Below are 72,089 nucleotides of genomic sequence, written 5' to 3' on the forward strand. Positions count from 1 at the left end.
GGAAGTTGACTCTGAGATTTATAGGGCCTTATCAGATTACAAGGAGAATAGAAGCAGCGGCGTACGAGATCGCTCTACCACCTCACCTATCCAACTTGCATAATGTGTTCCATGTCTCACAGTTGAGGAAATACATTGCTAGTCCAGATCATGTTTTGGAGTCAGATGAGGTGCAAGTATGCGAGGATCTAACTATGCCAGTTGGACCGGTTCGTATATTGGATACTCAAGTCAAGCAACTGCGAGGTAAGGAGTTGAAGATGGTGAAGGTTCTCTAGGACGAGGCAACCTAGGAGATGACTTGGGAGATGGAGGATCTCATGAGGAAGTCTTATCCTCACCTCTTTGCTGGTAAATTCTATTTTCGAGGACGAAAACTTTTAAAGGTGGGGGAATTGTAAGAACCATGAAAATTAATTAATTAAATAATTAATTAATTAATAAATGCGAGTAGAAAAAGCGCCTTTATGGCACTAATTATTGTTTGTTGTGACGTGGAAAAGTACTAGCTCAAGTGGTTGAGAGTACTTTGGTTTGTGTGAGAGGACTTGGGTTTGAGTCTTATATATGCCAATTATGTGTTGTTGTTTATTATTGATTTTTAATAATATGTATGAGTATGGAATTGGTAATGTAAACTTATATCGATTGGAGTGTATCACCAAATGTGAATGGGCATAGTGGTTGTGATTTGGCATTATGAGTGGAGGGTCACGAGTTCAAACCTTGGTAGACAAAACTTAACCTTTATTTTTACTAAATTTAGCTTGGAATGAATGTGGAAAGGTAGAGAGAACCTAGCAGAATGGGGCAGTCAAGAGGGTTGGAAAACCACCATATAATTAACATTGAAGAGGAATTAAAACCATAATTAAGCCCAATTTCGTTTTAGTTTTTAAAACCCATCTTAGAAACACCTATAAAAGCCAAATTTTAGGTAAAAGGAAGGGTTTTGGCAGTATGGTGAACTGGTATAGAGAGGAGCACGAGATTGAGCGTAGGAGTTGAATTTTGGGTGTGCAAGGGCTGAAGCAAGAAGGCAATTGTGGATCAAGGGTCCTGTTGGTCTCAACTTTGATCACTAATTCCAGATTAGGGGTGCTGAATTTATGTGTATTTCCATATGGTTGGTGTTTCTGCGTTTTGTGCTCAACTTGAATTTGTATGTGGTATGATTTTAGGGGTATTACATGCGGTTGTGATTGAGAAATTGGGTACTCTTGGTGCTGTTGTCAAATCTTTGATATTTCACATGAGTTGAATGTGGGGTTTGGGGTCTTGCGTAGTTCTTTTGGGAAAGTAACGAGTTTGGTATTCAAATGGGATGACAATTCGGTTATAAAGCATGATTCTGATGTATTTTTCCCATTACATTGTGCTGGTAATGATTGGTTGGTGTTTTGGTATTGTTTTGGTGAAGTGTGTGCGTGAATAGACTCGAAACCTTGCAAGTTACGCCCAAGCGGGTCCATCTCGCCTAAGCGAGAGTTGCAGAGTCTCACTTTGGGTTCTGGTTCGTGGTTCTCGCCTAGGCGACCAGGAAAAGGGTTGAGCGACATGGTCTCTCGCCCAGGCGAGAGGTTTTGAGTTTTGAGCGATGGACACTCTCGCCTAGGCGAGAGTGGCTCGCCTAAGCGAATTCTCGAAGTGTAGTGGTGATGTTTTTGTCGAATACTCGTCTAGGCGAGGTCTGTGTGTTGTTTTGAGTGAATGTGTGACTCGCCCAGGCGAGAGGATCTCACCTAAGCGAGACAACGTGATGCGGCCATTGTTTTATGCTCACCCAAGCGAGGTGAACTAGCCTAAGCCAGGCTGAGGGCTTAGCATGGGCGAGAATCCCTGGCTTAAGCGAGTTTATGCGAATTACTATGTTTGTGTATGCTTGTGTGTTCTTTGGCTACTTTTTCCTAAGTATAGGAAGTATATGCATGTGGTCTGGTGTTTGGGCTTGAAGGACTAAGTCCAATAGGGGTCTGGGATGTGCTTGATGGTTGGACACATGATGGGCATGGAAATGGTTGAGTTCCCGTGGGCTACTAATGGGCGAGGAGTCCTTAGTATGGTGATTACATGTGTCGAGCGCACGATGGGCAAGGAACTGATATGTTCCCGTCGGCTGCTATTGGGCGAGGAGTCCATAGTATGGTGATTGCGTGCGTACTAGGGTCCAAGTTGAGCGGGATAGGCTCATAGGGTTGGACCACGAATGAGTTAGTTTCGTGGGAGCATAGTGAAGTCCTAAGACGTAGTTCATGTTTATGACTCATGAAGGACTATGAGATCATGGATGGGTAATTTGAAAACAATGAGATATTTAATTATGTTATTTTGGGATGGGTGGCATATTTATTTCATGCATTTTGTTTATATATTGTGCATAGCTCACCCTTTCTGTGTGTGTGGCGATGATCGCATGATTCGTTATCCAAAAGCAGATGATTTGATAGGTGGGCCAGGAGATGCATAGACTCGGAGCGAGGGATATGCTGGGGATTTTTGTTTATATATTATTATTTTGATTTTGAGATAAATATGTAACTCTTTGGGAGCCATGTAAATATTGTTTTAATTTTATGAATTATGGACTCCTGGTTATGACATGTATATTAAAGTTTTTAATTTTCCCGCGTTTTTGGGAAACGTATTTCTATTAAATGATGTATTCACTTTCTTATCGTATTTATTTATTAAATATTAGTAATATTCCTTAGGGATGTTACAAATGATACTCTCATGTGAGGATACGAGTAGGGAGGTTCGTATGTTCCATGCTAACACTTGAGAGTTGTTTCGTAACTGGATGGACTGCGCATGTTGGAGTACGAATGAGGAGGTTCGTAGAAGCAGGACTACGAGCAGGGACGTTCATAGAGGTTGGACCACGAGCAGGCAGGTTCGTGGATGCATGAAGTATCGTGAGGTCATGGTCAAGTGTGAGTATGTCATGAATGAATAGTCTAGTTTCATATGGGCGGGGAGGTTCGTAGAGGTTGGACCATGAGCGGGCAAGTACGTGGAAGCATAAAATATCTTGAGGCCACGGTCAAGTGTGAGTACGACATGAATGAATAGTCTAGTCTCATATAGGTTATGATACGATGATTTGAGGATTCCTTAGGTAACAAGGGTTTTAAGAATGAGTATTCTGTTAAGCTAGAATGCTTTGGTGAGGGGTTATGCTATTGTTGTGCTTGTTTATTTCTTTGAGCTTACACTTTTGGTTTATGTTTGGCGATGATCGTGTGACTGGTCACATGGGAATAGATGACATTTCAGGTGATGCAGTGGAAGGCAAGCTATAGGGATGATTTTAATAAAATGATTTCAATAGTTTGTACATTTTTTTGGGTTGTCTCAGATTTTAGAACTTGTAATAATTTAATATGAGCTTTGGAACTTGTAATAAGTTCATCACGAGATATTGACTACTTTTGGGCGCAGTTAATGTTTTAAATTTTTTCCCGTTTTGGAGAATAATAACATTGTTGTATTCAAAGTTTATTCACTTATTTTATTTAATTAGTAGTATCCACCTAGGGTGTTATATTCTTCGTCTTCATCTTGTTCCAAATCTCCTATAAAAAGGGTTATATCACAAACATTGAAAGTAGTGCTCACATTATACTCACATGGTAATTCTAGCATATATGCATTGTTAATTCTTTAGGCACTCTAAAAGGTTTATCACCCTAAGAATAACGTTTGAACTTCCTTTATTTTGGAAATCTATCTTTGCTCAAATGGAGCCATACCAATATCTTTCCTCAAAAATCACTTCCCTTTTCCCTTGTTATTTGGTTTGGTGTATCTCTTGGTTTGGTGTTGTATTTGAGACTTCACCTTCTCATGCATTTTTTTCACAAATTTGGATATAGATACCCTTTCCTTATGAATGAAATCACTAGGATTTGGGAGAGGTATGAGGTCTAAAGGAATGAGGGAGTTGAAGTCATACACAACCTCAAATGGAAAGATTTTGGTGGTCTTGTGAACCACTCTATTATATGCAAACTCAATGTGAGGAAGGTACTCATCCCAAGATTTGTGGTTTTCTTCCAAAACAACCATCAACATGGTTCCTAAAGACCTATTCACAACCTCGATTTGCCCATCGGTTTGGGGGTGACTAGAGGTGAAAAAATGAAGCTTGGTTCCTTGCCTAGACCAAAGTGTCTTCCAAAAATGGTAAGTAACTTGGTATCCTTATAAGATATAATGGTCCTAAGCAAACCATGGAGTTTCACCACATCTCTAAAGAAGAATTCTGCTTTGTAAATTGCATCATCTAACTTGTGGCATGATATGAAATGAGGCATCTCGCTAAATCTATCCACAACCACAAAATATAGCCAAATCCCCTTTGGGTCTTGGGTAGACCAAGGATGAAATCCATGCTAATGTCTTCCAATGAGATGAAGCAATAGGGAGAGTGGGTGTATAGACCATGATGCATAGTCTTATCCTTGGCTTCCAAGCATGCAATACACTTATGACAATGTCTTTGAATTCTTTTCTCATGTGGGACCAATAGAATTTTTCTTGAAGAATGCTTAGAATTTTATCAACTCCAAAATGGCCCATGAGACCTCCCTCATGTGACTTCTTGATGAAGAGCTTCCTATGAGAACCTTGAGGAACACATAACTTACCCTCTCTAAACAAATACCCCTTAGGCACATAGTACCCTCTTAAGCCTTCTTTTGACAACTAGCAAAAATGGAGGAAAAGAAATTGTCATGATGATACATCTCTCCCATGTGATCAAAATCAAGAATTTGTGCACCAAGTTTTGATTTTTATAGAGAGACCATCGACCACAACATTTGATTTTTCTTTCATATATTTGATCACACAAGGGAATTGTTTCAAACATTCCATCCATTTTGCATGTCTCTTATTCAACTTATGTTGTCCATTCAAATACTTAAAAGACTCATGGTCACTATGAATGACAAACTCCTTGGAGACTACATAGTGCTCCCAAGTTTGAAGGGACCTCACTAAAGCATACAAGTCCTTATCATAGATAGGGTAGTTTAGAGTGGCACCATTGAGGTTTTTCACTAAAATAGGTAATGAGGTGTCCCTTTTGTAATAAAACTCCTCCTATCCCTACACCACTAGCATCAAATTATATCTTAAAATTCTTTGCAAATTTTATGAGAGCTAGAATTGGTGTATTGGTAAGCTTCTCTTTGAGTTGCTTGAAAGCCAACTCTTGTCTCTCTCCCAACACAAATGTCACATTCTTTTTCACCAACTCATTAAGAGGTGAAGCTATACTTGAGAATTTAGGTACACATCTCTTATAAAAGGATGCTTGACCATGAAAACTCCTAACTTCTCTTACATTTTGGGGAGTTGGCCAATCTTGAATGGCTTGGACATTGGAAGGATCAACATGCACACCATGCTTATTCACTACGAAACCTAAAAAGACCACACTATCTTAACAAAATGTGCATTTCTCTTTGTTTGCAAAAATGTGATTGTCCCTTAAAGTGGAGAGAACAAGCTTCAAATGTCCTAGATGCTCATGAAGACTCTTGATATACACTAGTTATCATCAAAGCACACAACCACAAATTTCCTAATGCAATCGCTAAGGACATGGTTCATTAATCTCATGAAAGTGCTAGGTGCATTAGTTAAGCCAAAAGGTATCACTAACCACAAATTTTCTTCTCATCACCTTCTCTTGTTCTTATTTTGTGATAACCACTCTTAAGATCTATCTTGAAAAATATGGTGAACCCATACAACTCATATAACATGTCATCTAGCCTTGGAAGGATGTCTATACTTAATGGTGATGTTGTTGATATCCCTACAATCACAACACATTCTCCATATTCCATTTTTGTTAGGGACTAACAACATGGGCACGACACATGGACTTAAGCTCTTTTGAACCCACCCCTTGTATAGAAAATCTTGCACTTGAATTTCAATCTCCTTGATTTCTCGGGGATTTGTTCTATAGGCTGGCCTATTTGGTAAGTTTTCCCCCAAGAACAAAATCTATTTGATGTTCTATGCCCCTAATTGGTGTAAGACCTTAGGGATCTTCTTAAGGGAACACATCATCAAATTCTTTCAAATTTTTTTTCCAAAGTAGATGGATACTTGGATTTTAGATTTGAGGATATGCATGAAAGTGCTCATTTACAAAAGAGGAGATAAGAAGGTTGTTCACATAAGAGAGTTTTTTTTTTTAAGTTTTCTTAGACAAATTCTTATCCTTTTGAGTGACCTTTGGAGGAGCACTACTTTCCCCCTCTTCATGAATGCATGTGTTGGGAGCTTGCTCCCCTAACTCTTTGCACATGCTTTCTTCCTTTCTCTCTCCATCCCTTAGTTTCCTCATTTGTAATTGATCCTCAAACACTTTGGAAGGTGCTAGCGGATGAAGAACAAACTTCTTTTCCTTGTGGTGGAAAGTAATCTCATTGGTAAGACCATTGTGCATAGTTTTCTTGTCAAACTGCCAAGGTCTGCCTAAGAGAATATGATAAGCTTCCATAAGAATTATGTCACAAAGAACTTTATCCTCATAGTTCCTTGTAGAGAGCTTAACCTCCACTTGTTGGTCCACATTCAAATCCCCTCATTCATTAAGCCACTGTAGTTTGTAAGGTTTTAGATGGGGTTTGATTGTGAGACCTAACTTTTCCACAAACCTAATGTTACAACCACTAGTGCAAAAATGGGATATTAGGTTGGTTCTAGAGCATGTATTAAACCGGTTTCCAAACCGATCTAATATAAGCCGATGTAGTATGACTGTAACATATTAGATCGATTATAAGAAACTGATCTAATGTATCAATATTAGATTGGTTTCTGATACCCGATCTTACATTATTCAACATGAATGCATCATGACCAAGTTGTTTAGATCGGTTGTGGTCTAACCCAATCTAAGATGTTGCGCACTTGTTAAAAAAGAAATAGCAAGTATTAGATCGGTTATGAAGAAGAAGAGGAAGGCAGTTCAAATTACAAAGCACTCCACAAAATAGCTTTTGTTTGAATGTGTTTTGGTTTAGAACCATTTCCTTAGCCAACATGTAGTTCTATTAAAAATTAAATAAAATTCAAAAAGCACTACCACGTCATGTTGTAAGATAAGTTGTAAGTTTTGTATGCCACCATATCATTTTTCATTAAAATAAATTACAGTCTCTCGTATGTTACACAAGTTTAGAAGAAGTTTGAAAAGGTTAAAATTTATAAAATTGTATAGACAACAAATTAAAAACTAAAGTTAAGGAAGACATGTGTGTTATTATTTTTAAGAAAATAAATTAAACTTTCAATCCTTTTCAAGTGATTATGGTAATAGTTAAGCTTTTAATTGCAATAACATAACCACACATTAACATCGAATCTTTTATTAATAAAAGAAAAGAATTTGATTAGAATATTTTGATTGTATAGTTCTTTTATTTGGTATTGTCATACGCCACAATATTTTTTTTTTATGGTTATTAGATTTCTGCCTTTTCTAATCAGTTGTCGACAATGCAAAAAGTTAGACTAAAAATATACAAATCTAAATTAGAAAATAAAAATGCTTTATTTTTATACTTTATTGTTCTATAAATCTTCAGAGTTGCATGTGATTCTAGATTTTGTTGATGAAATCTATATATTTAACCTCTAAATATTTAGGAGATATTCAAAGATTTTGTTGTTGTTTTGGATATTTGAAAAGATTTGGCAAATCTTGTTTATATTTTCTAATATAATTAAAAATAGGGTTAAATATTTTTTGGTCATCTAACTTTCAGTGAAAATTAGAATTAATCCATCTTTGAAACTTTGGTCTAATAAAATCTCTCAACTTTGTAAATGCGTAGATTTAGTCCTTTTAACAAAATTTTGTTAAGTTTATTCGATATTTCAAACACGCCACTACTAAAAATCAACATTTTAGCAACCACATATTGCAGTCGCTAAAAGGCTTAAAATCAGTCGCAAATCCATTAGCGACTAAAATAACAACAAAAATATGTAGTTGTGAAAAATCTGGTGACAAACCCATTAACGAGCGAATTGAAAGTTGGTCACTAAACAGCCACCAGATTTCAGTTGTTAATCCGTCGCTAAAGGATTGGTCACCTTCTACTATGAAAACCAATTTAACCACAAAAATTTTAGGAGCTAATTTGGTCGGTAACATGAAAAAGATTTATTAAGTTTAAAAAAAGTTTGGTCGCAAATCCAGTCACAAGAGTCATAACATAGCGACGCTTAGTTTTTGGTCGCTAAATCGGTGGCAAAAAAGAGAAAATTTAACAACCAATATAATTACAAGTAATGGTCAAGTGATCTACCATCACTAGATTGGTGTACTATATCATTTGCACTATCAAAAGGATCAGAAGGAGTTGACATAAGATTCTTTAATTGAATGTACTACAAAATAAATTTTGTTTGTTCTTCTTGTTGGTGCATCTACTCTCATCTTATTCACGCATGCGTTTACTTATTGATGATATTTTGATAATAACTTATTGTTGGTCGACTATTAACATCTCCAAGGATAGGATTTGGCTTTTTGGTTTTTACTTTTACAGTCCAACACACCAGTACTTAACTATTCTTGCTGCCAATATATACATAACTTAGGAAAGTAGAAGCATTCAAAAATATTGTAATCAAAATTGAAAGGAGGGCAAGTAAATTGCTAAACTAATAATGCATACATACATACATACATACATACATACATGCATACATACATACATATATATATATATATATATATATATATATATATATATATATATATATATATATATATATAATAACCATCAAAAGAGAAGGTTTAGAATTTGAGTATTTAGGTATAGTATAAAAAATTAAATGTTAAAAATAATATTTAGGTGGAGTGATTTGATGTATAAATTATCAAAAAAATATTTTAACATGTAAATATAAGTTTTAATTAAATTTAATTACTAATTTGATCTCAAATCAAAGAGGACAAGGTTAGATAATTTAAAAAAAAAGACTAAATTGAATAAAAAATTATAAAGAGACCAAATTGAACATTTTTTTAAAAATTGGAGGAATAAATTGAACCAAAAAATAATAAATGAACCAAAGTAAAAAATTAGAAGACTAAATTACTAATTAAGCCTAATAATAATGATAGGAAGTGAGCAACAAAACAAGTTATATTTATTTAATTCATTAGTTCATGGAATAAGTTCATGTACTGACCAGAAAAATCATACTAGAATACTTATATAAGGAATGGCCATAAAACAAACCTCAAGACCAAACATTGGTTATTCATAATCAGCTGTTTTGGAAGATTATGAGCTACGAGGTTTATGAATACTCAATAATGCAGAAAACCAAGGGATTGCAAGAGTTTTGAAATTTCACACCATTTACGGGACCACAACTTAAGAATTTTTAGAGAATAGAGGACAAGAAATCCATTGGGGCTTGCAATTTTTGGGAAAACAAGGAAAAATGGTTATTGTGCTTCAACAAATGGGGAAACCGAGACATCCCCTATGAAGGAAGGAGCTTAGGGCAAGGTTTAGTGATGACACACTCTAGATGCAGCAGCGACCATGAGGAAGAGGGGTTTGGAGAATGGAGGTTTGGTGCAGAACGAACCATGAAGGAAGGAGAGGATTGGGGAGAGCGAGTTTGATTAAGGATCGAAGAGGAGAGGTGAAATGAACACAACTATGAAAGGAGGTTAGACAAGTTGGAATGGAGGCAAGCTAAAAATGTTCTATGGAAAAGTAGGTTACACAAATTAGATGGCGCCAAGCTCAAAATGTTTTATGAAGAAGGAGGTTACAAATTTGTTTCAACAAAAATACCTATATTTTTATATAAAAATAAAAATAATCTAAATTTTAAAACATCAAATAATAATATAATTATTTCTAAATATTTGTAATATATTACAATTTTATTATTTGCAATAAAGGATTTGGTTATCAATTTTAATTTGAAATGAAATTCAATTTGACTATCAATTTTGTAGATCAAACAAAGGAAATGAAATTGTAGAAGACAAATTGGTATATTATATAATCTTATAAAATTTAGTCACTTTAAAATTAATTTCTAAATTTAAATAATAGTAACTGTATATACACTCGAGATCATATCAATCACCCAACCTACTATTACCTCTAAATGCATCTACGTTGGACAACACGATATGGTTTCGCTAAAGACATACAAATGGGAAACTTTGATTAAGTTAAGGAAACCTAGATCTTGAACACTTCATCTTACTTGAGCGTCAAAACCCTCTATATCGATTTGGAGCAAAAGCTATCTTGAACATTTCGACAAGGAGGTAAGAAGACATTGTGAAGAGTTGTTCACATATATCTTGACGAATAAGTTAATAGTAATAAAAAACTTGTTTCTAATTATATCTTAATTAGGTAGTAACAAAATTATTTGTAAATAAATAAATATTTTGTATGGTCATTCATTATTAAAAATATAACCTTTAATCATATTATAATATTTTATTAACAATAAAAGTTATTTTAGATATCATTAAGAAGGAAATTAAGATTTTGGAAATAATTTAGTTAATTATAATTTATACTAAATATTAATCTAAAATTTATTAGCTTGTTAGTTTAACCTCATTAAATATTTTATATTAATTTTATGGAAAAAAAATTATGTTTGTAAATTTAGCAATCAAATAATTTCGGTTGCTAATTTGATCTCTAAGTATAATGTTTTAGCGACCAACAATTTTCGGTGGCTAATTATAATATTAAGTACATTTTAGCAACTAATAAATTTTTGGTGGCTAATACAATATTAATTTCGATCCCTAATTCAATAATTAAAACAGAACATCTAGTGATATAAAAAATTAATTGTTAATTCAATAGCTAAAATATTACATTTAGTGATAAAAAATTTTGCTCGCTAATTCGGTAGCTAAATACTACTTGTAGCGACCAAATAATTTCAATTGCTAATTACCATATTAAACATATTACAATTATTTGGTGCCTAATACAATATTATTTTGGTCGCTAATTCGGTGGCTAAAATGTTGCATGTAGCGACCAAAAATAGTGGATCACTATTTTGGTTGTTGTATGAATAAATATTACAATATATTGATTTGGTCTCTATTTTGGTTACTAATTTGTGACTACCATTATTTGGTTGCTATTTATTTAAGTCACAATTTGCAACCAACTTTTTTCGGTCGCTACACTACAACATTTTGTAGTTTAGACCACACTAAATTAGGCAGCAGTAAATAAATGTTGCCTAAAAATAAAATAAACAACATTTTTATAAATGTTGTATAAATATCATGAAAACTCATGATTATATAATTGTTGCTTTAAACTATGTGAGCAAAACCAGTAAAAATATGGTCTAAAAATATAGGTGAAGTCTAAAATCAACTTGAAAAACCATTGTCTATTGTGAGGACTTTAAGCAACGGATTTAAAATTATTTTCGTACTAAAAATTGTTGTCTAACAAACTCTAGTCACCTATACCACGCCTAAAAAACTATGGTCTAAAAATATTTTATGTTGTCTAAAGTCATTTTTGTTGTAGTGCTAATTTCGGTTGCTAAATAACATTTTTTTAGTGCGTTTGTCAACTAACATTGAATTGGAAATGTGTTAAATGGTATGAACAACTCAAATGTTCTCATGAAATGCATTTGAAACGTCAAATAAACTTAACAATTTTGGTTAAAAAAACTAAATCTACACATTTGTAAAGTTTCAAAGATGAACTAATTTGAATTCTGACTAAAATTTAAGAGATCAAAAACATATTCCGTTTCCATAAATCTCAGCATCTCTTTAAAAGAGAAAATATTAGAAGTTAATATTTTAGTAAGAACATATTTGAGGATTTTTTTTCTTGATTAGAGTCCTTTTAGAAAGTCATTACTACTACAGGAAAATTAATTTGTAACGTCACTTATTTAATGACAGTTATGTTAAAATGCCACTACATTAACGAATTTTAAAATATTAAATAACATTTACCGTCTATTTCAAACCACCAACACATTTTAATCTGAATTTTTAAAATATTATACTTTTATAATATATTTTGACAAGCTCTTTGGCGCATTGCAAAACCCATTTCTTTCCTTGAGCCATCTTTTCTTGTCCAAGTTCCTTGAGGTATCTTCCAAGTTATATTCACTTGGAATGGAACCCATTCTTGTAACGAATCTTCCTTTCTTCTTGCAACATTTTTTTCTAAGCATTTTCCTCTCTTCTTAAGTTGATATTTTCTTCTGTTACATTATTTTTCGATTATATTTGATTTTATTCAGAAATTTCAACTTCTCAATTTCGGATCATTTTTATAGATTGAATCAACAACACCAGATGGTTGAAAGGAAAGAAGATTATGTCCATGGGGAGTATCAAAGCTCAACCTTGGGGGTATGTGCAACTTACATTAAGAAAATAAGAAAATATTGTTGAGTTCCATCTTGTTCTTCGATTCTAGTTGTTTGAGACTAATAAAAATTGAACAAAAGCACACTAGAACAAGGGGATGGAAGAACAAAACCTCATTCTTCCTTTGGCTTTCGGTAGGAAGGAAAGTAGAGATTGGATGGTTGAATAAAGAGAGATTATATTAAATCTGTGAGTTGGTAATGCAGGGGTGGTGATGCAACAAATGCAGTTTATATATGTATGGTTCAAGTACTATAAGGAAAAAAAGTTTAAGATTGGGTGTACTTTGTTTAATGCATATTTGTTTATATTTGTCTCTATAAAAATATAAATTAATTAACATCTGCCAACTACTAACTGTTATTTGGTTGTTTCTCTTACAATGCTCAATAAGCAATATATTAGTCTGTGTAAAACTATTAAAGTGTAATGCAAATTCTAGAAGAATCTAGAAAATCCTAAGATAAAAGTATTGAAATCTAATGAAAGTTTTAGAACAAAGTAGAAAAGCCTAAGATAGGAAGATAATATCAAGAACATTCTACATGGGCAAAAATCGAGAACATTCCACATAAGTTGTGGCTAGCACTTTCTAGAATAGTCTATAGGTCTATAAATACCCATGTACTCTACCATTTGATGTATGACAAGAACTAAGACAATATCTAACACACCACTCACAACTACAACTACATACTCCTTCCAACTACAACTTCCATATTCTACTATGTCCACAATTTTCTATATTCCATCAACTATTCTTTTCACAACCTCAAAATACTATCAGTGGTACCAGAGCTACCTTTAGTCATCTATTGGGCGTAGATAAATTTTTCAACTACTTCAAACAAACTATAATTCCATTCTACACTACGTCCAAAATATTTTCTCAACCCATGGCCACTACCAATCAAACATCATCAATTTCGGTACCTATTTTCACAAGAGAAAATTATGATTTTTGGAGTGTCAAAATGAAGACATTCTTTCACTCCCAATAATTATGGGACATGATAGAAGAGGGATTCACTATTCCAAAAGACACTTCCACTTTTACTGTAGCTTAAAAGAAGGAGTTGAAGGAAAACAAATAGAAGGATTCAAGGACTTTATTTGCTCTTCAACAAACAGTTGATGACACAATCTTTCCAAGAATAATAGGGGCCACAAGTGCAAAGCAAGCTTGGAACACAATACAAGAAGAGTTTCAAGGAAGTGATAAGGTACGCAATGTTAAACTTCATTCTCTAAGACAAGAGTTTGAATTAATAAGAATGAAAGAATATGAGACCATTAAAGTCTACTATTCTAGAATAAAGGAAATAGTTAGACAGATGAGAACCTATGGGGAAACTATTCTTAACAAAAAAATCGTTAAGGAAATTTTAATTTCTATTCCCCAAAAATATGATACAATTGCAACAACGATTGAACAAACAAAAGAGTTGTCCACATTGTCAATAACACAACTAATGAGCTCTCTTGAAGCTTATGAATAAAGATTGAAAAGGCATGTGAAGAAGACTCGGTCGAAAATGTCTTTCAATCAAAACTAAAATTACAGTCTCAAAATAAAGAATATGAAGGAAATAAAAGTAGAGGAGAAATTTATAGAAATAAAGAAAATTCTAAAAGCTTACCTATGACTCGTCAAGGAAAATATCCCCCATGTGGCATATGTAAAAAGACAAGTCACATGGAAAAAGATTGTTGGCATCATGGAAAACCTCAATGTTAATACTGCAAGAAATTTTTCCACGTAAAGAAGTATTATCGTAAAAAAAATAAGCATCAAACAAACTTTGCTAAAGAATATAATCAGGAGCAACGCTTATTTTATGCTAATCAAGAATCTCCTAGCGGAGGAGGAAGTTGGTACTTGGATAGTGGATGCAGCAATCACATGGCAAAAGATCAAAGCATTTTCAAAGACATTGATAAATTTGTCAATGTCAAAGTTCGACTAGGAAACGGTGCCACAATAGAGTCTTAAGGCAAAGGAATTGTCATGGTGGAGATAAAAAAGGTACAAAATTCATCAAGGATGTTTTACTAGTTCCCAATCTTAAAGAGAATCTTTTAAGTATTGGCCAAATGATGGAGAATGGATATTCTCTTCACTTTGAGAAAGATACATCCAAAATTTTTGACAGTAGAAAGATAGAAATTGGCCAAGTAAAAATGGAGAAGAGAAATAGAAGATTTCCTACAAGCTTCAAACCTAGAACTAATATTGCCATGAAGGTAGAAGTTGGTGACTCATGGCTTTGACATAGGAGATTTGGCCACTTCAACACACATGCCTTAAAGCTTTTATGCTTTAAGGCATAGAAAAACATGATGAGAGATCTTCCATGCTTGAAGAAGAATAATGAATCATGCGAAGGATGTCTCCTCGGTAAACAACATCGATTACAATTCTTGACGGACAAAGCATGGAGAGAAAAAGACTTACTAGAGTTGATCCATACTAATTTTTGCGGACCAATGAGGACACCTTCACATCACAACAATAGGTATTTCATCCTCTTCATTGATGACTTCTCTAGAATGACATGGGTCTATTTCTTAAAGGTAAAGTCAGAAGCCTTTGGAATATTCAAGAAATTCAAGGTCCTTATTGAGAATCAAAGTGGAAAATAGATAAAAGTACTTAGAAGTGATAATGGAAAGGAGTACACCTCTGACGAGTTTGACAAATTTTGCGAAGATGAAGGCATAGAGAGACAACTAACAGTTGCATATACTCCACAACAAAATGGTGTGTTAGAAAGAAAGAATCGCACAGTCATGGAGATGGCAAGATCAATGTTATAAGAGAAAAGTATGCCTAACACCTTTTGGGCTGAAGCAGTCTACACTACAGTTTACTTTTTAAACAGATGTCCAACTAAGGGAGTCCAAGACAAGACTCTTATTGAAGCTTGGAGTGGAAGAAAGCCATCAACTAAACACCTACGAGTATTTGGATCTATCTGCTACATACATGTTCCTGATCAAAGGAGACACAAGCTTAAAGATAAGACTGTACGAGGAATATTCTTGGGATATAGCACACAATCAAAAGGCTATCGAGTTTACAACCTATAAATAAAAAAGCTTGTCATTAGTCGAGATGTTGAAGTTGATGAAAATGCTTCTTGGAGTTGGGAAGAAGAAAAAGTTGTTAAAAGCAACACTTTAGTCCTAGTGCAACAATATCAAGAAGAAATTCAAAAAGATGCAGAAGCTTCATGTACGCTTTCTCCACCTCTACAACAACAACAACTAGAAGATTCTTCACCAGAGTCCACTCCAAGATGAGTAAGATCTTTAGTAGACATATACAAAACCTGCAGTATAGCCATGATTGAGCCTAATTCCTATGAAGAAGCATAAAAACAAGAAGTATGGGTCAATGCTATGGAATAAAAGGTTAAAATGATTGAGAAGAATAACACTTGGGAGCTCGTAAACTATCTTTAGGGAAAAGACATCATTAGAGTGAAATGGGTATATAAAACAAAGTTCAATCCTGATGGAACTATACAAAAGCAAAAGGCCAGATTGGCTGCAAAAGGATACTCACAACAACCAAAAATTGACTACAGTGAGACATTTGCTCCAGTCACACGACTAGATACAATAAGAGTTGTAATAGCCCTTGCAACACAAAGAGAATGGAATATATATCAAATGGATGTCAAATTAGCCTTTCTAAATGGAGTGTTCGAAGAAGAGATTTATGTTGAACAACCTCAAGGCTTGATCAACAAAGGCAATGAAGGCAAAGCACTAAGACTAAAAAAGACCTTATACGGCCTAAAGGAAGCTCCTCAAGCATGGTATAGCAAGATTGATCAATACTTCATCGATCAAGGATTCAAGAGGAGCAAAAGTAAGCCAACACTATATATTAAAGCACAAGGTCAGTATCACCTCATTGTCTCCTTATATGTCGATGATCTTATCTATACAAGAAACAATTTGGAGATGATGAAAGAATTTAAAGAAGACATGATGAAGACATTTGAGATGAACGACCTTGGGTTGATGAACTATTTCCTCGGTATAGAGGTGAAACAACAAGAAGATAGTATATTTATCTTTCAAAAGAAATATATTGCAGTCCTATTGAAGAAGTTCAAGATTTATGATTGTAAACTTTTTGCTACTCCATTGGTGCTAAACGAAGCTACAAAAAGATGATGGAGCACAAGAAGCAAACGCATCACACTACAAAAGTTTGATTGGAAGTCTCTTATATCTCACAGCCACACGACCAGACATTATGTATGCTATAAGTCTTCTATCAAGATTCATGCAAAAACCAAGTCAGATTCATTATGGAGTAGGAAAAAGAATTTTAAGATATCTATAAGGGACAAATGAGTTTGGAATATGGTACAAAATCATGACTAACCCAAGCATGACTGGCTACACCGATAGTGATTGGGCAGGATCAATAAATGACATGAAGAGCACCTCAGGCTATGCTTTCTCACTTGGATCGAGAATATTCTCTTGGGCATTAAAGAAGCAAGCAACTGTGGCACAATCAATAGCTGAAGCAGAATACGTGGCTACTATTGAAGCATCGAGTCAAGTTGTATGGCTTCGAAAGATATTCGACGATATGGGAGAAAAAAAATGGACCTACTACAATCAACCATGACAATAAATCAGCTATCGCAATGACGAAGAATCTAATACATCATAGTAGAACAAAACACATAGCAATTAAATATCATTTCATCAAAGAAGCAGAGACAAATATGAAGATCTGACTCGAGTACTGCACAACAGAAGACCAAATTGCAAATATTTTTACTAAGGCGTTACCAAGACCAAGGTTTGAACTACTACGCGCTATGCTTGGAGCTACCGAATTTGCATCAAAGAGGAGTATTAAAGTGTAATGCAAATTCTAGAAGAATCTAGAAAATCCTAAGATAAAAGTATTGAAATTTAATGAATGTTCTAGAACAAAGTAGAAAAGCCTAGGATAGGAAGAAAATATCAAGAACATTCTACATAGGCAAAAATATAGAACATTCCACACAAGTTATGGCTAGCACTTTTCTAGAATAGTCTATAGGTCTATAAACACCCATGTACTCTACCATTTGATGTATGATAAGAACTAAGACAACATCTAACACGCCACTCACTACTACAACTACATACTCCTTGCAACTACAACTTCCACATTCTACTATCTCCACAATTTTCTCTACTCCATCAACTATTCCTTTCACAACCTCAAAATACTATCAAAAACATTTCATGCCCATGCTTAATATTAAATGTAACAATAGTTGCTATGTACATCTGTGAGGGTAGCAATGGATGGTTATTATATATTTGACAATAATATTGCTTAATACATTTTTCTCACACATTTCAGGTAGCAAGAGATTATAGTTCCATGCTTAGAAAGATGAGGTTGTTTCGATGTCCAAGAAGTGCTTTATTTATCTTGTGGAAAGAGATAAAGAGGCAAAAACTTTTAGAAAGGCACCTTATATCATCTAAAGCTTAATACTCAATTTTGTAACTACTCACATCATAATTTACTTTCCACTATGTTGAGTATATAATTGAGAATTTACTTTTCTATCTAACTACTAACTAAAAATATCTAACTATGTGTAACAATTACAAGAGATGAATCTCATTGCATATTTTAGTTGATTTACTAGCCACTATGAATGAGAGAATGAAGTAACTGTAAAAGTAATAAAAATTGTGTTGGTTGGACAATAAAATGGTAGTGATACACAATTTTTGTTGAGTTGCTATGAATACCAGTAGGTGAGATAGTAGCCAATAAACAAAGACCATAGATTTGCCTATGCTTTTCTAATTTGAGATGCATCAATGCCATATTTTCAAAGACTTTTTAATTTCATTTTTCATCTATTTTATGTTTTAACTTATTTTATTAATCATGTCTTTAATATGAAACATGTGGTAGGCATAAAATAAATCTTTTACTAAACAAAGGACAAAATATCCCATAATATGACACACACAATCCTTTTTTTCTTTTTAGTAGTTTTATGAATGATAAAATGAAACCAATTAAGCTGCTACTATATGACTCTTTTCTTAACGTTAAAGCAACAAAAAGCCACAAAGCTCACTTTATTATTCCTAATTCTTTAATGTCTCTCTTTCTGTTAGGAGTTAACATTGTGTCCATTTGCTAGGCTGCAAGAGAAACTAGTGCACTTATAGAGGCTAAGGAAAAACTTGAAAAAATAGTGGAGGAACTCACTTGGCGTCTTCAACTAGAGAAAAGTTTAAGGGTGAGTTATACGTTTTGAAAATACATAAATTTTGGAAGATAAATTTCAGCATAAGATGGTTCTAAAGAAAATTATTTGAAAGTTATTACAAATACTGTTGTGTTTAATCTGTCAAGAATATTCATCTTCTTTTGTTTATATTTATTATTTGTTCCTAGGCATGTTGTAAGACCCACAAAATTTAATTAATTAATTAAATAATTAATTAATAAATGCGGGTAGAGAGAGCAATTATGGTAATTAATTCTAACTTATATGATGTTGAAAAGTACTAGCTCAAGTGGTTAAGAGTGCTTTACTTATGTGAGAGGACTTGGGTTCGAGTCCTATGTTTGACATTTATGTGTTAATTACATGAATTTTATATTTTTACATGTATATACTAGTTAGCAAGAAACATGAATTAGCATGATGGTTTGGCATTGTCTTGTCATTGGCCTGGTTGTGGGTTCAAGCCTTGGAGAACCCAAATTAAACTTTATTTTTGTCATTTTGGGTTTTAGGTTTGAATTTGAAAGGTTAATGGAAACCCTAGATGCATGAGCAGCCAAGGGGGGGTTGAGAAATGGATCATAAAGGGTCAATGAATGACAATAAACATCACCATTAAACCTTGGATTCGTTTTTGTGTTATTACCTAGCTTTAAGACACCTTTAAAAGGCCAATGTGAGGTAAGGAGAAGGGTTTTGGCAACCTGTATGTGTACTTAGAAAGCAGAGCACGAAAATTGGAGAGTGATAAGGTTTGAGTGCAGAATTGTGGCTGATTGGAGGAAGAACTAAGAGGACTTTGGGTGAGCAAAGAGGAACTTTAGTGAAATGCTCAAACTTTTAACAAGGAAACCAGGTTAGGGGAGTTTTACTCGCTAATGTATATGTGCATAAATATATGTATGATTGAATGTTTATTTAGACGCCTCTGTTGGATTAAAAACTATACAATTTCACGTTTTTGGAAATTTTTCAGAAATTGCCTAGCGGGCCTTCAAAGCCGCCAGGCGGCTCATACCACTTTCTGCAATTCTGGGTTCCTGGAGAAGGAACCGTCTGGTGGCATATACCCAGCCGCTAGGCGACACAAAGCGATGCACCATATTTCTGGGTTGGGATGAAGCGCCTAACGTTAGCGAGTGACCCGCCAGGCGGTGCGAGTAAGTTTTGGCTCGAATCAATGTTTTTGTGATCTAGGCTGTTTCTAACAGATGGAAAAGCTAACTGTAATGATTAACGAATGATTTTGATATCATATGATTTACAATTTTAGGCATTAGTAGGCATAAGTGAATGAAACAGTGGCTAAGTGCCCTAGGGTCGGGAATTGGGGTATAGTTGAGGAGTAATTGTCTGTGATTCTTGCTGGATATAATTAGTATTGAATTAGAGGAATGCATTGTTGGATTTCTTGTGCCAAGGAGAGAGAGAATGGACGAGAGAAGCGAAAAAGGAGTGCATGAGAATGTTGGCAGGCGTAACAGATACTGGTTTATTTTTTAGGTCTGATACATTGCCTGGCGGAAGACAGGTTATCGCCAGGCGGCAACGTTGCACCAGTGGCGTTCTGGGGTTTTGGTTGGGTTGGTTCAGACTGATTGTTGTGATAGTTCGTGGACATGAAGAGGTGTGAAGGAATTAGTGGAAAGAGATGAATTGGATACCTAGAAGAGAGGAGAGTAAAGTGCGGTTAAGGATATAATATTTAAACTATAGGGTAGATAGGAAAATAAATCTGTCATATAAGGGTTTATGGCTGAAATACAAATGTAGTAGTGGCTGGTATAGTTTAATCAGGTTAAGTATCAAGATAGGGTCACATGCTTGTGAGGGCTTAATGGATGGAATACTCATAATACGGTCAGGGTATGATATATAATGAATATAAGTTGTATTTGGTTGTTGGTGAATTGTTATCCAATCTTAAGAAAATCAACTCACTGGTATGATAGGATAAGAGGGCTTATACTAGTAGAAGCAAATTTTGGTGATATAATATCCATTGAAAAAGTGTACTCTGGGGGTGTGCTAATTCATGAATTCAGTCTTAACAACTGAGTGGAATTGAGAGAAATTAGAGAAAACAATACCTGGCTAGGTTCTGGTGTGGCACTTGGATGCGAGATTCAACACGCCAGGCGATAGCAACGAACCAGGGAGTCTGCATAGGGTGAGGTGCCTGGCGATGAGACGTATTCCGCCAGGCGGTGGCGGCAGCATCTCTAGGGCTCTGGAGCGTGGGTGCCTGGCGGTGGGGGCTGACCCGCCAGGCGGTGGCTGGTGTGTTTGCGTGTTTTTAGGCGCTTGGCGCCTGGCGGTACGTGTCCCCCGCCAGGCGGTCTAGAAGCTGTAGCGTCTAGCGGTACGTGTCCCCCGCTAGGTGATTTGGCTGCTGTAAGTCCTAGTTATTGGACTTTGTAGGGTGATGTACAAGGCTTTTGGTGATGCTTCAAAGGTAAGATTGTTGGGTTCCTTGAGTTGAGCTCGAAACGTATCCCTTGAGTTGAGCTCGGGATAGGGGTTAAGCACGTACATTCCTCGAGTTGAGCTCGGGATGGCGGATGAACACGAGGAACCCTTGAGTTAAGCTTGGGTTGGCGAGTGTTGCCGGTGTGAGTGTGCTGGTTGTGGCCAGTACGGATAGGTCCATATAGATTGCCCTCCTTAGTGAATCGTTGACGAGTTTGGTAGTCTTGGGACATTACAGACTATGTTCGTATTTAGGAACTCCACCTGGCGTTACGGTGTATGATCCGAGGCATTGGTTCCCGCACGTGCTCTGTCGGTTGTGGCCGATAGGTTTGGCAGCAAATTACCTTGGGGTAATCACTAAAAGAGGTAAAACACGAATGATCTGGTTGTGGCCAGATGATAGAGAATAGAGAAAGATTGTATTTTGGTTCTTTGCAGAAAATATAGTTATATGGTTGGTTATATGTTTATTACTATGATGTATGTTGATTTCATAAGCTCAGCCTATCTGCTTGTGTTTGGCGATGATCGTGCACGCGGTACACGTGAGCAAAAGATGTTGATGCAGGTGGTGCTTGTGATGCTTAGACACGGAGCGAGGGATAACATGGGAATATATTACTATGTTTTATTGATTTTAGTTTTGGAAATGATATGTAAACTTTTGAGAGATATTTGAATATTGTTTCACTTTATAAACTATGGAACAGTGTTTTATTATACGGTAATAAAAGTTTTTAATTCCCCGCGCTTTTAGAGAATGAGGTTTATTCATAAATGCGATGTATTTATGTTTTGTTATTCATTTTAATTACTTTATTTATTTAAATCTGTAATATCCAGACGGGATATTACACATGCCACTTAACACCACTTGTTTTCCAGGATTTTAAAATCAACGAGAGAATAAAAATTCTACAGGATTTAGTTCCAGGGTGTATTTAATGGTACTCTCCTTTTCTTTCCTCCTCAACCCCATCTTTTTATTATTGCATCATCGTCTGAATGTTTTGATCTTGTGTCTGAAAAAGAAAACAAGTTAAATTTATAGGATGATTCTTTTCTTTCAAAATATGAATGGTCAAATGTTGCTTAAGATTATAGGAAAAGTAACGTTCTTATTATTGAATTGGAGATCAAATTTGAAACAACTTTTGTTTTCCTATGTTGTTACTAAATGGTAAGACCTTGAGATAAACATCTAATTCTAAGATATTTTCTTAAAAAAAAAATTATTTTGCTAGCAGTTGTAACTTTCGCTAAATCTTATGTTTTTTTTAAAGGAAAAATTGATTTTCTAGCAGTTGTAATTGTCACTAAATATTTGATGATTTTTTTAAAAAAATAATTATGATTTTTCTAATATTAGATGATTTTTAAAAAAAAGAATTATGATTTTGCTGACGATTATATCTGTTGCTAAATATTCAGTATTTCTTTTAATATTAATCTAAAGGTGAATAAAACTGACTTTAAAAATATTAGTGATGGTTATTCCAACAGTTATATTAAATCGATGCTATAACAATTTTGTGACGCTAAATTCTACGTTAACTAATTAACAGAAATAAAAATAGTGACGGTTAAAACTGTCACTAAACCTCACTTTTAACTAACGCTATAAATTAAATTTTTAGTAGTGGTACTCTCGTTAAATTATATATCTTATCATAATATCGTAGTTAATTAATTATTTTTTGTTTCTATTTACTTTTTAATATATTTTTAATTTGAAATTTAATTAAATTTACCTATATCGCAACAAATTCCTTAATTGTATCACTCTCACGCAACAAAATAAATAATGCTATAACTGATATTTTGCACTGCTAATATTTTGTGTGCGCACGCACACGTTTTATTTAAATGAATGAGGGCTATTAATTCTACACATAAAAAATTAAAGGGCTATAGTTAATTATTTCGTGCTACGTTTTATTAGAGATTTAAATTTTATTTTACTTTTTTCATTTTTAATTTAATATATCTATCTATAATACTTTTGTCACATGTTTTGGTATATGTTGGTGCATATAGTCTTCGTATATGCACTCATCTTTTAACACGAAATTATTTTAAGTTTTTTTATTATAATATAATAGTTAAAAGGAATAAATAATTAATAATAAAAATGAGTGTTAAGTGCGTGGTAGGAGTGGAGAGAACACTGAAATCCGTACTACCATTAGCTCACAATACTAATTTTCCATCAATTCTCGTTGGGACTCACTGTTCTGTTTGTTCACTTCTCATTCCACTAACCTATTCAATCATAATTCTTTCACTAATCAGTGTCAACTTATTCATGATCCATATGTTAGTTAGTTCACTCTTGAATAAGTTTTTTTACGGGCTTCAATTGAGATAGTGAAAAAAAAAAACTTCAGTTCTCAAAGTTCCCTTTTAAGTGAATTTGGACAAAGTTAAAATGAATTTAACTATATATTATAGAATTTTAATTAACTCTTAAAAACAAATACATTCATTCTAAGTTATAGATAGAGCCGAAAGCCAAGACAACCCGACCAAAGCTGAAGGTAGAAACAAGTTGATCCGGGCCGGACCAAAACAAAGATTGTGTTAAGAATATTACTCAATATTCTTTTTATTTAAATTAGTTTTTAGGAAATATTTCAGTTTTAGAAATTAGTTATTATTTTAGATTAAGATTGAGATATTGTAAATACTTTATATTTGATATTCTTACATTTTGCTCTATATATAGGGTATATAAATAAAATACAATAGCAAGTTCCTTAATGCAATACCTCTTGAAGAAAGTAGATGTCCAAGTTAGAGGTGTCAATTTGACCCAGCCCACAATGTTTGGCCCTGGCCCATGTGGGCTAGGGCTAAAAAAGCCCCCAACAAAGAAGCCCACAGGGCCAACCCATGGGCTTTCATCTTTCACATGAAAAATATATTATTTTTTAAATTAAGTACTATCTGTGGGACAGGCCCAACTAACCGAACAAGCACAACGACTCGAATAGTACGAATGACCCGAACATGCCCGACGACCTTGACAAGAACGACGACTCAAATGGGCCCGATGATACAAACAGGCCCAACAACCCGTATGGGCCCGACAACCTGGACGATCTAGACGAGCTCGACAACTAGGACAAACCCGACAACACGGACGTGCCTGACGACATGAAAGGAACCGACGACCCGGACGAGCCCGACAATCCCGACGGGCCAACAACCCAGGTAGGCCCAACAACTCGGAGGGGCCCGACGACCCGGACGAGCCAGACGACCCGAACGAGCCCGACGACCTAGACGGGCCATACGACCTAGACTGGCTCGATGACCAGGACGAGTCCAACCACCCGAACGGGCCCGATGTCACGGATGGGCCCGACGACCCAAGCAGGCCCGATGACTCGTATTGACCTGATGACCCGGACAGGCCCTATGACCTATACAGGCCCGATGACCCAAACGAGCCCGACGACATGTACAGGCCCAATGACATGAACGGGCACGACGACCTGAACTGGCATTACGACCCGGATGAGCCCGACGACCATAAAAGCCCGACAACTTGGACGGGCGCAACGACATGGATAGGCCCGACGACCCGGACGAGCCCGACGACCAGGACGGGCCTGACGACCAGGACGGGCCCGACGACCAGGACGGGCCCGACGAACTAAACGAGTTTGACAACTTAGACAGACCTGACCACTCGGATGAGCCCGATGACCTGAACAGGCCCGAGAAGCAAGACAGGCCCGACAACCTGGACAGGCTCGACAACCCAGAAAGGCCTAATGACACAGACGGGCCCGACGACTTGAACTAGCCCGACAAATGTTGTCGGGTCCGTCCAGGTTGTCGGGCCCGTTAATATCGTCGGGCACGTCTGGGTTGTCAGGCTCGTACATGTCATTGGGCACATCTGGGTTGTCCGACCGGTCTGGGTCGTAGGGCCCATCCGGGTCGTCGGGTCCATACTGGTCGTCTGGCCCGTTCGAGTCTTTCGGCTTGTGTGGATCATCGGGCCCGTCCCGGTCATGGGGCCCGTTTGGGTCATGGGGCCCGTTTGGGTCATCGGGCCGGTCTGGGTTGTCGGTCTTGTTTGGGTTGTTGGGGCCGTCTGTGTCATCGGGCCCGTCCAGCTCGTCGGGCCCATTCGAGTCATCGACCCCGTTCGGGTCGTTGGGCCTATCTGGATCATCGCGCCCGTCTGGGTCGTTGGGCTCATTCAGGTCATTAGGCTTGTTAGGATCGTTCGGCCTGTCTGGTTTGTAGGATCCGTCTGGGTCGTAGGACCCGTTCGGGTCCTCGAGCCCATCCGGGTCGTCGGGCCCATCCGGGTCGTCGGTCCGTCCGAGTTGTCGCGCTCATCTGGTCGTCATGCCCGTCCGTGTTGTCGGGCATGTTCGGGTTGTCAGACCCATCTTGGTCGTCAGGCCCATCTTGGTCGTCGGGCCCGTCCTTGTCATCGGACCCGTCTTGGTCATTGGGCTCGTCTAGGTCGTCGAGCCTTTCCGAGTCATCGGGCCCATCCGGGTCGCTCGACTTGATCTTTAACTTTGGCTTAATGTAGTATTATTTGGGGGCTAACCCACCTTAGCCCTAACCGTAACCCACTAGAGATAAGGCTTTGGGGGCTAAGGCTTTGGGGGCTAGGGCTTTTTTTAGGCCCCCTCATTTGGGGCCCCCCTAAAAGGGGGCTTTATGAAGAGTGGGCCAGGGCTGGCCCATGGGCTAGGGGCCAAATCGACACATCTAGTCCAAGTGAAAAAGTATATGAAGGTCCACACATTCTAATATTCACTACCATGAAATCCATAATTCACAAAGAAGATGATGTTAATAGAACAAAAAAGAATGCCAAATTCAAGGAAGATGTGATTCCATGGAAGAAAGAGAAAAACAAAAATTACAAGCACAAAAAGCAGAGAAAATCAAGCACTAAAAGATAGAGGATCAAATTTGAAGATATAAAATTTAAATAAACAGATGTTAAGCAAGAAGGAAGTTGAGAATATTACTTAGTATCTTTATATTTAAATTAGTTTCTAGGAAATATTTTAGTTTTATAAATTAGTTATTATTTTAGATTAAGATTGTGATATTGTAAATACTTTATATTTCATATTCTATCACATTTTGCTCTATATATAGGGTATATCCATAAAATACAATAACAAGTTTCTTTATATAATATATTTCATATATCTCATATTTCTCATATTTTCTAAAGCCCTAAAGAAATCCCAACAGGTTGATATGGGCCGACACGATTGTAGGTCTAGAACAGACGAATGGGTCGAAGGTCACAATGGGTGACCCAGGCCAAAAGTTTAGACAAATCATCCCAGTTGCAGGTCAAGACAAGTTTGCTCGGGTTGGAGGTTGAGATGGATTGGCCTGTGTCGAAGGATGAGACAAGCTAGGTTGAGCCGAAGTAAAAGACTAGTCGACCCAGGTAAAAAAAGTTGAGATGGACCGCCTATACTTGAGGTCGAGATAGGTCCACCTAAACCAAAATTTGGTCGAATTGGCCTCATCCAAAATTTATCCAAGTTGGCTCCAATAAAAATTTGACCAAGTCCAACCCAGTTGAAATTTGACTGAATTCATCCTTTAACACCAATCGAAATTTGAACAAATTTGATTAAATTTAACCATTACGAAATTCAGTCAAATTTAGATGAATCAGATATGGCTGCAATTTCACCAAATTTGACCAAATTTAATATGGTTAAAATTTAACAAAATTTGATCGTGACAACCGAAATTCCACCAAATTTGACCAAATCAACCCGAAATTTAAAATTAAGACAGAGAGTATTAAAAGAAACTAGACAGGGGCATTAATTAATAGTGAATAACCATTTTCCCTTGGGGTGAACTAATGTCTAGTGAATTAGAAAGCATTAAGAAAATGACAGTGACGTATGAATTTATACTGAATGGTAGGAAGTCTGAACTGGCGAAAATTACCTTTTCCTTTTTGATGTTTCTTCATTATGTCTAAAAGACCAACAAAATATATATATATATATATATATATATATATATATATATATATATATATATATATATATATATATATATATATATATATATGTGTGTGTGTGTGTGGTTGAGAGGCACGACGAAGTTCCCCTCATTGCATGTTCGAAGCTTTTGACTGCTGACGAGTGTTGCTGTTGATGTTGCATGCTGAATGCGAAGCAACTACACAACCAGTATGTGAGTCAAGCCACCTTTTCCTCAAAATTCCTAACTATTTAAATGGTATGTGAGTCAGTAGGCATACATATTTTAACCCTATTATGTCTTATGTATACGTATTGTAAAAGACTTTTAGATTGTCATCTTATTGTAAAATGACATGTAGGATAACTTTTCTTATAAAAAAATGTAGATAACTTTAGTTGTTGCTATAATAATTATTTCATGATATTTTTTCTCTTTTATTTTAATCTCTTTTTCATATTGTTGATAGTAAGAATAGTATTTTCTATATATTCTATATACAGTAACTGTATTATCTTTTTACTGTGTGAGAGTGGAAGATATTTTTGTATTCAATATCAATCTTGAAAATTCAAAATATAATTATGTTATAGCTATTTATGCAACTAAGATCAATGGAGGTTGCTCCTATTTATATTATCTTAGTAAGTTATTAATAAATTTGGCAACAGTGTACTCTTGTTCCATAAACTCAACATCTTTTTAAAAGAGAAAATATTACAAGTTATTATTTTAGTAAGGACATTTTTAAGGATAGAAAATCATGAAACATTTTCAATTGACTCTGCTCCATTCCTAGAAGTGAATACAACAACATTTGATTTTTATATTCATGACGGTGATATTGATTATGGACATGGTTATAAAGAAAATTTCAAAGACACATTATCACCAAAAGTGAAACAATAATGTACAAAAGGGAAAAGAAAAATGTGGTGCAAATGTCACCTTACAAGTCGATTTTGTGAGGTTGATTTAGGCTTAAAGTCCACTTCTTGACATGGTATCAAAACCATTGTTTAAAGCATATCCTAACGATATTTGTGTTGGTTAGGTATATAGTTTCACCCGCTATCGGGTTACTATCGGATCATATATTAATGTTTAGTCCCACACACAAGATATATATACCTTGGTGTGAGGGAGGTGTGTTGGAAGTCTCATACCGATTAGAAAGACAATTTCATAGTATATAAGTGGGTACAAGATGATAATATAAGTTATCACTATGGTGGTAAAGGCCATTTGAGTTGTACTTATTGTACATCAAAGTATCTTAACATATAAGGAGAAAAACATAGAAACACACTTTGCTTATGAATATGGTGATTCTAATTATGGCCATATGGATGCTACTCATCTTGATATTGTTATTTTCTTTGCTAAACCAAATGGAAGCATTGATCGCCTCATTAGTGATGAGAGTGTTAAAAAAGAGATTTTCTGGTATTATGTTCTTAATTTTAAGACAATGCTTTATATTTATTTCATGTTTCTTATATATATAAGTTTCATACTTTTATGAATAAAATAATCTATTTTTATTTATTTTATTTTATTTTATTTTTCTTCTCCTCTTACAAAGTAAGATCTAATATTGATATTTATGTTTATATGAAGAATGAATATTGGCATTAACACCAATGATGATGATTTGTGCATTGCCGATAATGCGACAACTCATACAATTCTCAAGAGTAATAAATTTTTCTCTTGTTTATTAATGCGAGAAGTCAATGTTAGTACTATTTCTGGTACTACAAATATAATTGAAGGCTCTAGAAGAACTATTGTACTTCTACCAAGAGGTACAAGATTGGATATTAAAAATTCATTATTAAAAATCCAATACAAACTTATTAAGTTTCAAGGATATTCGTCTAAATGGATGTCATATTGAGACAAATAATGAATGAGATATTGAATATCTATATATCACTCGAATTGAGTCGAATAAAAAATGTGTATTGGAGAAATTATCAGCCTTTGCTTATGGCTTGTACTACACGTATATTAAAGCGATTGAGACGCATGTCAATGTAAACCAGAAGCTTACAAATAGAAATGAATTTCTTGTTTGGCGTGATTAGTTGGGTCATCCTGGAGATATCATGATGCAAAAAATAGTAGAAAACTCATGTGGACATTCACTTAAAAGTCAAAAACTTCTTCAATCCAATGATTTCTCATGTACTGCATGTTCACATGGAAAGTTGATAATAAGACCATCACTAGAAAAAATTAGAAATGAGTCAATCTCATTTTTAGAACGAATACAAGGTGATATTTGTGGTCCAATACACTTATCATGTGGATCATTTAGATATTTCATGGTATTAATTGATGCACCCACTAGATGGTCACATATTTGTTTACTATCAACTCAAAATCAGGCATTTGCTAAGTTATTAGCATAATTGATCAAGTTAAGAGCTCACTTCCTAGATTATCGAATTAAGAAAATCCGTCTTGATAATGCTGGTGAATTTACATCTCATGCTTTTAATGAGTATTGTATGCCAATTGGAATTGAAGTTGAACATTCAGTAGCACATGTTCATACTCAAGATGGACTTGCAGAATCATTGATAAAACGTCTAAAATTGATTGCAAGACCATTACTTATGAAAGCTAATCTTCCAATGACTACTTGGGGATATGCAATTCTGCATGATGTAGTATCGATTCACATCAGACCAACTAGTTATCATAAATACTTTCCTCTGTAGTTGGTTTTTTGTCAGCAACCTAATATTTCTCATTTAAGAATTTTTTGGTGTGTTGTATATGTCCCAATTTTCCCACCAAAAAGGATTATGATGGGTCCTCAAAGACGTTCGGGAATATATGTTGGATATGATTTTTCGTCGATAATAAAATATCTTGAACCATCAATAGGTGACTTATTTACAACTCGATTTGTTGATAGTCATTTTGATGAATCAGTTTTTTCGACGTTAGGGGATGAAAGATGCAGATGTAGTTAGCTTCAAACTCTGTCTTTCTCTTTCAAGAAGATGCCAATGCAACATTATCGAAACAATTTGTATTTACCTGCAAGCTTATGTAATAAATATAAGAAAGGTTCTAAATAATGGTCCACAGAGGATTGGTTAGTAATGGATTAAAATGCTTGCATAGAAATGTTAGGCAAAAGTCCCACAACGCTAATTAATTTTCTCTTATTGTCTTTGGAAGTATAGCTTTCAAGAAAACAAATTTATTATTTTTAAACTCCGAGAATCAAAGAAAGAGAGAATTGACATGTTTTTAAAATTGGCAGAATGGAGCATATGAAAATTAAGGAGGTAGCATGTCAAGCGAAAGTGATTGGCACCGTAGTAACGTTTGGAGGAACCTTGCTTATGGCACTCTACAAAGGCCCCGTCCTTAGTTTCATGAGATCTTCGAGCAGCCATGCCAGCCAAACTGAGAACGTGAGCAACCCCACCGGCAACCATTGGGTCATAGGAAAAGTGTTCCTCCTCATTGGTTGTGCAGGTTTTTCTGCATTTTACATATTATTGTAATTAATTATTGTAATTAAGTTTCACATATTATTATAAGATGAAATATCTATGAATATCTTTGGAGAAATTAATGATTGGTGTTATGTAGGCCATAACATTGAGAAAATACCCAGCAGAGATGTCGGTGGCCACTTGGGTTTGCTTTGTAGGAACACTTCAAAGCTCTGTTGTTGCAATCTTGGCAGAACGCCAGCAACCTCATGCTTGGTCACTTGGTTGGGACACACGACTCTTTGCCCCTGCTTACGCGGTTAGTGCTTTTGGATTGGATTCATGGTACAGTAATATATGTACCTAAACAACACTGTTTGGTCTGAAAATCTTATATTTTTCTTAACCACTGTTTTAAACATTGTACGTATTACAGGGAATAGTTACATACAAGGCATGGTCATAAAATCCATGGGTCCAGTTATTGTGACTGCTTTCAATCCTCTGCGTATGATCATTGTTACCGGCTTGGCCTGCATCATCCTATCTGAAATACTCTACCTTGGAAGGTACTACTACAATGCTTTCATTCTCCACATTTTCTTTTTTTCTCTTTACTGACCCTATATGATATATCAGTATTATTGGAGCGATCGTTGTTGTGCTGGGGCTTTACCTAGTAGTGTGGGGAAAAGCTAAAGAACGCAGAGGTCTCACGCCACCATCTCCTACACAGGATAACTTTCCCAAACATCAACCACAGTTACCGGTCACAGCTCCAAGGAATCACAGTGATAACAATAAGGCTTAAGTAGTGCATGACCATAATATGAAAAACTCAAAAATTGAGTAGGTCTCGGCTTTGTCTAATGAGACATTGGGATAGCATTTCCGTCACAGATAAAAATACTTCTTTTTTTATATTCTTCATCCATGATTTAGAAAAAACCATCAACCTAAGTGTTTAAATATGTAACAATTCATTATTATCAATTGGGAAAATATTTAGATTTGAGGATAACCATCTTAATAACCCTATTTGAAATTTAAATATTTCTTGATCTTGAAAATGTTTATTAATAAAAACGTTTTTATTCCATTTCTTCCAGTTGATATTATGTTACAAACAATCTAAATGAAGTACATCATATTATTCACTCATTAACTATAACTTAATTTTAATGGATACTACTTCTTTTAAACCAAAACGTAAGTATAACTGATTGCCATGTTAAATAGTTTTAAATATACAAATTTTAAAACAACCCTATGACAAAACTATCAAACAAATAAAATAAAATTAGTAAGCAAATATATTAACAACCTAAAATAACTCAAAACAAGATATATAATTAAGATTACCAAATTTATTATCATAAATTTGTGATACATTTATTCAATTGATACATCTTATACTTGTACATCATAATATATTTTGTTTATACTCTATTATTCATTTCTATGTCTTGTGAAGGATGCACTGGTTCACCTCCACGATACATATACCATAATACAAATATAAATAAACACACAATAAAAACTACCAAACCTAAAATACCAAATTCTTTTATTTGGTATGAATTTGGGCCCCCTGCATATGAGGGATGCGAAGATGGGGACAAATTTTTCATCTTATAACCTACATAGTAAAATAAGAACTCTTAAATATATTTGAAGTTGGAACATCATCAATATGAAAATTTGACTGGTTAAGGTGGCTTAAATTCATTTTCGTTATCATTATACAACATTATAATCTTTATAGAAATTTAATTATATATTTAATCATCTAATTTGTTAAAAAAAATTAGTAATTTAAGTAGACTATTAATATATTATAACAATATTAGTTAATTAGTAACATAAATATGAGTAATAATAAAACTTGACATCTTTTATAATTAAAAGAATATTAGACATTTCTTCAATAATTAGAAAATACATATGCATATTAGACTCAAGTTGTTTTATTTTAAAATTAAAAGTTAAACTTGGTATTAAAGTTTTACAATAACCAAAAGTATCATTCACGAAATTGTAAGAAAAGAAAAGGAATTTAAGTCTAATTAATTTATCCACTCATATTTTAAAACATTTGTTTATAAATAGTTTTAAAAAAAATATTTTTCTCGAAGGTGAAGGTAGTGCAGTAGCTGATGAAGATGATGAACACTAACTCTCTTCCATGCGTTTGGATTGTTGAATGAAAGTTATTTTTCTATCATATTCCACTTAATTCGGTCTATATAGTTAGTGCTATGTTTGGATTGAAAAGAGGACAAATAGTGAGCAATAGGCTACACCTACTCAGAACATATTAATGAACAATATGAAGGTGAGAGTTTGTATTACTTACCAGGTTACTCACAGACCAGAGAAATCGCCCAGAAATCAGATATCAGCACCCTTCAGTTTTCGATTTTCGAGAATGAGAAACAGAGGCTTTGTTTCAGAGAAGGATTTTCCTTTAAAAGAATTCAACAATTAAAATTACTAATAAAATCTAAATTTCTAACGGTTAAGTAAAACCACCTTTAAAGAAGAAGAGAATTTTAGAATTATTTTAGTGTTATTTATCTCGATAAACAAACTTTTATCACCAAGGTTCACGAAAGAAAAAGCTTCAATTTTAATTAAAAAACAATATGAATTATGGCTAAGTTTGTCATTTATAATTCATATGCATGGTTTCGTTCTTGACTTAAGTTATCATATTCTACTTAATTCTGTCTATATCTAGTGCTATCTTTGGATTGAAAAGAGGACAATTTTGAATTATGCTTTTTTATACTTATCCGTAAATACAATTCAGTCCACTAAAACATGATATAAAATATGTAACAGAAACAAAAATAATTTTTTATCAGTATAAAATAGTGTAATATTTTTTTATTATTATTTTTATTACATGGACTTATCTTAATGCACAAAAATCACATTTGCATTCTAGGATTAGGCTAGTATGCATTAATCCTATCTACTGCCATCATATGTGCATTTCCGGTTGATAACTCTCATAGTATATCTCATATTCATATCATGCATTATGTTTTTATATTCAGTTTTACATTGCAAATATAAAGGAATCTAAATAAATTTGCCAATTCTAGGGCTCAACCCCATGGCCTCTACACTCCTTTACGTATCCCTTCTTTTCTTTGGGTAGACATGTCAATGTATTTCATACTAGAGCTCCCAAGGACAAGGAAAGGTAAGGATTCTATCTTTGTGATTGTGGAATGGTTGACCTTAGAGGTCTTAAAAGAGCACTTCTTAATGCCTCACATGAGAAAGCATGTGGAGAGACATTGTGGAAATTGCATAGCATGCCAAAAGGCCAAGTATAAGGCTCAATCCCATGGCCTCTGTACTCCTTTACCTATCCCTTCTTTGCCTTGGGTAGACATCTCAATGAATTTCATACTATAGGCCAAGTAGGTATTCTATCTTTGTGGTTATGGATAGGTTTCCTAAGATAGCTCATTTTATTCCATGCCATAAGGTAGATGATGCAAGTTTCATTCAAAATCTCTTCTTTAAGGAAGTTGTATGGCTTCATGGCATACCTAGGACCATGGTGAGTGATAGCGACACAAATTTCTTAAGCCACTTTTTGAAGACATTATATGAGATGCTTGGAACCAAACATCTCTTTTTTAATAGTTATCACACTCAAACAGATGGCCAAATCTAGATGGTGAATAGAACATTGGACCAAATGTTGAGGTGCATGATAGCCAAGAATCCTAGGGAGTGGGAAGACGTTCTTCCTCATGTAGAGTTTGCATATAATAGGGTGGTGCACTCCATAACTTCCTACTCTCCCTTTGTGGTTGTTTATGGGTTCAATCCTTTAACACCTCTTGATTTATTTCCTCTTCATACTCATGAGGCATGGACTTGCAAAGATGGAGAAGAGCGTTCTAAGATGATCCAAGATTTGAATGCCCAAGTCAATAAGAATATAGAGAGAAAGGTTGGGTAATACCAAAGGTTTGCAAATAAAGGAAGGAAAGTGGTCACCTTCAAAGAGAGTAATTAGGTATGGATTCACTTGAGGAAGGAGATGTTTCCTATATAAAGGAAGTCCAAACTCCACCCTATCGGGGATGGCCTTTTTGATTTTCTAAGGAGAATAAATAATAATTCATATGAGTTAGATTTACCCCTTAGTAACAACATGAGTCATACATTTAATGTGTATGATCTTTCTTCTTTTCATGTAGGTTTTACATATTCGTGGTCCAATTCTCTCCAAGAAGGGGAGGATAATGAGTCCATGACTCCTCATGAGAGCCTAGATGACCATCCTAGAAAGATTAATAGGAGCATGACTAGAAGAGAGGCTTCTAGAACCTTATTTGTTGAATTTGTTAAGAGACCCCTTCTATTACCTATAAAAAAGGGTTCTTCTAGACTTGTAAAATGGTTGAATATTTTAGTGTTTATACTACATATATTTCGACCACTTTGTGAGAGTGCTCTATTGAGAGTGTTCCTCTCCTTGTCTTGTCGTGAGCCTAGAGCTCAAGTGACAACTGTAAGACCTAGGAAAATTAAATGAATAAATAAATATTTATTTAATTAATGAGAGGGTGGGAATCCCTAAGTTAATTAATGCGGAGAAATAAGAAAATGAATAGTACTAGCTCAAGTGGTTAAGAGTACTTGGTTTTATTATTTTTCATGGATGTTTAACCATGAGGTGTAATAATATAAACATAAATGAGTATTAATTAGTATAAAACATGAATTGGTTGATTGGTTATGCAGTGGCTTGATAACTGGGTGGTTGTGTGTTCGAACCTTGGTGAACATGAAATAATTCTTTTTGTGTTCAGATTATTTTAGGTTCTGAGTAAAGATGTCCAGAAACCCTAGCCATCATAGTGGGAAAATGGAAGGGCTGGAAAAACTATAGAAATAATGGCATTTAAATGACCATTAACTCTGGTTTAATGGATTTTCGTATTTTATAATTTTATTTAATTTTGGTTGGAAAAAGAAGGGAGAGAGGGAATTGAGGGGTGAAATTCACATACCAACTAAAGGAGGGGTGGAAGAACGTTGATATGGTAATCTAAAGAGTGAGGGCTGGAGAGGGTTTTATGGATAAAGATCAAAGAAAGGACGATTTTGGATCAAGGAGGAAGCCTAGGAGCACTCTTGGAGCAAGACGACCAGGTTAGGGGAGTTGTAGTTGTACTTTGATTTAATTTGTTGTGATTGCATGATAGAATGGATGCATGAGTACTTATTTTTCTCTATAAATTTCTAATTATGTTGCATTTCTGGGAATTTTCCAAAAACCGCTTGGCGGGCCTTCAAAGCCGTTAGGCGACTCTTGTTCAAGAAACTGAGTTTCTGGGTTTCTATGAACCACTTGACGGTGATGAACTGCCGCTGGCGACTTGAGTGGGATTGGGTAGTTTCTTTTGTTTTTTACGGATTCTAAGATATCATGAATGGTTGTCAAGTTTCTTACGCACATTGGAATGATGATTTTATGTTATTGTTGGAATTTTCCTATCATTGATGGTGATTTTGATGTTTGGATGCTTACAAGAGATGTGGGGTTTGAAAAGGGATGGGAATGAATGTCAAATGAGAAATTAGGTTCCCAATTTTATTTATTTGGTAATGGAATCACTCAATTGAAGGTGTGTGCTTGCTAGAAATTTAATTAAGATTTGATTGTGATATTAAATGTCTGGATCATAGTGTGGGGGAAATTATAAGGTTCTCATAGGCAGGAAAAATCTGGGATTTTACCCAGAACTTGATGCACCGCCTAACGGCAAGCTATGTGCCGCCAGGTGATGACCAGTGACCTGCAATTTTTTGGCTGATGGTGTGGGGAGTGATCTAGGGAATATCTTTGGGGTTTAATTGGAATCATGCTTGTAGTAATAGGATAAAACTGGAAGAATAAGACTATTGTGGTTTCCACACACTAAGAGGCTTGGAGAGTTATGGGTAACTTGACTTGGAAATTGAGAGTTTGATTGTAGGAAATAATGCAGGTGTAGTTTTGGTAAAATTAGGGAAGTTGGTATGATTTATGATATGTTGCAGTGGTTGTCTTTGTATCTTTGCCTACAAGCGGGATTATTCTCTCCTGGTTTAAGTGATAATTCTAAGGGGATTGCATACATACCTAAATGTATAAATCATTGGAATATACATATATTGGGTGACTTAGAAAGGGTACAATGATGGAATATAAGAATACTACTATAAAAGTGGAATGTTGTTGTTGTCAACTATTATAAACATTATTCCTTTCTTATCAAAGTTAAATAATTGGAATATTTTAATTAAAGAAATTATAGGAAGTGATATATGAGGATGATGGTATAAGTTAGTGTGTATTCTACTTCTGGATTATTTTATGCATCTTGGATGTGTGCCTAGGTTGTTTGAGGTGTAAAAACCAGATTTGGGGTTGCTAAACCAATAGTTGTCATGCTACTGGTATAGCGCCTAGCAGTAGAAGGGAAACCGCCAGGTAGTAGAAGGAACTTGGGAAGTCCTTGGAACGCACAACTCTTGGCGGCAAGGAGGGTTTTGCCAAGCGATAGCGGCCAAAGAAGAGGCCACTAGAATCACGTAGCGCTTGGTAGTAGGAATTTTTTTGCCAGGCGACAACTGTCAGACAAAAAGCTCTGGAGGTGCATGGCGCCTAGCGGCGTGTAGTCCCTGCCATGTGATCTAGAACCAGATTTCACTTGCCGACATTGGAGATGCGCCAAGCGGTAATGCGTACAAAGGGAGGCTGCGTTGGAGGATTTTACACAACTTTGAATGAGGTCTTGAGGAAATGACTTGTTGAGGGCCCTTTACGAGTTGTAGTTTGTACTAAGGAGTTAAACACGAGGTCATTCTAGGTTGTAGCCTGATGGTATTGATATTCCAATGTGAGTGTGCTAGTTGTGGCTAGTATAGATGGTTCACTCGATTGCCTTTCACGGTCGGAGTCAGTGAAATTAGTAGTCTTGTGATGAATACGAATTATGGTCCGTATTGGGGAGCTCCACTCGGTGTTACAGATTTAGTCTGTGACTGGATAATTCCTGTGTGTGATCTATAGGTGGTGGCTGGTAGATGGAGGGACCACGAGTTGGACTAAGATTAGACTAGGACTAATGAAGCAAAGAAAATTTAACACACTACTTTTCTTTATATTATTAATAGAATAAGCGAAAAATTACTAGTTAAAAGAAAATGCAAACTAAAGACTAAGTATCTAATTTACACAAAATATGTCCAAAATTTGGCCTTAAAAGAATGTTTTTAAGCTTAAAAAATTTTAGCACTTTGGGACTCAACATGTATGTTGTTGTAACATTCTCGCCATATATTACTAGTTTAAATAAAAAAAAAAAAGAACTGCAATTAATAAAATCACTTTTACAAAACGCGGGAAAATTCAAAATTTATTAAATACATCAAAGCTCCAAAATTACATTAAAATCCATAAAGGTTTCATAAAACTTTATTATTCACGCGTAATTCAAATCCATACTTCAACCTTAAACATTACAAAATCCAAAGTTCTAAAACCGTAATTAACCATTTATAAAATATATAACATGGTTTTTAAAAAACATTTCTCAAGCTAGCCCCTCTCCGTCTCTATACATCAACATCGTCACTTATAAGATCATCTGCTCCCATGTAACAAGTTACACGATTATTACCAAACACAAGCAGAAAGGGTGAGATTAATATAATTAACTTGCATAAAGAATGATATCATAAAACCCTCACCCAAAGCATTTTAACTTATCCTAAAACCCCTTCTAAGAACTTTTATCCTTATGCACAAGCAATCATGGCCTCCCAACATGTTCATCCAGATTCTACACACTTTGACATTGACCTTAAGATGAGACATGTTGCCACGATCCTACCGCTCATGGTCCAACCCCTACGAGCCTGCCACTAGTAGCCCAACACGTGTGGAAATATAACATTACGAACCACCATCCATAACAACCAAGTGGAGCTAACCAATACGAACCACCATCCATATTCTCACACAGGATTACCAACATCACTGACCTCCTACTCGTGAGTGACAATCAAGTGGAGCTAGCCAATACAAGCCTCCCACTCGTATGCTCACACAACATTTCCAACATCACCGACTTACCACTCGTGATCGCCACGTGTTTACAATCCATTACGAGCCACCACTCATAAATGGGTCTTAGCATGTCTCACACCCAAAGCCATCATCCAAAGTTGTGTAAAACCCTCAATATCATCAACCTTCCCTATATGAGATCAGTACATACTCAACCTTGATCTTAGGGATTCCAATGCTTCCACGAACATGCACACTTGTGGTCCAACTCTACGAACCTTCTCACTCGTAGTCCAACACGTGTGAACACCTGTTATGAACCTACCTGCTCATAACAGCCTCAAGTATGAGCATGGAACATACGAATCTCCCCGCTTGTATCCCCACACAAGAGTACATCCAATACGAACCTCCCCGTTCCGTATTGATTATGATGAGTGATTATAAAATCCTAGATTTATAGGAATTATCATGAAACATGAATTGGTTGTGTACTTGCTTTGGAATTGGATGGTAGTGTGTTCCAACCTTGCTAAACACAAATTAGGCTTTCTTTTTGCTGAAATTAATTTTGGCATGCATGGGAAAGGTCTGAAACCCTAGTCGTCAAAGGGGGCAACCAAGAAGGCTAGAAAACTATCATAAAACAGTAATACAATGATCATTAAGCTCTTTGTTAATGCTAATTTCATTTTAATCATTAAAGCCATTAAAGTTAAGGTTGTGATGGGAGAATAATAGTGAGTTAAGGGTGAGGTAGAGACCTTTTGATACATTCAATCAAATTGCACTGAAAAGAGAGAGCCAAGAGGGAATTGGGAGATGTTGAACGTGGAAAAGTAAAAGACTCAAGAAGTGGGAGTTGTGCTAATCATCAAGGATCATACTCGCAATTGGAAGCGAGGAATTTAGGTTAAGGGACCTACGATGATTGTTTTAAATTTACTATAATGTTTTTGTATGCCTTGATGTATGCGTGGTGCCTTTTTCATTCATTTTCATGCATTATTTTCAAGTTTCTGGAAATTTTCCAGAAACTGCCTGGCAGTTTTGAAGACGCATTAGACGATGCATGAGAGTTGGACCCATTTTTGGGTTTTTGTGATGAACCGCCTGACGATAAGGTTGGCTCCACCAGGCGATGCAAACACTAGTGTAATTACACTATTTTTCGTGCAGTAGGGACCGTCGGGCGGTGGTTTCCTACGTCTCTGGTGTACATTTGTTGGGCTGCAAGATCTAGTTGTTGGGCGACTACACACACACACATTCTTGATTGTGGACATGCATAATTGTAAGAGTAGGATTGAATGTAACCTGTTTAGGGATGCTAAACCAGCAATGGGTTGTTACTGGTATAGCACCTGGCGACACAGTGGTGGTCGCCAAGCGATAAGAGTACTAGGGATGTCCCTGGAGCGAGTGGCGCCTAGCAATGACGATTGAACCATTAGGTGATAGCCACTAAGATAGTGGCTTTGTTTGTGTTTAGCGTCTAGCGGCGAGAGGGTTCAACTAGTCGGTGTGCGTTGGCTTGTCGCTTGGTGGTGCTTAGGCAGTCAGGCAATAGCGCAAAGAGTAGTGGGTTCTGTTGGCTTGTGTTTTGCGTGTTTTTTATGTTGGGCTTGGACCAGGAGATGCTTGACTGTGTCATGAGCAGGTAGGTTCATGGCTGGTGGTGAACACGTGATAAAATGAACGAGGAGGTTCACATTATGATGCTCTGATGTGAGGATACGAGCGGGGAAGTTCTATGTTTTGTGCTCACACTTGAAGGCTACTGTGAGCAAGGAGGTTCTTAGCTGTTAGATCACGTGTGTTGGACTGCAGGCGGGGAGGTTCGTATAGACAAGACCACGAGCAGGGAGGTTCGTGGAAACATGTAGTATGGCGTTATGTAATGTGGTCCGTAGCATGTTTCCCGCATGTGTGTTTTGGAAAGAGGAGTTGTAATAAATGCAGTTTGATTTTCTTTCTACTTTATCTTATTTAAATTAGTAATTTCCGACTGGGATGTTACACATTACATGTTTTTCTTGGCATATCATGCATATATAATTATGACACTGTGCCACGTGTCCATGTATATACACAAAACAGATTAAATAGTTAAAACATCACACTAATGGCATTCACAAGACTCAAACCCAAGTTCTCTCAACACCAACCCACATGCTTAACCACTTGAGCTACCATTACTCCTTTTCATAACTCTCTGCATTAATTACTACATAGATCCCTTCATTCACTTTTATTAAATAAATATTTATTTATTTATTTAATTTTCTTAATCTTACATCATACATTACGTATTCAATTAGGAGCTAAAAAAACATAGAGTTCACAGTGTGTAGTATCAGTTTAGGTACAACATCAGTAGCTTAGTTAGATTTAGATCACATTCATCCTTAGTTTAGATTATAGTACATATTTTAAATAGTTTGAGTACAATTAGTTATTTTTCCTCACTCAAATTACATCACACACTATAACTATTTAATTGATTGCTCAATCGTTGGATTGATTATTGGATGACTTTACACTAAATTTAAGGGGAAAACTATTAATCTTGAGTTTATCAATATTTGTATAAACTTGAGGCAAGTAGAGTTTATCAATGCACAACTAATCTTAAGTATGGTGAGCCTTGTGCCCACTCAAGTGGCGTGCCATCACCATTAGACACTTACCCATTCAAGTCTTTCATCTTTTACTCCATGCTTATTCTCTTTTTGTTCATCTAATGTTCATTTCAATTTTGCATTTATGTTCATCTTTGGGTTCTCGATTTTAGTTTCATTTAATTGAATTATCTTTTTCTCTAAATCTCTTATAAGTAAACCTTCACATCAAGATAACCTTGTCTATCGTAATGTCCAGTAGGAATCTTTCTTGAGCTTTCTTAATCACCTCAACACCATAACTTATAAAATATTGAAAATGGGTCTTTATCAAGTTCACCTTCACTAGGGCTACATCTAGACTCTTTAGAAAAATGCTTAAGAATTTCCACTAATAAACAACTTTGATCAGTAACGAGTATCACTCTTTCCAAGTTACATGAGTTCCAACCCCTCCAGGTACACAAGTACAAACCTTTCTTGGCAGACTAACTATAAACCTCTCGAGGTATCATTCTTAATCTCCCTTTAAGATCAAGAACTCTTAATTACAACAATAAGTCGATGACACTCTCTTGGTAGGAGTATACAACAAAGCTCACAGTTTATAACTTCACTCAATGAAGGATATTACAACAATCAAGCTCTCACCCAATTTCTCCAAGATACAATTGGTATGAAAATTTCATAGCATATTTTCTTTCTCTTTTTCTCTTGTTCATATTCATCATCTATGGCTCAGTCGTCATTATTGCTTCAGGTAGTAGTTGAGACATTGATAAGTCCCTAATCTCTAGAGTTTTTTTTCGCTATTTGTGCTATTTTGGGTAGGTTTAAGATTTTACTTAGGAGTTATTAGCTTAAAATTAGTTTAGTTAGGTTTTTAGGCTAGTTTTACAAAAATATCTTAATTAGTTAATTTTAGCACATTTTTAGTGTAAACCTTAGGATACTATTAGGATGGTCTAGTCTAACATATAGGACAAATTCATAAATAGGTTCATAGCATCTTAGTTTAGATACAAAGGCTTAGGAGTAGAGTTTCTGGTCTAGTTTAGAAGCTATTAGGAAGAGTTTAGTGTGACTAACATCAATTTGAGACTTTTGAGTGTAATACAGAAAAGAGGATCAAGAATAGCATTCAAGTGATTAGATAAAGCCATGGGAGAATCTGAATCAACCAAAAATGCAGAAAAATACTCAAACTTGACTTTTTGCTGAAGAGTTTACCAAAGTTGACTTTTTGAATTTCAAATCCAATTGACATTTGTGTGGAAAGCTTAAAACCATTGAATCACATTTTTGCTAACCTTGAGATGGTTGAAAGATGATCAAAAGCTCCATGGAAATTTTAATTTTAGTTTTTTTCTTATATAGTTCACTAATGTAGTTTTAGTTTCTAACATAGTTTTGGGTTGTGAGTGCTAACTTGTTTTTCAGATTCTGAATTCAGGGAAGCTAGCTTGGCAATATTTCAAAGTCATTCCAAATGCCAAAGTGAGTTGTTGCCAAGATGAAATGTTGGAAGGAATCAAAGATCATCCTTGGAGGATGCACGCGATGAGTGGATTTGGAGGCAATTGATGAGTTGTCTCACAACTAGATGTGTTACTTGTTGCAAGAGGTGAATGAGCTCTAATGTACACACACATTTACCAAGGTGACTTGTTCCAAGGAGTGGCTACAGTTGGGCAACGTGCTACCTAGGTGGTTGGTCATGATTAGTTAGTCACTTAGTATAGGGTGGAGTTTTTGGATGTTATATATAATGTTTTCGATCCATTTCTGCATCCAATTCGTGATTCATTGCATTTAATTTCATGTTCGCGCATTTCTTCATTAATACAATTAAGGTTTATAAATAGGGATTCTGAGTTCTACTTAATCATTTCTCGTGATTCTTGTTTCTATATTCAATAGAGGTTCATTTGCATCATTTTGCATCTTAACATCACTATTTCATTCATTCTTTGATGAAATTTGAGCATGTCTTGTATCTAGCTATGAACACTTTCATGTATATTCATTCATGATTAGATTCTTTGCATATCACCATTCAATTTCATTTCCAGTAGCTTCATTTAGTTTAATACATGCATTGGGAGCATCTCACATGTTTAGATTGTGTGTGGGTTATTCCCATTGCATAGTTCACATACCTTGCTCATTTTGACATTTCATCAAACACCATATGTGCATTTTAGTTTACTTGATAATCCTGTAAAACACTTTGCATACATACACATTCATACCATTTCTAGTTCATTGTAGTTCCATTTAAAGTATATTCATTTTAGTTTACTTTTATTAGATTTCCTCCATTTCACAAAGCATATTCAAGAATCATTCAAAGTTCAATTGCTTACCTATGTTTGATCCTTGGTTGATCATTATACTATATTAGTTAGTGAGGAAATCAAGTTTGAATAAATCTTTACGGGCTAGAAGTTTATCAGACATTGAATTGCAACTCTTCATTGCAAACTTCATGATATGGAATGACTTGATCAATTCTTTGATTTGATTCTTCAGTTTTTATCTTCAATGTCATTATTCAAGACTTTAACTCTGAATTAGTTGATGCTCTTTAGGATATCGTTTTTCCTTTTGGGATCAATCTCAAACTTGATTTTGAATTCTTCCTTAACATTCACAAATTTTCATGTTAAGGAAACATTGTGCATCTTGGTTTTGCATTTAAATTGTTAGAGCAACAATATATTTCATTCAATTAAACAATTCATTCATGAAATATTTCTCAATATTAATTTCTTTAAAATGTTTTATTCAAACACTTTTTTATTCCAGAGTGATAGTACTCGTTGTAACTCATATCATATAATCTATATTTCAATTACTTGTATCAATATGTTAATTTGTATGAATAATCAAAGATCAAACACCTGTTTCAGATCATCAAAGAATGTCATAAAAGTGACAACATTAAAGGTCATCTAATACTTAGGTCGTTTAATGACTTAAGTTGTTTTTACTCATCTAATGACACAATCTTCTGACACTCGATTCATCTAATGACTTCAGTTCTCTAGGATCGTTTAATGCCTTAGCCGTCTAATGACTTGAATTTTTCTTGAATCGTCTAACACCTTACTCATCTAACACCTTAGTCATATAACAAAATGACTTAGGTTGTCTAGAAATTTGGGTCATCTAATGCATTTACGTAATGATTTCTACAATTAGAATCGTCTAACACCTTGACTTGTCTAATCCTTAGACTCATCTAATGCTTTAGATTTGGCTTTTGCATTATCCAAACTTATTGCTTTCATTTACACATGCAATATATAGTATAAATCAATTGAGCAATTGCAAGCAATACTACCCATCATATATTTTGATCTTCAAACAACATTGATCAATTTCTCATCCTCACTAATTCCATTAGATGCTCTCTTTTAACGTCTAACCACACTTTCACCTCTGAGTAGAGACTTACTCGTCTGGTAGAGTATTTTGTTATCATAAAAACCTTATTGATTGTGAAGACATGTATACTTTAACAATTACCTTATATGAAACATATGAAAGGGAAAAAGTATTGCAAGTTTCATCATACTTATTGTCATATGACTAGTAACTGTGTACATTTCAAAAATACCATTCTAGATGAAATTGAGCAAGGTAGGCTCAAGTTTGAAGAAAAATCAATGAAAGTGGATAATGATCCTTTCAAGAATTAGGTTGGATATATCAAGCCACTTATTAACACTATTGATAGTGTTGGCAAGAGTGGTGTAGTAAATGTACCATGGCTAGTGTGGCATAGATAGATGGAACGGTAGCCGCCAATTGATGTAACATACTCAAAAATCAAGAAAACCCATCATTAATGCACAATGAGAATCCAACCATTAGTAGACATGTAACATTTTAAACTTTTAGAGAAGGGTTTTGAAGAAATGAACTTTGAATGTCCACCTTTAAAATGACAATTGTCAAAATATTTCGTTAATTACGAAAATTTGAAATCTAAAAGAATATAACATATAAATTATAACTTTATTGTGAAGTAATGTAAATACATAAAAATCCATTGGTGGGAGATATATTTAATATTTCTGAGTAACTGACATTAATAAAATTCGTCGGTTATGGACAAAGAAATATTGGTATAATTGTCTACCTATAAACAAAAGTTTTGCAACATATTTCAAAACTAAATTAAAAGATGAAAAATAACAATATTAATCTACCATTGCAAAAAAAGATATCATAATAGTAGTTTATTCGAAATCATGATTGTTTTTCTTAACTTCATTTAAATTTTAATGGAAAATAAAATTAATTGCCACAATTCCCACCGGGTCCTCCAAATTGGAGGACGTAACCAAAGTAGGGTCCTTGATCTCCATAGTATCTAACATCATAACACATGGGATTATCAGTGAAGGAATGGGTTTCATATACTTTAGCTCCATGAGTTTTTCTTTCATTATCTTGAATCGAAACTAGTTTAAAGTAACAAGCATGCCTAGGATTATCATCATGAGGAAAATGTCCAGACCCCATTTGAGGACTTTGAGTACCAGGATGAGTTCTTGTTCTTCCTCCCCACCCTACTTGATCAGCTGAGCTCATGTTTGAGAACAATTTCGCTGGAAAATATCCAATAAATTTATTTTCTATACTTATCCACCAATTTTTGGTCACATGATCCTGAAAACATACACATAATTTTATGAAAAAAATATATATCATGCTTAGTGTTAATTGTGTCTACCATACAATATTAACTCTTTTTTCACTATATGAATTCAATTAAAAAAGTTTATTCAAGAAATCAAAATATATTAATCCCATATGAGGTAAATCTAATTTTATGTTTTTATTATAGTGAAAGTTATATACAACGATTATGACCTGAGAAATAGAAAAGGGAGACTCATAAATTGGTCCTCCATAATGAGAAACGGGGTCTAGGGGTACACCAAGATAAATTTCTTTGTTAGTTTGAACAAAACCTGCACATCGAATATTGTAGCATCCTGTCTTCTTGTAGTTGTCTGACTGTAAATTTTTAACACCATAACAAATTTTGAATAATGATATTAATATGATACATTAATTAATTCAAATTTATTTAGGATATATACTAAGGACTTAATTATATCCTTATACACGAAATTAAAGAGAAAAAAATATCCTTCACTAAGTAAGAAATATTTATTAAGGGAGTACATCTATAATTCATTTCTATAAACTAAGTATAAAAAAATGTAATGATATATTCTTACCGTCCATGAAGTATAATAATGGGTTGCATAATCACCATATAGTTGTGGAATCACCTGATAGCAGTGTATTGGATTAACTAGAAAATTCTTTTCTTTTTTCAAATTAATAGTAATTAATTAACACACATGCATGCACACATGTACGCATACACACATGCTAACATGCCTGCATGCATTACACATGCACAAACGTATGCACCAACACACACACACACACGCACGCACGCACATACACAAAAACACCCACCCACACACACACACATATATCCACTCACTCAAACACAAGCACACACATGCACACACACTGTCACGCATATACACACACATGTAGACACACCCACACGCAAACACACACTCACGAACACATGCATACACACACACATACGTAAAAAATGCCAATTGTTAAAATTTCAACTCACATGCCATCCTAATGAGATTTTGTTAGTGGATTCTATGGGACCATTTTGAACCCATAAATGAGACATAGAGATTTGAAGCTTGGTATCAACTCGCGGATTAAAAATACTATTTGTACCTCCGACTCCGTAATAAGGACCATAATTTGGTTTAAGGGAAACTTCTGCAATCTGAAAAATTAAATATATTTTAATAAATAGCCAAATTGAAAAAATTAGATTGAATATAATTTTAAAAAAATAAAGTACCAACATTTTAAACTACTTTAATAAAAATATCTTACATGAACACCAGGAAGGTCATGAACCAATATATGATCGTTAAGTAACGATTTTTCTCTAATAAGGTCTTCTTTTGTTGTTCTCAATATAGGAACAGTCCCCATTGGACATTCATCCTTACCCAATCCAAATATGGGTTTAGTTCCTAAAGTTTTCTGACTTGTCTCTCCAGTCATATTTTGAAAGTTGGGTTTTCTCTAAAAAAAAAAAGAAATAAAGAAACAAGTTTGAGAGCATGGAAACATTGGTAAAGAAGTGTTGAAAGTTAACCCCAAATATTGGAAAGAAAATGAATGTGAAATTTCTTTGTAATTAGAGGTTTTAATTATATACCTGTAACTTATGGCCCTTTAATAAAGGATGGTCAAATGATGGTTGTTTCAAAATGTCAATGCAATCAACAATGTGTCCGATCTTTGTCTATCAGATTCAAAATAAAGCAATACAAATGAAATTATTAAACGATGTAGTGTGATATCAACTAATGGAAGCATATCATGAAATATCATAAAGTTGAGACATACATGAATACTCTTAATAGGAGGCTTATTAATAAGCTCAAGTTTTCTCTCCAACTCCAAATCTCCCTTTAGTATAGATGGATTTTCGTCAACTTTATAAGTAGCATGAGTATTTAACAAATACAGAACAAACAACAATATATGGATCATCTTTTTCACAACTATTACCCAACACAATAGCTTGATGCACACACATGCACATATATAATAAATAGATTGAAATATCCAAGGTCAAATTAATAACATTTTTAAATGAATAATAAAGTCAAACATATGATGTATATAGTTATAACTGTCATAAAAAAATGTATAATATTCATTTGGTTTCTTCTCATTTATGATTTTAAATGTCAACAACATATTTTAAATACAATAACTATCGTTACTTATGTAGCAATTAATATAATATTTAATATTTGATATTTATTACTTATTATTTATTATATAATATATGACATTTATTAGCATTTATTACATATAATTATTAAATCTTTATTAACTTTTAATAATTATATGTCATTTATAATTTTAATAATATATAAATATATATAATAATCATAATAAATTCATTAAAATATTCGAAATGAAGTTAATAACATTGTTAAATGAATAACGAAGTAAAACCTTTACTGCATATAAGGATGATAATGAATGGGAACGAGTTTAATTAACCCATACTCATTCCTAGAGAAAAAATTCATCATCATCCCCGTACCCAAATCTAATGGGTATATATATTATAAGGTCACTTGAAAGAATGAGTGTTTTAAGAATTTAAGTATGGACAATGATATGGTAGGATGAGTATTATGGGGGGTGTGGGGACGAGGACGAAGCAAATATTTACTTCTCCATACCCAATTGAAAAAGTCGGGTAGTCTCCATACTCATATCTATATCCAAGCAAGCAATGACGGACGTAGGAAGGGACAGGGGGGAGCCACGGCTCCCCCAACCATTTTTTTTTTACTTTTTTTTTCTATATATTTAAAAAATAATTTTTATAAATTATTATTTATTTATATTAATTGATTTTTATTTTATTTTATTTTCTATATATTTTAAAAAAATATTTATATATTATTACTTTATTTATATATTATTACTTATTTATATATTATTACCTTATTTATATTAATTTAGTTTGAAAAATCTTTTTTAGAATTTAAAAATTATGTCTTTTTTTCTAAATATAATTTTTAAAATTTTTTTATTTGGTTTCTTTCTTCCGTGCCTTCATCTCTTTCTCCCATTTTATTTTCATCTCAATTTTCACCATCAATTTCTTATTATTTTCAAAATCAAATTGCACTACGACAAAATTGAAGAGTTAAGGAACATTTTGGACCGAACAATTTCTTCTTTTGAGTAAGTTCATCTTTTCCTTTTTATTTTTGAAGCAATATGTTTGTCTCTTGTGTGTGGCTTTTCTACGCTCTAGGCATATCTCTATCTGTTAGAGATCATAAAATCATGCTTTAATTGTTGATCAAACTCTTCTTTGTGTAGATAGAGCTATTTTAGGCTTTGAAGTTGTGTAAGGGAAGAACAAGATTAGGAATCTACTCTAAGGTAAGGGAAGCTAATCATTTAGAAGTTATTAATTTTCTTAAAATATTGAGTCTTGCTTTTAAGATTTAATTATTCATAATTTTATCTTTTTGTAAATAGGTGAGAGGTGAAAATTTTATATTAGAAAAATTATGATAAAGAGTAAAAGAATTGATTCTTTTTTCAAGAGGAAGGCTTGTGATGAAGATGAAAAAAATGCATCTGTCATCTAAAATTGAGAAACTTCATGAGAATCCAAATATTGAAGAAAACGAAAAACAACTCTCTAAGGTTCCTAAAGTTACATATAATGAATTTGAAAATACTTTAGAACATGATCCGGGAAAGCGTCTTCAAATTTGGCAATACCCACCAAATTAATTTGATGAGGTACGAAGGGCTTATCTAAAATGGGATCCATATCAAATGTGTTTAGAAAATTATCCATTTGTTATATTGTTTAGATTCTATTGTCATGAGTGCTTATTTTGAATAAAAAAAATAATGTAAAGAAATTGATTTTTTTTAATTAAAAGAAATTAATTTGTTTTAATTAAAAAAATAATTTATATATAACAAATATAATTTGGCCCCCCTAAAATTTTTGGTCAAGTTCCGCCACTGCAGGCAAGGTGTGGATTTTCCATCAAAACAAGAATGTGTTCGGGCAATATGCACAAGAACATATTTATTTGTCATCTTTACACTAGTGCATTTTAGAGCTTTTACAGCGCTGTATATGCCTCGGTTCCTGCGGACCCGCTGCATAAAAGCACGCGGTGGTAGTTTTGTAATTAAATTCAACTTTTATGCCTCGGTTGTCATAATAACCGAGGCATATGGCCAAAAAAAAATTGACTCAACGCGTTGACCACTAATTTAATTTATTTATTTTTTTCACTGATGCAATATGCCTCGGTTCTCTCTTAACCGAGGCAGTAGAGACACGTAATTATTTTTGACCACTGCGTTGACCCCTAATTTGAATTTTTTATTTTTTTTTACTGAAGGAATATGCCTCGGTTCTGTAATAACCGAGGCAGTAGTGGTAATATATGCCTCGGTTCAGCACCTACCCGAGGCAGTAAGGGTAGAATATGCCTCGGTTTCGAATAACCGAGGCAGTATCCCTTCGTAGGGTTAAAAAACCCCAATTCCTTCATTGTGCAGTGATCTCCGTTCTTCTGTGATTTCATCTTCTCCGGCCAACCTTCACTTCTCCGACGACCAGCACCACCGTCACGCACAGCTCCCATCGTCCTGCACACCTCCGACGCTCCAGGCTAGCGTTTCGTCGCCTGCACCGCACCGCCGCGGCTTCTTCTTCTTCAACCAACCACCACCGCACTGCTCCGCCCTTCTCCGACGACCAACACAGCTCTACGCCACCGTCCCGCACACCTCCGACGCAGAGCTCCCACAATCCCGCACACCTCCGACATTACAGGGCATCGTTTCGTCGTAGCACCGCACCGCCGCGACTTCTTTTTCTTCTTCGACCAACCACCACCGTCGCTGCACCTTTGAGGAGTCGTGCACCGCCACCGGAGCCGCAACGTGTTTGTTCTTCGAGCAACCATCACCAACGGCTACTGTAATTCTGTTCAGTCTGCCTCCACTACCACTGCACGCAGCTCGAGGAGGTTCTTCCGGTGCCGTTGCCATTGCCTCCATTCAATCCCCCGCTCCTTGGTATGTTTATTTTTACGATTTGGATTATTTTTGGATTCGCTGGATTTAATTTTTTTGGATTGCTTGTATGTTCTTATATTTTCAATCTTGAATTTGAGATTATTAAAAATATGGAAGAAATTTTGGATTGTTTGTACTAGGAGATAATTTGGATCCTAGGAGTTAGTATGTATCAATGTATCAATTTCATGAGAATTTATTTTAAACTTTTGACAGTGTTGACGTAGTATCCCTGTTGTCCGACTGTGGGTAAAATTGATTCTCCTCCATTGCTACTCACGTCTCACACTCTAGGTTCTTAATTTTATTATGAGCTTATAATTGTTTAGTATATTGTTTATTTAGTATATTTTTTATTTATATTTTAAAGTAAATCAATTTATTTTGTTTGATCTCAAATTGTCGTTGCATGGAGTTAGCCATAGTTTCCCGTTTGAGATTGAATACGAAAATTATTTACTTGTCTCCAAGTATTTTTTTTAAAGAATATGTATTTTTTTTAAAAGGAGACAATACTAATAATTTAAATGTATTCAATCTTGAATTGTCCGGTTGGACAGTTTAAGAAGATTAATCACTTTTTAATAGTTTATTAGTGCATGTCTATTTTAATATACATATCTCAATATTCATGAATATTTGTCAATTGTGTTTTGTACTGATCTTTGGGTGCATATTTGATTGTGGTTAATAATCACTTTCATTTCGTGTAACCTGAAGACCAATGCGAAATGCTGGCGAAATTTCGTGAAATTTAAGATATGTGTTTTAAAATCAATATGTACCAATAAACTAGAAGAAGTGAATCTTCTTGAATGGGATAGGGTCACACCTTAAATACAAAAGCGAGGTGATCATTCATTTAAAGATTACTGAAATTGTTCACACAATTTCAGTATATAAACGTATGGATCGAGACTGGATTTACTTGCCACGTATCAGTGTTGAGTATGAGAAAGGAGTAGAAGAATTTATACAATTTGCGCAACGTTATGAAGGTAGAAGTGATGATGAAGTGAAGTTTAGATGTCCTTGTGTGAATTGTTTGAATGCGAGAAAGTTGAATGCAACTACAATTAGGGAACATCTTATCTGCGATGGTTTCCTTCCAAGTTATACAATATGGACATGGCATGACGAATTAATAGACTTTCCAACTGTCTCCCGAACTGAAAATTTTGTGGATTCCATCGTGGAAGATCAACATGAAGAAGACAAATTAGAGGACATGATTCGTGATGTTGGCGCTGAAGCTTTTGCCCAAGCGCACGTGTATGAGACAATCTCTACTGATTCAGAGACTCCATTGTATGTTGGTTCAACTAAGTTTACAACGTTGTCAGCGGTGTTAAGATTGATGAATTTGAAGGCGACTAATGGGTGGACCGATAAGAGTTTCACAGAATTATTAGTGTTGTTGAATGAAATGCTTCTAGATGGAAATACACTACCCACTCGCAACTATGATGCCAAAAAAATTCTTTGTCCGATGGGTATGGAGTATAAACGGATACATGCATGTCCTAATGATTGCATACTCTATAGGAAAGAATTTGAAGGATTGAAAAAGTGTTTGAAGTGTGGCTTATCACGGTATAAGGAGAAAATCAACAATGAAGATAAAGGTGAGTTAGAAAAGGATGGACCCGCTTTGAAAGTAGTCTGGTACCTTCCAATCGTACCTAGACTTAAGCGTTTGTTTGCGAATCCAAAAGACGCTAAAAACCTTTGATGGCATGCAGATGAGAGAAGATGTGACGGCCTGCTTCGTCATCCAGCTGATTCAATGCAATGGAAAAATATTGATCACGAGTTCCCCCAATTCGGTGAAGAATGTAGAAATATTCGCTTTGGTTTAGCTACTGATGGAATGAATCCATTTGGTAATTTAAGTACCAACCACAGCTGCTGGCCCGTTATATTATTTATTTACAACTTGTCTCCTGGACTTTGCATGAAGAGAAAGTACATGATGTTGTCTATGATGATATCCGGTCCAAGACAGCCTGGAAATGACATAGATGTTTATCTCAGTCCACTAGTTGAAGACTTGAAGATGTTGTGGGAGGATGGGGTTGAAACATTTGATGCTTTTACTTCTAAGACTTTCATGATGCGTGCAATGTTATTTTGCACAATTAATGATTTTCCAGCTTACGGTAATTTGTCAGGGTATAGTGTCAAGGGTCATAAAGCATGTCCTATATGTGAAGAAAATACTGCAGCTCATCAATTGAAATACGGAAGGAAAACAGTATCTATGCGCCATCGAAGATTTTTGCAATCGAATCATCCTTATCGAAGGTTAAAAAAATCATTTAATGGACATCAAAAGAATGATGATGCACCAATTCCATTGAATGGCTTTCAAATTCATGAAAAAGTTAATAAAATACATCATGTATTTGGGAAAACCTCTAAGAAATCATCTACAACGAGCCCTTGGAAGAAAAAATCAATATTTTTTTATCTTCCATATTGGTCGAAGTTAGAGGTTAGGCACTGCATAGATGTAATGCATGTGGAGAAGAATGTGTGTGATAGCTTGATTGGTACACTACTTAACATTCAAGGAAAGACAAAAGATGGAGTAAATGCTCGGTTGGATATGCTTGAAATGAATATTCGCAAAGACTTGGCACCAAGGGAGGCTGGTAAGCGTACTTATTTGCCTCCCGCATGTTACACCATGTCTAGACAAGAAAAGATAAGTTTTTGCCTTTGTCTTAAAAGTGTCAAGGTACCACAAGGATACTCTTCAAATATTAAGAGTTTAGTGTCAATGCAGGATTTGAAGCTTGTTGGCCTGAAGTCTCATGATTGTCACGTCTTAATGCAACAATTGTTACCGGTGGCTATTCGTGGAATTTTGCCAAAAAATGTTCGACAAACTATAACTCGTTTGTGTTCATTTTTCTCTTCAATTTGTAGTAAAGTCATCGATCCTTTAAAGTTAGATGACCTTCAAAGTGAGATTGTTATCATCTTGTGTCAGCTGGAGATGTTTTTCCCTCCATCCTTTTTTGATGTTATGGTACATTTGCTTGTTCATTTGGTAAGAGAAATCAAGTTCTGTGGGCCAGTATACTTAAGATGGATGTATCCTATTGAACGCTATATGAAGATTTTGAAAGGGTACGTGAAAAATCAATATCGTCCAGAAGCTTCAATGATTGAAAGGTATATAGCAGAAGAAAGTATTGAGTTTTGTTCAGATTACATGACAAAAGCAAATTCGATAGGAGTTCCTCCTAGATCATGGTTGAACAGGTGTTCTATAAGTAACAACATCCGGGGTGTGAATGTGGTAACCAAATCTCGCGCAGAACTATTGCAAGCACATCTATACATATTGAACAACACTGATGAGGTGATCCCTTACTTTTCTGCACACAAAGCCATTGTAAAGAAACAACATCCAAGACAATCAGAGAAATGACAGTTGATGGAGCATAACAAAACGTTCATGCCTTGGTTTAAATCTGAGGTTTTGAAAGATTCACAATCTTCTGAGACTTTGATGTGGCTAGCAAATGGATTGAAATTTGATGTCGTAACTTGTACAGGTTATGAAATTAATAATTGCACATTCTACACAAAGTCTTTGGATGATAAAATCACAGTACAAAATAATGGAGTGAGTCTTGAAGCTGAGTCGCTGCAATTTTCCACATCCAAAGATCAAAATCCGGTAATTGGGTCAATGACGTACTATGGTGTAATAGAAGAGATATGGGAGGTTGACTATACTATGTTCACTATTCCACTCTTCAAATGTAAGTGGATTGATAATAAGAGTGGTGTCAAAATTGATGAATCGGGTATGACTCTAGTTGATTTTCGAAAGGTGGGTTATCGAGACGAGCCTTTTATCATGGCACATCAACCATCTCAAGTTTTTTATGTAAAAGATCCTGCAACTGAACATTGGTTTGTTGCTCTTCATGGCAAGAAACAAATTGATGTTAATGAAGAGAATTTTAGTAACCTTCATATTGCTGACACTCATCCATTTAAAACAGCGATAAATTTTGATGAGGCCCTAGTACTTGACGATGTACAAGCAATTCGGGAAGATCACGATGAGGGAATATACATATGACCAATCCATAACTTTATGTATGAATCTGAATTGTTTATATAAATTTACGTGTTTTGTGAAATAATATGTTATTTGTTACTAATCTTTTGTATTTTTTTCTTTTAACAACAGATATATGGCTGACCATCAGACTTCATCATCATCATCGGAGGATGAATTGCCTAAAAAGAGAACCACCAGAGGAGCCACTAGATTGAGGAAGCTCATGTTGAGAAAAGCTAAAGGTAAGAAGACTCATGTCATTATTGACGTCATCACTGGTCAAGCTTCAGGTCGTAATGGAGACCTCTTTAGAAGCTATTTAGGAGTACTGGCACGTGACAAAATATCCATCCTTACTCCTAGTTTCAATCATGTGTCTGAAGTTCAACGGAACATGATATGGCAGGATCTAACGGTAAATTATGTCACGTAATTTTTTTAATTTATATTTTTATTATATTGATGTTCATTTTCTTTATTGCAGACGACATTTGATATTCCAAATGTGCCGACACTTAAACATAGATGTCTGGCAGCAGTCGCCGAAGATTTTCGTGGTTTTAAGACAAAACTAACGTCTAGGTATGTCTATGGATCTAAAAAGAATGAAGATCCACGTGAGCTATACACTTCAATTGATGAAGACACTTGGCGTCAGTTTGTTGAGTCTCGTACATCTGAGCGATGGAAGGTTAGTTTACTTGAATTCAAAAATTTGTTGAAATTGTCTACAAGTTGAACTAATTCATAAAATCAATTATATGTTACAGGAAATAAGGACAAAAGCCCAAGCAATAAGTAAAAAAAATAAAACCCACACATATTGTCTCGTGGTGGGTATAGAAAGCTTGAAGAAAAGATATTGAAGGAAAAAGAAAAATCTAGGCCCCCACCTTCTGAAGATGATTGTCTTGCGCCTCCTTCACCACCATCTCGTCATCAAAAGTGGAAGTTAGCCCGCCTACGATCATCGGGCACCTACACTTCCGAAACTGCACGAGAAAACTTTACTAAAACATTAATATCATTTTATACCGAGTTTCTCTTAATTTTCTTGTGTTATATTGTAGGACTCCTTGGTTGAGCAGAGCTCCCAAGGTACTTTCATTCCAGAAGGTCGTCATGATATTCTTGCTACTGCAATTGGACGACCTGAGCACCCCGAACGTGTGCGTGCTGCTGGATCAGGAGTCGGCATTCGTCAATTTTTTGGTGGCTCCTCTAGTCAATCTTCATGGACACATAGTGCTGAGTATGAAGAAAAACTGACTCAACGGTTGACAAAACAAATCACTGAAAGGGTTATGCGTCAGTTCGAGCAACATTTTGGTGGTCATGGCAACCCTCCGCAACTAATTCCCCAACCAGAACCTTTTGTGCCCCTAACAGGTAGAAGCAAAAAGGGGAGTTGCTCGGGTCCAGCTGTACCAGGGGATGATGCAGACAACACTCATCGATGTGAACTATATGTTCTGCATGGTACAGGGAAGACACTAGTTGCTCGTGGAACAAAATTTGAGGCAACCACTGTTCTTCATAGTATGGAGCTAGAGGATGTTGAGGTTAAGGTCACTGTAGAGGAAGTTATTATACCAGATGCTTTAGTTCCTGTGCCAACAGATGAGGTATATACTATGGCACAGGCATTTCAGTCTTTCCTCGCCTGGCCTAAAGATTTAGTTGGTTCTATTTCTGACCCTTCGGTATGGATCCCCAAACTCACCTTATAGTACTTTGCATTTGAAGTTTACATGTTATTTATGTTCACAATCAAATTATTTTTTCCATGTACTAATAGTCGCATGAAGTGGAAAGTCCTGAACCTATGAAGATTCCAATATCTTTGGACGATCCTCTTGGTGCATTACACCAGCTTGCTGACATCATTAGTGATAAGCCGATGGTAGTTCCATGGGATTCTGATGTATTTGGGAGAGATAGTGACATCCCAATGTACCTGCATAAGCAAGATGTCTTAGAGCTTGCGTCGGGTACAGAAGAACTGAATATTACCCTTATTCAGTTATGGATGATGTAAGCATCTAAACTATTCATTATGTTTAATTAATTTATATAGTAACTTATATTAAATAAATGTTTTTGTCCAGGTATATTTTTAGTGTCAGTAACAATATGGGGTTGAGTGATGTATATGGGTTCATAGACCCCCAACTCACTCATGTAGGCAATAAATTTGATGACATTCAAGCATACGTCACTGAATGCTTTGGACAAGGGAAGAAAATATATTTTATCCCTTATATTTCTGGGTAAGTGTAATTTGTTGATTTCTAATTATAATATATTATTTTAAGGTACAACAACGAATTTTGTTTTATTGCAGGCATCATTGGCAACTAGTTGTAATTTCCATGAAGGACAACATTGTTGTGTGGCTTTGTTCCTTGCACAGGCCTCCTCCTAACCATCTTAGACAAGTTATAGATTGGTAAGAACCTTAATTTTATGAACTTTCTTTCTTATATAATTGTATCTTAACACCTTACCTTTTTCATAGTTCAATCGCTGGACATAGCATGTTGTTAGGGAAATCAACTACTATGACAAAAAGGCTAGCATGGTTGAGCCTCAAGGTTTGCTATTTTGGTCTATAGTATTATAATTATTCAATTTCTTTTCTTCATCAATTACTTATAAATGTGCATTCATTGTAGTGTAATTTACAAACCGGCTCATATGAGTGCAGTTACTATGTAATGCAATGGATATCAACCATTGTACGTGCTCGTATCACAAGTGGTTGGGAAACGGTAATTATTTCACTATATGAAATACTTATATGCAATTTTGGCTTAGTTTATATACTAATTTAAATTATTCTCTTGTGTGCAGAGATTTGGTACCAGTACATCAATCCCCGTCAAGTCCATCAAATATTTAAGGATAGCTTTGGCAAAGTATATTATTCAAATGTACAATAGTACTTAGTATATTTGTTTATGAAAGCATATGATATTGTAATGAGTGCTACAATATGAATAGTATTTAAGTATTGTAATGAGTCCATCAATTATAATATGATATTGTTTCTGGCTGGGTTTGTATTTCTGGTTCAAAATTTGCAGGTTAAATGTGCTAGATTTGAATGAAATAGGACCAGAATTTAAAAAAAAAAAATAGCTTTATGCCTCGGTTGTAACCAAAACCGAGGCAGAAGATCATTCGAATTTTTAATTTTTTTTTAAATGGCCATATGCCTCGGTTAGACCAGAACCGAGGCAGTAAAGTTCACTTTCTGTCGCGGTCAATACAGACCCGAGGCAGAAAGTATATTAAATTTTTTTTATTTTTTGAATTTCTGGTAGGCATTAGGCCTCGGTTGGGCGGAAACCGAGGCAGTAAATATTTTATATGCCTCGGGTTGTAACCGAGGCATAAACTACTAGCTTTTTACCTCGATCGTATATGCAGCGGTTGTAGACCCGAAGCCAAAAGCTGGAAATCACCGCTGTCATTTCCCTTCCCTACACTAGTGCTAGCTGCAAAAGATCTCGAATGCCATAGAAAAGATGTGGAATGTTCATTTGACTTCTTCTCGTTTATGATTTTAAATCTTTTTTATAAAATTTGAAAAATATATTTAACATGTAATAACTATGGTATGTTACTTTTTATATAGTAATTAATTCACAACATTTGATATTTAGTATTTATTACTTATTGTATGGCATTTATTAGCGTTTATTATATGTCTATATTAATTTTTATAATTATATATATATATATATATATATATATATATATATATATATAAATAATATTGTATAAAATATTTTATGTAAAGTTAATAACAGTTTTAGATGAATAGTAAAATATGTATATAGTTATAAAAAATGTATAATACTTATTTGTTTCTTCTTATGATTTTAAGTTTATTTAATATATAATTACTATTGTATGTTACTTATTTAATATTTGGTATTTATTACACATTTATTAATATTCATTATATATCTTTATTAACTTTTAATAAATATATGCTATTTATAATTTTATTATTATAAAATAAAACTAATAATAGAAAGAAGAAGAAAAGAAAGAAGGCATAATGAAGTGAAGAGTAATTTTTGTATGTGTCTTATTACTAATAGGAAGGATCCTATCTATATATCCAAGATGTAGCCTAAAAGATACATATCAAATAGTTAATACAACTATTTACGTAAAGAGTATTTAATCATATGAATGAGTATCAATCATATCAATAATATGAGTACTTGTATCAAATCAATGGACGACCATTAATAAATAACATTCCTCCTTGGGTGTCCATTGATAAGAGAATGTGTCTTATTAAAGTCTTACTAAGAAAAATCCTGTGGGATAAAAACCTAATGCAGCAAAAGGAGTACAACATTCTGTATTCTTTAATACAATATTGTTCATCACATATTTTATTTCTCCCCCTTATGTAAACTTACATCATTATGATGACGAAGTCCAACCTTGTGAATCATTTGCTCAAAAGTTTTTCTTGGCAAAAACTTTATAAATAGACCTGCCAAATTTTAACATGAATGAATCTTTTGGATATCTATCATCTTTTGAATTTAACAATACACTATTTTCTTTATATATAGTTGTTGATCCTATCTTTGTCGAGGATAGGCACAAGTTTCTTGCACATGTTGAATTATAGACCTTAACCAAACACATTCACAACTTACCTCACGTAACAAAAAGATTATATATGATTAGACGATGTTGTTACTATGGTTTGATCATATACCATCATGAAATCATTGTGCTATCGCATGTAAACAAATATCCCTTAACGCAACGAAGTATATGTTTTACTGCAATCCATTTTCTTCTTGTAGTTGAAGAATTATATCTTGCTTAACAAATTTACAACAAACACAAAATTAGGTCGAGTATAATTAGCAAGATACATTAGTCTTCCTATGACACAAATATATGGTACTTCTAGATCAAGAAGATCTTCATCATTTTCTTGAGTTCTAAGAAGAGCCTTTATCAACATCTAACAACCTCACAACTATTGAAGTCCATAATGGATGTGACTTGTCCATTTAGAACATTTTAAGCACCTTAATTATATAAGTCTCTTGATGTATAAAAATACCTTTATTTAAATACTCAATTTCTAATCTCAAACAAAACTTTGCCCTTCAAAGATCCTTCATCTCAAATTCTTTCTTTCAACAATCAATTTCCTTTGTGAGCTCATTAGGAGTTCCAATGATGTTTATGTCATCTACATATATAATAATTATGTCAAATTCATTCCTTAATATTTTCATATAAATACAAGGACAAAAAGAATCATTTTTATATCATTCTTTTAACAAATACTTAATAAGACAGTTATAGCACACACGACCTGACTGCTTTAATCAATAAGAGGACTTGTTTAATTTTATTGAATAACCCTCTTTAGAATTTACCTTGTTGGGGAAATTAAATCCTTCAAGGATTTTCATATAAATATCATTCTCAAGAGAACTATACAAATAGGTTGTAACATCATCCATTAGATGCAAATGCAGACCTTGTTATGCAACTAGGATAATTATTGCATTGTTGTTGCATCCAATACCAATGAATGTCTTTTCACAAATAAATACTAGGTTTTGTGAGAACCTTAAGCAATTAACCATGCTTTGTATCTAACAATTTAATCATTCTTATTTTATTTTTGTGCAAAAATTCATATGTACCCAACGAGTTTCACACCCTCAGGTGTGCAAACTATAGGTCCAAAAACCTTTCATTTAGCAAGCAAATATAATTATGCTTCTTTGTAAATTTTCATTTTGGGTAATCATTTCTTTGTCGACAATCTTCAATGATCATTGGTTATTGATCCTCATTTTCATTCATAACATTCATCACTATATGTAAAAATTTCGTCAATGTTAACTTCATTTTGGCTCCATATTATATGATTCATGACATAATTTATTGAGATCTCATCATTTTGAACAATTTCAGGTACCTGAGTTCTTCTATAACTGAATCATTAATTATGTCAAATGAATCTTTTGGGATTTCCACCTTTTCGATTAGGTCATCTAGCATTTTATCTTATTTTCTCAATTGAGAGTTTTTATCTTTGGAACCAATAGGCCTAACATGCTTCAAGCCTGTGTTTGGAACCAACCGACCTACCATGCTTCAGGAATGTTATGAATTAATATTAAATATATTTGGAGCATTAGTAGCTGATATATATGATTTGGTTACTTTTTTTGTTAGTAAGAACATTTGGTAATTGATTAACTAATTTTCTAAATGAATTATCCTTTGAACTTACAGTTCACATTCTTTTGTACAAGGATCAAGACAAGATAATGATAATTCATTCCAACCAATATCCTTTTCCAATTGTTTTCTTTCTCCCCCTAATGTTGGAAAAACTTATTCATCAAAGTGACAGTCGAAAAATCAAACTTTAAATAAGTCTATTGTTGGTAGTTCAAGATATTTTATTATTGAGGGAGAATCATATCCAACATATATTCTCAATCATCTTTGATGACCCATCATAGTCCATTTTGGTAGAGAAATTAGAACATGTACACCATACTAAAAAATTCTTAAATGAAAAAATTAGGTTACTGACCAAAAACCAATTGAATAATAGAGTATTTGTGATAACTTGTTGGCTTGATGTGTATCAATACTACAACATGCAAAATGCATATCCTCAAATAGTCATTGGAAGATTAGCTCTCATAAGCAATGATCTTGCAACAAAATTTATACATTTTATTAATGATTCCACAGTCCATTTTGAGTATGAACATGTGCTACTGGATGTTCAATTTCAACTCTAATTGATATACAATACTCATGAAAAGCATGAGAAGTAATTTCATCAGTATTATCAACACATATTTTCTTAATTAGATAATCTAGGAAGTAAGCTCTTAATTGTGCTAATAACTTTGCAAATACCTATTTGCGAGTCGATAATAAAGAAATATGTGACCATCTAGTTGATGCATCAATTAAAACCATGAAATATCTAAATGATCCACATGGTGGGTTATTGAACCACGAATATCACCCTATACTCGTTCTTAAAATGAGATTGACTCATTTCTAATATTTTAGGTGATGGTCTTATTGTCAACTTTCCTTTGTGAACGTACAGTACATGAGAACTCATTGGTCTGAAGAATTTTGTTTTTTACTCTTAAGTGTGTGTCCACATAAGTTTTTCAACTTATTTTTTCTTTACATCATAATATATAGATTCAAGATGACCCAATTGATAATGCCAAACAATGAATACATTTTGATTCGTAAAGTTTTTGTTTTCATGAGATGCATTTTAATTGTAGAAATATATCCGTAGTAAAAACCATCCAATTGGTCATGCCGAAAAAGGCATTGATTTTGATTCGTAAACTTCTCATTTTCCATGACATGCATCTCAATTGTACTAATATATGTGTAAACTGTAAGAGAAGGTTGATAATTTCTGCAATACACATAATTTTTTATTCAACTCAATTATAGTGATATAAAGATATTTCATGTCTTCTTCATTGTTTGTCTCAATATGATATCCATTTAGACAAATATTCTTGAAACTTAATAAGTTTCTATTAAAGCTCTTGGCACAAGTATAATAGCTCTTCTGGAGTCTTCAAATATATTTGTAGTATTAGAAATAATGCTAACATTGACTTCTCGCATTACCAAACAAGAGAAAAAGTTATTACTTTTTAGAATTATATGAGTTGTTGCACTATTAATAAGACATATATCCTCATCATTAGTGTTAGTGCCAACATTCATTCTTCATATAAACATAAATATCAATATTAGATATTACTACGTAAGAGGCGAAGAAGAATAAAACATTTAGAGGATTTTATTGATCAAGAAAAACTTATATATAAGAAACATGAATCATGAAACAAATATAAAGCATTATCTTAAAATTAAGAACATAATATGAGAAAATATATTTTTTTAACACTCCCCTCACCAATGAGGTTATCAATGCTTTCATTTGGTTTATATAAGAAAATAACAATAACAAGATGAGTAGCACCCATATAGCCATAATCATAATCACCATCTTCATAAGCAAAGTGTGTTTCTATTTTCTTTTCCTTATATTTTAAAATGCTTTGATGTACGACAAGTACAACTTCAATGGTCTTTACCACCATAATGATAACTTATATTCTCATATTATTTGCCATTATTTTTCACATTTTTATTTTCCCTTTTTCACATTATTGTTCCACTTCTGGTGATAAAATGTGTCTTTGAAATTTCCTTTATAACCATGTCCATAATCACTATCACGACCATGAAAATATAAATCAAATGTTGCTGCATTCACTTCTTGGAATGAAGTAGAACCAATTGTTCAGCCACAAGAAGGTATCAAATAAATTCATAATATTTGTGAAATCTATTTTCATGATATTGTTGTTGCAAGAGCAAATTACTTGCTCAGATGGTGGAGCTCTTGGTGCGGAATGGATGAAAGCTCCATGAAGTAGATGTGATCCATGGAAGGGAGTGGAAGCAAGTGTTTAAGGCTCTTGCTAAGCATTGGTTTGGACTAAGGTGTTTGAAGGTTTAGCTTAAGAGAAAGCTAAGGGAAGGGGCTAGAGGAGATGATTCAATCCTCTAGCAAGGGAGACTCTCAAATGCAATAAGGTGGAGTACTCTCAACACTATGCTTCTATTGCAAAATTCAAGAGTGTCTACAAATGAGTGAAATTTTAGCTTTTATATGAAGCCATTTACACATGAGAAAGGAGAGCCATTGGATGGAGTGGGCCTTGATCGTGGGCCTTAGATCAAGCTTGGAGAAGGAGGCTTGATCTTTGCCATTGGATGATGCCTTGGAAAAGGAGGAAGCATTCCTAACCCTTGGATGCTTTGGATTCATGAGGTGTAGGAAGAAATGTTGACTTCCACTTAGTCAACCTTTCACCAGCAGCCCAAATAATGTTTCCCTTGAAGTATCACATGGATCCATATCATTTATTCTTCCACGACTTCACGCGTTAACACCAGTAACAACACACCTCTTCTGTTGGGCCACACTAAGCAACCAATCAACGACACGTCTATATTTTTCAGAATTGAGACTTTGCCTAGTCATTTGAAGCCCACACATCACAAGCATACAGTTCGAGTTCTTTCACACGTCTTCCACCTCTTCCTGTCACGGAAATCCTTCGCTGTTAGGGTTTCCTTCCACACCTTCACGAGTGCATCAAACTATCGAGTGTCAATCTTTTGTTAGGAATTCAGTACAACGCTTCCTTCTTACACGCGAGACCTTTCTTGCTTGGTTTCCCTCACGCATTGTAGCGTCTCAGCTAGGGTTGCCTCCTTCATCACTTGTAGTTATAGATGTCAAAATGGGTTTCAACCCGTGAGCCAACCCGGCTCACCACGGGTTCGAGCTGGATTGGGTTGAGAAAAATTCAACCCGGCTCACTTAACCCACGGGTGAAACGGGTTCGAGTCGGGTTGAAGGTGGGTTGGCCCACTTAACCCACCAACATTTTTTTACAATTTTGTTAATTTTCTTTTATTTTTTTAATAATTATTTACTACTCCTATTATATTTGTTCACAATTTCATATTTTTAAATGCTAGAATGTTGCTTAATTATATTTGAATAGTTTGAATGTTTAATTAATTTGATTGTCAAGTTATATATGTTGATACTTTAATCTTTAACTATAATCTTTGTAGTAAATTACTCAAGTAACCGTCTTATAAACAATTTTTTCTAAATTTGCATGAAAAAAATGTATAGTTTTTTTATTTATATTTTGTTGAATAGCATGACAAAAAATTTGTAATATTAGTCATACTTTCTTATACTATATGGATACTCTCTTTCAAATAATTATTCATATATTGGTGGTGAACATGATCAAAACATTGGTTCTTGATTTTAATATGATTGTCATCTCATGGGTTACTTCAAAATTTATTTAAATATTTGAATACTAAAAAAATAAATAAATAAATAATTTTTTTAGGTGGGTTGGTGAGCCAACCCACTTAACCCACCAACCCGTGGTGGGTTGAGCCGGGTTACAAAATTTCTGGCTCACCATAAAGTGAGCCGGGTTGGGTTCACTAATTTTCAACTCGACTCGTGGTGAGCCAACCCGTGTGAGCCGAGTTGGCTCACTTTGACATGTCTACCTGTAGCCAAACCAGTTTATTTTTCACGCGTTATTCTTGTTTCTTATCACAGATCTGGTAGTTCATACCCTTCACGTGTTCTTCACCTCATCACGAGAGCTAGACTTTGCTAGAGTTTTGGGGATTTCGTTCATGGTTTCCTCCTTTAGCGTCTAGGGTTTTTACCTTTCTTCTTTTCTTTTCCCGGTTGCCTTTACCTATAAAATGGCAAGCCAATCTCATGTAACCGCAGCTTTGATGAATGAGAGTGATAAATTTCCCTTTCGTCGCAGCTCAACCCTAACCCTAGATTAGGTTTTTAACCTCGTCGGGTTACCAATTCAGTGAGAGTTCCCCACTAGAACTTAGTCTCCCGCTGCCGATTTGGTGGTTTTCCACCGAACGATTGACGATTGACGACCTTACGAGGAGTTTCCGCCAAAGATTCGCTAAGGCTCGCTCATCATGTGGTAATCAGAGCTTCGGTTTCGAGCTTGGAGTGAAGAGGTCTTCAAAGATGAGTATCTCTGTTCATTTTCTTCTTCATTGTTTGTTTTCATCTTGTTCCTGATAGATTGCGTTTTTGCGTCTCTGGTGTTCAATCTGTGTTGAAATGTTTCACTGAAATTGATTCAAATTAGTTGTTCTGAATAGTCTTGAATCAATACTGATGATATCATGTCTTAAGCTGCCTAATCTGCCGTTCATTGCATGTTAATTAGGTTTTTCAATTTTTTTTTACCTAGCTTTAAATTTTCTAATCTCGTGTTTTGTCTTAGGAATTGTTTAGTTATTTTATATGTCACTAAATTCAATAGCAATTGTGCCTCCAATGTGTTTTCTTCACTGTTTTGTATTTGTTTTAGTCTTTGTTCTGCTTTCAATGAGTTTTGTTGAGTTCTTTAATTGCTAGTAGATCAATAGCAATTTCTGCAGTGTCAATTTCGATGTTCTGCTGTATCGTGCTTGTTGCTGTTTAGCTTACACATTTGATGTCTCTACTTTTGAGTTTCTATGTTGTTCTGCATTATGCATCTGTTGGCCAAGGATTGATGTGATCGAAGCATTTTAATGTGCCTTCCATCATAGTGTAATCTGATTCATATCTGAATCTATGTGTGGAATGCAAGCTTGGTCCGTGAAGGCATAGCCATTATCAATACCTTGTTTAGTGCAGTCTTGTATTCCTTCATAGATGCTTCAATTTTCGTTCTGTTCCAAATTGTTGCCTCTGGATTAGTATCCTTGATTGAGTTGAGTGCTGCTAGCTTCATCTATTTTAACAGAATCTGGTTTCTAATAGTTTTTCAGTGTTTTCAATGCATGTTCTATGTTGATCTGATGAATTCTTGTGGCTATATGAATCTTAATTGCAACTACATCTATTTTCAATCGTGTGTCTGCTTAATCACATTTTCTTGTTTCTGTGGTTAGCCTAGTTGTCTGTCGTGACTATTGATGCATCTTTTGTTGATTTGCAGTTTATGTTTTCACAGATTATGGCCATTAAAAATTGTTGCAGTATGGTTGCTTCATTCAATCTGTAACAGAAACATTTGTCTGCTTTTGTCACTCATTTTTTTCTTTGCTGCAATTAGGAGCATTCGTTCAGTGTTATCCATGAATATTAGTTGCATTTGTGGTTATGTTCTACTGAGAGGAGTTGAATTTGTGAGCATTCTGTGTGCTACATCATATATGGTTGTTGAGTGAAGTTGTTCGGCCATTTCTTTGTCATTGCATCAGTATCAGTCTGTTGACTTTCTTTGCCTCTAATATTAGTTCTGCACTACCCGAGTCTCTTTATATTTTTCCTTGTGTGTGTCTTTCAAATTGTTTTTGAGTTGGATCCTTGCAGTCTGTCATGTGCATGTGTTCATTGTTTTGGTGGTAGAATATTGATATTGTTGTGAACTGTTCTACACGTTTTTGAGAGATGAAAAGAAAAGAGAAAGAAATCAGTGAAAAGAAAAAGATTTTGATAAAAAAAAGCATCTGAAAGATAATGATTCAGTCTTTATTTAATTTGAGAACATTATTTGGTTCAGCAAAATACAAGTTGTCTTGCACAGTTCACAAAGTGCCTACTACTCTGTTCAATTTCAATTGTACATGCTTTTGATTCAACTTATTTTGAGTCTTTGATTTTAGTTTGTTCATCTTGTTTTAGACACATTCTTTAGGTTCCTTTTGTGTGCCTCCTTTCTTTAATAGCTTGTTTTTTTGCTTGTCTTTGTTGGCCATCCTTTGAGTTTGTCTATTACATCTTTCACTTGATATTGTCCAATTTTTTTCATATTTGACCTTTTCTTGTTTTCCTGATTCTTTTTACTCTCACACAGTAGCTTGACTTCGCTTGTTCTGTTTTGGATTCTCCCATCTCATTGTTTTTGGCAACCTTGTAGGTGAAGTCTCTTACGAGGGTACTGGAGTGGTGAGGATTCTTTTGGGGACTCAACTGCCGAGAGGAAAAAGGAGTGAGCTGGGACTTGAGAGCATCAAAGTGGAAGAAACACTTGAGGGGGATATGTTTTGGGAGGCTGGCCGAGAGACATAGCTTAGCATAGTTTTAATTTTTTTCGTACTTATTGTTGTTTTCATATCACAGATTTTGTGTAATTTTTTTCAATTTCAGTTTTCCCTTTCATTTGGCTTAGGTGGGAAAATGCTTTAGAACAATTCCATCCATAGCAAGTTTGTAATAGTTTTTAAGCGTGTCATGTGAGGTTCAAGGGGTTCCAAAGGCCACTTGAATTTTCACTTAGGATTTTCGTCTAGTTTATGTTTTCAGTTTTTATGTTTTCTGCCTTTAAGTTTTAAATGTCCAGGTTTTGTGTAATTTGTATGATTGCTTCTATGTTTTAGGTCACCGTGATATCTAGGTGCAAATCTTTCAATGCTTAGTTGACCTTCTTTGGTCATAGCATTTCACACACTTTGAAAGTTGTTTTTCACAATTAAGATCTGTTTTGCTGGGAAATTTTATTGAGAATTTTTGTGAAAGAAATTTAGAGATTTATGGCTAGGAAAGGCTTGGTTTCTAAGCCTGTCCATGAGACTCACCTCCCTTTCCTGGGAACATCTCTAGAAATCTTTTCCTTTATATTCTCTTTAGAAATTCCTAAAGTTTCTTTGTGAAAAGTTGTTTAGATAAGTGTTTCAAAAGTGTTTTCCAAAATGAGTTTTCATTCGTACAATGAATTGCATTTAGGTAGTCATTGTGAGGATAAAATGCATCATACACATGAGAGTACATTCCCTTTCTTTGGTGAGGACATAAGTGCATTATCATACATATCTTGGGAGAGGGAAATAGATGATTTGGTGCATTCTTTCCATCTTACACATAGTAAATACTACTTTCTTACTTTATGCATTTCTAGTTTTATAGGACATGCAAGAGAGTGGTGGGATTATAGGCAATATAGAGTGGAAAAAGGAAGAAAATCTCCCATTCAAAATTGGAGTGAGTTGAGAGCATGCATGAGAAGAACATTCATACCATCTTCCTTTGATTTTGATCGTGAGATAGAGAAAAAGAAGATTGAGATAGCAAGGAGGAAGGAGGAAAAACTCACAATACTCTTAAGAGAGATGAGGGAGTTGGAAGAAAAAGAAAGATTAAGAATTCAAAGAAGAGAGCAAAAAGAAAGAGAGAAATTTGAGCAAGAATTGAGAGAAGAAGAGGAACAACTGAGAAAAGAGAAGGAGGAAAAAGAGAGAAAAGAATTTGAAGAAAAAAAGAGAGAGTAAGACAAGAGAAAGAGTTTGAAACAAAAGAGGAAGAGATTGAGAGACAAGAAAGAAAAGAAATCATGCTTAGAGAAGTAGAGATACAACATCCTACAATTCCTTGCATAGACTTCAAGGGAGTAATTCCATCTATCAACTCTTCTTTATTTGTCTTTAATACTTTTGTCTTAGTTCTCCCTAAAATTGTTTTTCCACCTTCATCATTCATTTTAAACCCTTTAAAAGAATTTCCAAAATCAATTTCTAGCTTAGAATTACCTTTTTGGACTCAATTACGTCAAAGTGAAAATCAATGTTTTAGTGAAGTGGGTTTCATTGAAAATATTTCCAAACATAGATGCCCATTGTCATGTGTCTTTGGAAAACATAGTCTACACGAAGTCCAAAATTTTAATGAAAATTTATTTGATGATTTTTGTAGATGTGTTTTTGATCCTATAGGAACTAAGTTTTTAAAGCTGTGGGCCTTGAAGAACCCTCTTGATCTGAAGACAGATCCTCTTCAAGAGGGAGGGGATGATGAATATCACCCTACAGGGCTTTTCAGCTAGGGCCAATGGCCGGGCCCATTTTTCTTTTAATTTCTTTTAAGTTTTTTATTTTCTTTATTAAATAAATATTTGTTTAAATTGGGTTTTATTGTGCAGCAGTCCAGGTTAACTACAAATCTGCCAGCAACCCACTAATTCTTCGGTGCAGCTTGCTTCAACTGTTTGGGCTTGGAAAGAGAAACAACCCAATTTTCTCTAAGAATCAGGATGCCAAACTTTCACCAGCAGCCCAAATAATGTTTCCCTTGAAGTATCACATGGATCCACATCATCTATTCTTCCACAACTTCACGCGTTAACACTAATAACAACACACCTCTTCTGTTGGGCCACACTAAGCAACCAATCAACGACCCATCTATATTTTTCAGAATGGAGACTTTGCCTGCTCATTTGAAGCCCACACATCACAAGCATACAGTTCAAATTCTTTCACACATCTTCCACCTCTTCCTGTCACGGAAATCCTTCGCCGTTAGGGTTTCCTTCCACACCTTCACGAGTGCATCAAACTATCGAGTGCCAATCTTTTGTTAGGAATTTAGTACAACGCTTCCTTCTTACACACGAGACCTTTCTTGCTTGGTTTCCCTCACGCATTGTAGCGTCTCAGCTAGGGTTGCCTCCTTCGTCACCTGTAGCCAAACCAGTTTATTTTTCACGCGTTGTTCTCGTTTCTTATCATAGATCTGGTAGTTCATACCCTTCACGTGTTCCTCACCTTATCACGAGTGCTAGACTTTGCTAGAGTTTTAGGGATTTCGTTCACGGTTTCCTCCTTTAGCGTCTAGGGTTTTTACCTTTCTTCTTTTCTTTTTCCCGATTGCCTTTACCTATAAAATGGCAAGCCAATCTCATGTAATCGCAGCTTTGAGGAAAGAGAGTGATAAATTTTCCTTTCGTCGCAACTCAACCCTAACCCTAGATTAGGTTTTTAACCTCGTCGGGTTACCAATTCAGTGAGAGTTCCCCACTGGAACTTAGTCTTCCGCTGCCGATTTGGTGGTTTTCCACCGAATGATTGACGATTGACGGCCTTGCGAGGAGTTTCCGCCAAAGATTCTTTGAGGCTCGCTTATCAATTTATTTCTTTAATGGCATCACCAAGACCCATTGCGTCTAAATATATTTCAACATCCAATATCCAATATGAGTAATTCTTCCTCGTAATATCAAGGGTCACAAATTCAAAATTTGCAAGGTTTGACATGTTTAAAAAAGCACATAAAATAATATGAATAATAATCATAATAATAGTAATAATAATAGTAATCATAATAATAATAATAATAATAATAATAATAATTAGACAGAGATGGAGATTGATAAAGTCAAACCATACTTATAAAAAAAATAAGAATATAAGATAAAATTGTAAATGAAGAAAGGATAATAAAGAGTCTAGATTAAGACACGCAAAACATTGTCCTTAGAGAAAAAAATACTTCCACTAGCGCTCAGTTGCTTGGAGCATCGTGCTGATAACGTGTTATAAAATAAAGCTAATAATATAGAAAAGAAAGAAAGGAAGAAGACAAAATGGAGAGTAACTTTTATGTGTGTCTTATTACTGATACGAAGAGTCATATTTATAGATACAAGATGTAACCTAAAGGATACAAATCAAATAGTTAATACAAATATTTATATAAAGAGTAATTAATCATATGAATGAGTATCAATCATATCAATCATATGAGTATATGTATCAAATCAATGGACGACCATTAATTCATAACACTCCCCCTTGAGTGTCCATTAATAAGAGGGTTATTCAATAAAATTAATCAAGTCCTTTTATTGATTAAAGGAATCAAAACGTATATGGTATAACCGTCTAATTGAGGACTTGTTAAAAGAAGGATATAGAAATGATCCTTGTTGTCATTGTATTTATATGAAAATATTAGAAAATGAATTTGCCATAATTATTATTTATGTACATGGCATAAACATTGTTGAACTCCTAATGAGCTCGTTAATATTGCTATCAAATTAACACTACTTAACTCTAGCAACTTTAGTTTTGCCAGGTTAATAGTGAACCAACTAGATAGGGTTAAGCTAACCTTGAGTCGTATCCCAACGAGTACGAAATTGATTTTTAATATTTGACTCTTATAAGAAATCTATCATAATGCAATTAAAACTATATGATGATATGCAAAAAAATTAAAGAATTTAAGAATGAAATAGCAAATTAATAAAAGACTTAGAAACAATTATAATAAAATAGGTCAATTTCATTGCTTTCTATATAGATTCTTCAGATTATTGCTCAATTAAATATTACTATTCCTAATCATATCTATTCTTTTACCTCTAAAATCAAGCAAAAAGTTAATTAACCAAAGTAAATTCTTGATTATTTCTAATTAAAGTTTTACCTCTAATCAAAGTACATTTCAATTATTAGCAAAAACCAACTTAATTACA

General features: G+C 34.6%; 2 protein-coding genes and 2 pseudogenes across 4 annotated transcripts; 3 read left to right on the top strand and 1 right to left on the bottom strand.

Annotated features, from left to right (window-relative positions):
• The first annotated feature begins 30,858 nt into the window (after positions 1-30,858).
• LOC146885483 (WAT1-related protein At2g37450 pseudogene) lies at positions 30,859-31,482 on the top strand (annotated as a pseudogene).
• Positions 31,483-45,613: 14,131 nt separating this feature from the next.
• Positions 45,614-48,025, bottom strand: LOC114189244 (protein neprosin-like). Of its 3 annotated transcripts, XM_085675316.1 has the most exons (7): positions 47,862-48,025; positions 47,671-47,757; positions 47,340-47,534; positions 47,059-47,226; positions 46,640-46,693; positions 46,266-46,412; positions 45,614-46,061 (listed from the first exon to the last, which is right to left on the bottom strand). In XM_085675316.1, exons 1-7 carry the CDS (start codon positions 48,006-48,008, stop codon positions 45,687-45,689), a joined length of 1,173 nt encoding a protein of 390 aa, XP_085531442.1. In that variant the 5' UTR covers positions 48,009-48,025; the 3' UTR covers positions 45,614-45,686. The 3 variants fall into 3 exon arrangements, with proteins under 3 accessions (XP_085531442.1, XP_085531443.1, XP_027933766.2); XM_085675317.1 differs by lacking the exon at positions 46,640-46,693; XM_028077965.2 differs by lacking the exon at positions 46,266-46,412.
• Positions 48,026-52,008: 3,983 nt separating this feature from the next.
• LOC146885484 (uncharacterized) lies at positions 52,009-55,203 on the top strand (annotated as a pseudogene).
• A 115-nt stretch (positions 55,204-55,318) lies between these two features.
• LOC146885485 (uncharacterized) lies at positions 55,319-58,234 on the top strand. Its single transcript, XM_085674950.1, has 8 exons — positions 55,319-55,600; positions 56,256-56,888; positions 56,984-57,219; positions 57,294-57,455; positions 57,530-57,634; positions 57,704-57,779; positions 57,861-57,956; positions 58,039-58,234. The coding sequence occupies exons 1-8, from the start codon at positions 55,319-55,321 to the stop codon at positions 58,132-58,134; spliced, it is 1,686 nt and encodes a 561-aa protein (XP_085531076.1). The 3' UTR covers positions 58,135-58,234.
• Positions 58,235-72,089: the final 13,855 nt, after the last annotated feature.

Source organism: Vigna unguiculata, chromosome 6, assembly GCF_037176805.1.
Source record: "Vigna unguiculata cultivar grain cowpea cultivar isolate G323 ecotype 2 chromosome 6, ASM3717680v1, whole genome shotgun sequence".
NCBI classification, from domain to species: domain Eukaryota; kingdom Viridiplantae; phylum Streptophyta; class Magnoliopsida; order Fabales; family Fabaceae; genus Vigna; species Vigna unguiculata.

Bases quoted from the DNA above. Each gene is read 5' to 3' on its own strand.
- LOC146885485 (XM_085674950.1), top strand. From the start codon at position 55,319: ATGGCTGACCATCAGACTTCATCATCATCATCGGAGGATGAATTGCCT. The intron at 56,889-56,983 runs GTATGGATCCCC...ATGTACTAATAG, and splicing joins GTTCTATTTCTGACCCTTCG to TCGCATGAAGTGGAAAGTCC. The intron at 57,635-57,703 runs GTAAGAACCTTA...CCTTTTTCATAG, and splicing joins CTTAGACAAGTTATAGATTG to TTCAATCGCTGGACATAGCA.
- LOC114189244 (XM_085675316.1), bottom strand. From the start codon at position 48,008: ATGATCCATATATTGTTGTTTGTTCTGTATTTGTTAAATACTCATGCT. The intron at 47,227-47,339 runs GTAAGATATTTT...TTAATTTTTCAG, and splicing joins ATGACCTTCCTGGTGTTCAT to ATTGCAGAAGTTTCCCTTAA. The intron at 46,413-46,639 runs GTAAGAATATAT...AAAAATTTACAG, and splicing joins ATTATTATACTTCATGGACG to TCAGACAACTACAAGAAGAC.